This window comes from Oncorhynchus masou, unplaced genomic scaffold (genome assembly GCF_036934945.1).
Source record: "Oncorhynchus masou masou isolate Uvic2021 unplaced genomic scaffold, UVic_Omas_1.1 unplaced_scaffold_2495, whole genome shotgun sequence".
NCBI classification, from domain to species: Eukaryota; Metazoa; Chordata; class Actinopteri; order Salmoniformes; family Salmonidae; genus Oncorhynchus; species Oncorhynchus masou.
The window spans coordinates 1551-63224 of record NW_027008948.1 but is presented as its reverse complement, the minus strand read 5'-3'; the positions used below and the strand labels follow the sequence as shown (position 1 = coordinate 63224).

At 46.3% G+C, this 61674-nt stretch overlaps 1 protein-coding gene across 1 annotated transcript; it reads left to right on the top strand.

Annotated features, from left to right (window-relative positions):
• Positions 1-1057: 1057 nt before the first annotated feature.
• On the top strand, positions 1058-31441 carry LOC135533599 (protein phosphatase 1 regulatory subunit 12A-like; the record flags this gene model as incomplete). The annotated part of the gene is made up of 11 exons (XM_064960888.1): positions 1058-1165; positions 4976-5080; positions 7257-7347; positions 11231-11359; positions 11957-12139; positions 14267-14328; positions 15358-15421; positions 15765-15869; positions 20163-20213; positions 21162-21212; positions 25668-31441. Coding segments are annotated over 11 exons (1036 nt in total), but the record flags the coding sequence as incomplete, so codon positions are not given.
• Between the last annotated feature and the right edge of the window lie 30233 nt (positions 31442-61674).

Sequence of the window (61674 nt, the reverse complement as noted above, 5' to 3'; positions counted from 1 at the left end):
AGGGACATAGCCAGGATACACCAGGACATAGCCAGGGACATAGCCAGGATACACCAGGACATAGCCAGGGACATAGCCAGGATACACCAGGACATAGCCAGGGACATAGCCAGGATACACCAGGACATAGCCACCAGGGAAGTGTGTGCAGAACCTGGTGGACAAAATAGACAGTCATATTAACAGAGTGATTAACTATTTGGTGCAGCTGATGTTCAGAACTGGAGTTTCCTGTCTGAACTGGCTGCTTGATGTCTTCGTCTGCCGTCCAAACTGATTTAACCCTGAATCATAGAGTGGCTAAAAAACGTATTTCATAAGGGAGCACTCGCCATACGCTATTTATGTGGCTGTTGTAGGTAATATGCTGTAGACCAGGGGTTCCCAAACATTTTTGGCCCACGACCTCATTTGTGACCCTCACCCATGTGAACAAAAATGATGTAATTAACAGCCAATGTTGACAAGTGGCTGTCATTGAAAAACATTAACAGTATCTCTGATTGTCTTCTCTACAAATGGACATTAACTGCTGTGAGTATCCCTCACAGCTAACGTCCATTAGGAGAGCAAAGGTTGGGGAGTTTCTGAGTCAGAGTTTCCTCTTGATTGCTAGAAATTGAATAAATTCTTTGTTTAACAGTGTTATCTGACAAAGGTATTGCTGTTAGTTTCTGTTCCTCTGCCTCCCAACTCATTGTTTTCACCATATCAATTGCGAACGGTAATATCAAAGTCTCTGCTATAGTGTGTAGTTTGATAGTGTAGCTCGTCATTCACCATGGGAGTGATTCAAGTGCAACAGTATGGCCGTTAAATTTCATATTTTAAATTGGAATCATTTTCATTTAGATGTTTTAAGTAAACCAAATTTACATTATTTGGAGATACAAAGAATATGTTTTTTAGTGTTTATATGTATATCTTTTGGGGGCTGGGGGTTGCAAATTCTTCCACGACCCCATTTTCATAGCAGTCGCGACCCCTGGTTTGGGAACCACTGCTGTGGGGAAGATGCTCTATTTATTATTGTCAATAAGTCTGGTTGTATTCCCAGCTCATCCTGTGGACGCAGACTTGATGACCCCACAGTGACCTCAACAGCAGGAACTGGAAGTAGCTTCTCTGCTGGACTCAGTCGTCTCAACATCCTGGTGGCCCAGAGGTGGGTGATTGGCTCTTCTCACGTCTTTCATTGATCTGAAAGAACTGACCAGGTGAACGCTAAGCCTGATGACCATCATGTACAGGGCCTTCAGAAAGTATTCCCGCCCCTTTAGCTTTCCCCACATTTTGTTGTTACAGCCTGAACATGAACATACTAATATAAATGACAGAGTGAAAAGAAGGAAGACTGTACAGAATAAAAAAATATACCAAAACATTCATCCTGTTTGCAACAAGGCAGTAAAGGCATTCTGCAACAACAACAAAAAAGGCAACATGCATTTTTTTGTCCTCAATACAAAGCTGATGTTTGGGGAAAATCCAACACAACACATTACTGAGTACAACTCTTCACATTTTCAAGCTGCATCATGTTATGGCTATGCTTGTCATCAGCAAGGACTAAGGAGTTTTTTAGGATAAAAATAAACGGAATAGTGCTAAGCGCAGGCAAAATCTTAGAGGAAGACTTGGTTCAGTCTGCTTTCCAACAGACACTCGGAGACAAATTTACCTTTCATTTTTTTATTTTTTTTTATTATTATTATTATTATTTTTACCTTTATTTAACCAGGTAGGCCAGTTGAGAACACGTTCTCATTTACAACTGCGACTTGGCCAAGATAAAGCAAAGCAGTGTGACACAAACAACAACAGAGTTACACATGGGATAAACAAACATACAGTCAATAAAACAATAGAAAATGTGTGTGCAAATGGAGTAAGGAGGTAAGGCAATAAATAGGCCATCGTGGCGAAGTAATTACAATTTAGCAGATTAACACTGGAGTGATAGATGAGCAGATGAGGATGTTCAAGTAGAAATACTGGTGTGCAAAAAAGCAGAAAAACAAAAACAAATATGGGATGAGGTAGGTAGTTGGTTGGATGGGCTATTTACAGATGGGCTGTGTACAGCTGCAGTGATCGGTTAGCTTCTCTGACAGCCGATGTTTAAAGTTAGCAAGGGAGATATAAGTCTCCAACCTCAGTGATTTTTGTCATTCGTTAAAGTCATTGGCAGCAGAGAACTGGAAGGAAAGGCGTCCAAAGGAGGTGTTGGCTTTGGGGGTGACGAGTGAAATATACCTGCTGGAGAACATGCTACGGGTGGGTGTTGCTATGGTGACGAGTGAGCTGAGATAAGGCAGGGCTTTACCTAGCAAAGACTTGTAGATGACCTGGAGCCAGTGGGTTTGGCGACGGATGCGTAGTGAGGGCCAGCCAACGAGAGCATACAGGTCGCAGTGGTGGGTAGTATATGGGGCTTTGGTGACAAAACCGATGGCACTGTGATAGACTGCATCCAATTTGTTGAGTAGAGTGTTGGAGGCTATTTTGTAAATGACATCGCCGAAGTCGAGGATTGGTAGGATAGTCAGTTTTACGAGGGTATGTTTGGCAGCGTGAGTGAAGGAGGCTTTGATGCGAAATAGGAAGCCGATTCTAGATTTAATTTAGGATTGGAGATGTGAGTCTGGAAGGAGAGTTGACAGTCTAGCCAGACACCTACAGTCGAAGTCTGAAGTTTACATACACCTTAGCCAAACACATTTAAACTCCGTTTTTCACAATTCCTGATATTTAATCCAAGTAAAAATTCCCCGTCTTAGGTCAGTTAGGATCACCACTTTGTTTTGAGAATGTGAAATGTCAGAATAATAGTAGAGAGAATTATTTATTTCAGCTTTTATTTCTTTCATCACATTCCCAGTGGGTCAGAAGTCTACATACACTCAAATAGTATTTGGTAACATTGCCTATAAATTGTTTAACTTGGGTCGAACATTTCGGGTAGCCTTCCACAAGCTTCCCACAATAAGTTGGGTGAATTTTGGCCCATTCCTCCTGACAGCTGGTGTAACTGAGTCAGGTTTGCAGGCCTCTTTGCTCACACGCTTTTTCAGTTCTGCTCACAAATTTTCTACAGGATTGAGGTCAGGGCTTTTGATGGCAACTCCAATACCTTGACTTTGTTGTCCTTAAGCCATTTTGCCACAACTTTGGAAGTATGCTTGGGGTCATTGTCCATTTGGAAGATCCATTTGCGACCAAGCTTTAACTTCCTGACTGATGTCTTGAGATGTTGCTTTAATATATCCACATATTTTTCCTGTCTCATGATGCCAACTATTTTGTGAAGTGCACCAGTCCCTTCTGCAGCAAAGCACCCCTACAACATGATGCTGCCACACCTACGTGCTTCAAGGTTGGGATGGTGTTCTTCGGCTTGCAAGCATCCCCCTTTTTCCTCCAAACATATTGATGGTCATTATGGCCGAACAGTTCTGTGTTTCATCAGAGCAGAGGACATTTCTCCAAAAAGTACGATCTTTGTCCCCATGTGCAGTTGCAAACTGGCTTTTTTTATGGTGGTTTTGGAGCAGTTGCTTCTTTCTTGCTGAGCGGCCTTTCAGGTTATGTAGATTTAGGACTCGTTTTACTGTGGATATAGATACTTTTGTACCTGTTTCCTCCAGCATCTTCACAAGGTCCTTTGCTGTTGTTCTGGGATTGATTTGCACTTTTCTCACCAAAGTACGTTCATCTCTAAGAGACAGAACGCGTCTCCTTCCTGAGTGGTATGACGGCTGTGTGGTCCCATGGTGTTTATACTGACTCAAAGGATGTCAATTAGCCAATCAGAAGCTTCTAAAGCCATGACATCATTTTCTGGAATTTTCCAAGCTGTTTATAGGCACAGTCAACTTACTGTATGTAAACTTCTGACCCACTGGTATTGTGATACAGTGAATTATAAGTGAAATAATCCATGTGTGTAAAGAAGTGTTAGAAAAATGACTTGTCGTGCACAAAGTAGATTTCCTAACCGACCTGCCAAAACTATAGTTTGTTAACAAGAAATTTGTGGAGTGGTTGAAAAATGAGTTTTAATGACTTCAACCTAAGTGTATGTAAGTTTCTGACTTCAACTGTAGGTATTTGTAGTTGTCCACATATTCTAAGTCAGAACAGTCCAGAGTAGTGATGCTGGCGGGAAGGTGTGGGCAGGGATCAGTTGAAGAGCATGCATTTAGTTTTACTAGTGTTTAAGAGCAGTTGGAGGCCACGGAAGGAGAGTTGTAATGGCATTGAAGCTTGTCTGGAGGTTAGTTAACACATTTTACAATGTCTGTGGAACTTGTTCAGTTTGTCACAGTTGTTGAAATATTTACACACTTTAAGTTTGCTAAAAATGAACGCAGTTGACAGTGAGAGGACATTTCTTTTTTTTGCTGAGTTATATATTGATTTATTTAACATTTTTCTTCTACTTGTGTAGACCAAAAATGACAATTAACCATTTTAAATTCAAGCTGTAATACAAAAAAATGTGTTTAAAAGTCAAGGAGTGTGAACTCTCTGAAGACTGTAATTCACCTCAAGTCTTTTCCAATTGGTGCTGATGAAAGTAGATGAGGAGAGGACAGGCAAGGACAGGGGAGGAGATGGGGCAGAGGCGAGGACAGGGGAGGAGGAGAGGACAGGTAAGGACAGGGGAGGAGATGGGGCGGAGGCGAGGACAGGGGAGGAGGAGAGGACAGGTAAGGACAGGGGAGGAGAGGACAGGCAAGGACAGGGGAGGAGAAGGGGCAGAGGCGAGGACAGGGGAGGAGTGGGAGGGCACAGGGGAGGAGGTGGAGGAGGGGAAGAGGAGTGGGAGGGCACAGGAGAGGAGGAGTGGAGGACAGGCAAAGAGACACAGAGGGGTGGAGACGGGGAGAGGACAGACTTTTGTAGTGTCTGTTTAAAAAAGTATCAAAACCATTTATCTGCCATGCAAACCTAAGCCCTTTATCTCCCTCAGACTGGCTCAGGAGCAGGCAGAGAAGGAGGGGCAGTGTTCTGTCACCTCCAACTCTGTCGTCACCACGACGACCGGAGGTGACTTGGAGACAAAGCAGAGGCGCAAGTGAGTCTGTTTGCCATGACGACAGCGATACAGAGGCAGTCTGTTTAATGGATGTTTGACCTCTTAACCACTGGCGTGCTGGGAGTGTTTGCCTGCAGTTTTAGTTGAGTGTTGGTGAATGGTTTATAGTTGAGGTCATCTGCAGTGCCAATGTCTGGTGTAACAGTGGAGACTGCCAACTCTGGACCATGCATGGTCACCTGTGATGGGGGTTCAAATCGCTGCAAGTTTTCAATTTTGTTCATTTCTGTTTCCCACTTACCTTTCGATCTGTCTAAATAAAACCCACTTACCTTTCTATCTGTCTAAATAAAACCCACTTACCTTTCTGTCTAAATAAATAAAACCCACTAACCTTTCTATCTGTCTAAATAAAACCCACTTACCTTTCTATCTGTCTAAATAAAACCCACTTACCTTTCGATCTGTCTAAATAAAACCCACTTACCTTTCTGTCTGATTAAATAAAACCCACTTACCTTTGTGTCTAAATAAATAAAACCCACTTACCTTTCTATCTGTCTAAATAAAACCCACTTACCTTTCTGTCTAAATAAAACCCACTTACCTTTCTATCTGTCTAAATAAAATCCACTTACCTTTCTGTCTAAATAAATAAAACCCACTTACCTTTCTATCTGTCTAAATAAAACCCACTTACCTTTCTGTCTAAATAAATAAAACCCACTTACCTTTCTGTCTAAATAAAACCCACTTACCTTTCTGTCTAAATAAATAAAACCCACTTACCTTTCTGTCTAAATAAATAAAACCCACTTACCTTTCTGTCTAAATAAATAAAACCCACTTACCTTTGTCTGTCTAAATAAATAAAACCCACTTACCTTTCTGTCTAAATGGATAAAACCCACTTACCTTTCTGTCTGTCTAAATAAAACCCACTTACCTTTCTGTCTGTCTAAATAAAACCCACTTACCTTTCTGTCTGAATAAATAAAACCCACTTACCTTTCTGTCTGTCTAAATAAATAAAACCCACTTACCTTTCTGTCTGTCTAAATAAAACCCACTTACCTTTCTGTCTGTCTAAATAAAACCCACTTACCTTTCTGTCTAAATAGATAAAACCCACTTACCTTTCTCTCTGAATAAATAAAACCCACTTACCTTTCTATCTGAATAAATAAAACCCACTTACCTTTCTATATGTCTAAATAAAACCCACTTACCTTTCTATCTGAATAAATAAAACCCACTTACCTTTCTATCTGTCTAAATAAAACCCACTTACCTTTCTGTCTGTCTAAATAAAACCCACTTACCTTTCTATCTGTCTAAATAAAACCCACTTACCTTTCTGTCTGTCTAAATAAAACCCACTTACCTTTCTATCTGTCGAAATAAAACCCACTTACCTTTCTGTCTGATTAAATAAAACCCACTTACCTTTCTGTCTGTCTAAATAAAACCCACTTACCTTTCTATCTGTCTAAATAAAACCCACTTACCTTTCTGTCTGTCTAAATAAAACCCACTTACCTTTCTGTCTGTCTAAATAAAACCCACTTACCTTTCTGTCTGATTAAATAAAACCCACTTACCTTTCTGTCTAAATAAATAAAACCCACTTACCTTTCTGTCTGTCTAAATAAAACCCACTTACCTTTCTGTCTAAATAAATAAAACCCACTTACCTTTCTGTCTGATTAAATGTAGATTTATAAATGTAGATTAATGTAGTTATATATTTATAAATATTGTCATATATTTATGAATTTAGTTAAATGTAGATGAATGTAGTCCTTATTATAAATGTAGTCATAGATTTATAAATGTAGTTAAATGAAGATGAATGTAGTCATATATTTATAAATGTAGATGCATGTAGTCATATAGATTATAAATGTAGATGCATGTAGTCATAGATTATACATGTAGATGCATATAGTCATATAGATTATAAATGTAGATGCATGTAGTCATATAGATTATAAATGTAGATGCATGTAGTCATAGATTATACATGTAGATGCATATAGTCATATAGATTATAAATGTAGATGCATGTAGTCATATAGATTATAAATGTAGATGCATGTAGTCATATAGATTATAAATGTAGATGCATGTAGTTATGTTCTCCCATCTGATCCCGATGTGTGATGTCTAAATGGTGTGGTGTGTTATGGGTAATGTTCTGTGTTCCCCGGTCCAGATCCTACTTGACCCCGGTTCGTGATGAGGAGGCGGAGGCTCAGAGGAAGGCTCGATCCAGACATGCCAGACAGTCACGACGATCCACTCAGGTAGGCCCACCTTATTTATTTTTATTTCACCTTTATTTAACCAGGTAAGCTTGTTGAGAACAAGTTCTCATTTACAACTGGCCAAGATAACTGGCCAAGATAAAGAAAAGCAGTTCGACACAAACAACAACACAGAGTTAGACATTTTTTAACCACTCCACAAATTTCTTGTTAACAAACTGTAGTTTTGGCAAGTCGGTTAGGACCTCTACTTTATAATTCACTGTATCACAATTCCAGTGGGTCAGAAGTTTACATACACGAAGTTGACTGAGCCTTTAAACAGCTTGGAAAATTCCAGAAAATTATGTCATGGCTTTGGAAGCTTCTGATAGGCTAATTGACATCATTTGATTCAATTAGAGGTGTACCTGTGGATGTATTTCAAGGCTTACCTTCAAACTCAGTACCTCTTTGCTTAACACCATGGGAAAATCGAAAGAAATCAGCCAAGACCTCAGAAAAAAATAGTAGACCTCCAGAAGTCTGGTTCATCCTTGGGAGAAATTTCCAAATGCCTACAGATGTACCACGTTCATCTGTACTAACAATAGTGCGCAAGTATAAGCACCATGGGACCACGCAGCCGTCATACCGCTCAGGAAGGAGACGCGTTCTGTCTCCTAGAGATGAACGTATTTTGGTGTGAAAAGTGCAAATCAATCCCAGAACAACAGCAAAGGACCTTGTGAAGATGCTGGAGGAAACAGGTACAGAAGTATCTCTATCCACAGTCGCTCAGAAGCCACTGCTCCAAAACTGCCATAAAAAAGCCAGACTACGGTTTGCAACTGCACATGGGGACAAAGATCGTACTTTCTGGAGAAATGTCCTCTGGAAAATTATGTAGATTTACAGAAGCAACATCTCAAGACCTCAGTCAGGAAGTTAAAGCTTGGTCGCAAATGGGTCTTCCAAATGGACAATGACCCCAAGCATACTTCCAAAGTTGTGGCAAAATGGCTTAAGGACAACACAGTCAAGGTATTGGAGTGGCCATCACAAAGCCCTGACTTCAATCCTATAGAAAAATATGTGGGCAAGAACTGAAAAAGCGTGTGAGCAGGGAGGCATACAAACCTGACTCAGTTACACCAGCTCTGTCAGGAGGAATGGGCCAAAAGTCACCCAACCTATTGTGGGAAGCTTGTGGAAGGCTACCTGAAACGTTTGACCCAAGTTAAACAATTTAAAGGCAATGCTACCAAATACTAATTGAGTGTATGTAAACTTCTGGCCCACTGGGAATGTGATGAAAATTCTCTACTATTATTCTGACATTTCACATTCTTAAAATAAAGTGGTGATCCTAACTGACCTAAAACAGGGAATTTTTAATTGGATTAAATGTCAGGAATTGTGAAAAACTGAGTTTAAATGTATTTGGCTAAGGTGTATGTAGACTTCAGACTTCAACTGTAAGTCGGGATAATCCACTCAGGCAGACCCACATGCCTAGACATAGACCCACATGCCTAGACATAGACCCACATGCCTAGACATAGACCCACATGCCTAGACATAGACCCACATGCCTAGACATAGACCCACATGCCTAGACATAGACCCACATGCCTAGACATAGACCCACATGCCTAGACATGCCTAGACATATACAGTTAACCACATTTAAGGCTGGCTCGCCAGACAGTCAGGACCATCCACTCAGGTCAAAGCTCGTTCAGGAGAAGTATATTGTAGATCCACGTTGAGCCAACTGACATTCCAATTCCTACTGTAATCGTACAACTGACATTCCAATTCCTACTGTAATCCTACAACTGACATTCCAATTCCTACTGTAATCGTACAACTGACATTCCAATTCCTACTGTAATCGTACAACTGACATTCCAATTCCTACTGTAATCCTACAACTGACATTCCAATTCCTACTGTAATCCTACAACTGACATTCCAATTCCTACTGTAATCCTACAACTGACATTCCAATTTCTACTGTAATCCTACAACTGACATTCCAATTTCTACTGTAATCCTACAACTGACATTCCAATTCCTACTGTAATCCTACAACTGACATTCCAATTCCTACTGTAATCCTACAACTGAATTGAAATGTAATTGACCCCGGGTTGCTTTAGTTGGTGAAGTAGATCAGACCGCTGCTTAATAATCATTGTTTATACTATTATAGTAATAGTAGTATAATATAGTAATTATGACACGTTGATCTGACGTAACAAGAGGAATGGACTACATGGAATGGATTACAACACATTTACTGTAATCTGTTACTTTACCAGCTAAAATATTTTAATCGGATTACAGATGCTTTTGATAAACTAGATGATTACTTCTGAAAGAGGAAAAGTTTTTTTGTTGACACCTCTCTGTTTTCTCAAAGACATTCAAATCAGCATTGAAAACAGGTGCATATTTTTAAGTTTGTTCCATCTGACCACTGTGATGTCAGAGACCACTGTGATGTCAGAGACCACTGTGATGTCAGAGACCACTGTGATGTCAGAGACCACTGTGATGTCAGAGACCACTGTGATGTCAGAGACCACTGTGATGTCAGACCAAATGTGTTTGATGAATCGTGTGAAAAAAGCAGGAATAGGCGTTTGTTATCTACAGTCCAAGCTATGTCTTCCAATTTAAAACAAATGATTTACCTTTTATTTAACTAGACAAGTCAATTAAGAACAAATTCTTATTTTCAATGACAGCCTACCAGGGAACAGTGGGTTAACTGCCTTGTTCAGGGGAACAGTGGGTTAACTGCCTTGTTCAGGGGAACAGTGGGTTAACTGTCTTGTTCAGGGGGCAGAATGACAGATTTTACCTCGTCAGCTCAGGGGATTCGATCTTGCAACATTTCGGTTACTAGTCCAACGCTCTAACCACTAGGCCACCCTGCCGCCCCAATGGCGTGACTGCTGTCGGCATCCATAGATTAGTAGTGGCGTTGTCTACGAGCGATAAGGATATCACTTATTATTGATATCTACATATTGATGTGACTCACAATGCTGCTCTCTCATTTAGCTGTTTTATGTCTTACGCATTGAGGTTGCTGTGTATTTTAACCCAATATAGATTGAATTGAGGTTGCTGTATATTTTAACCCAATATAGATTGAATTGAGGTTGCTGTGTATTTTAACCCAATATAGATTGAATTGAGGTTGTATTTTAACCCAATATAGATTGAATTGAGGTTGTATTTTAACCCAATATAGATTGAATTGAGGTTGTATTTTAACCCAATATATATTGAATTGAAGAAGTGTAGGCTGCCTGTCAATCATTGTGCTCCATACTGTCAACAACGAAGACCAGGAAGTGGGGCTTTTATGGCTCAATCAAATTCATGCTGAATAGATAAAATATCGATAGGCCTAATGGACAAGTGATCAAACTCACACACTTTTTATAGACTTAAAGGGGCAATCTGTAGTTTCTACATCCATTTTTGGACTTATAAATGAATGATATATATGTACCCATTGATTCTGGAAGTATTTCACTTTAAGATGCCTAATGAGCTTAGTTCAACTGTTATGAGAGTTCAAAATAGAAAACCGTTTTTCAACCAATGTTTGTAAACATTGTATATGTAAACAGACATTGTACAGCCTCGTAACATGGTTAAAATGGCTGGCAATGCATCCGTAGTTATATCAGTTCATCTGAGAGCGGTTCCATTTCTCCCTCTGCTTTATTTGTTTCAACTGTGGATTCACCCTTTAAACAGCTTATAGAGATGCCAACAAAACACGTAAACAACAGGACTATTGAAAATAAGAATTTGTTTTTAACTGACTTGTTCAATAAAGGTTACATTTAAACATTTTAAATTATCAAAAAATTACTGATTTAACATGAGCAGCACCTTCTATCTGTTGTCCAATCAGGGCGTGACGCTCACAGACCTGCAGGAAGCTGACAAGACAATGAAGACAGCCCAGACGGACGAAGGGAGAGAGAAAACAAGGAAAGAGGAGGAGGAGGAGGCGGCCAATAAGAAGAGAGCAGAAGAGGGGGTGAGCGCAGTGTTTATACATGAGGGGGTGACAACATCATGCAAGTGACATCACCCACCACGGGACCTACTGTTGGCCAGGGTTTGACAACAGGCGGCCCTCGGGGCCTAAAGCGGCCCTCAGATGTTTTTTCTTGGCCTCCCCAAGGTTGTTGAAAAAATATATACAAAAATAACTTTAATTTAACTGAGGAAAATCTGTTCCTAAGTTTTCCCAGGAATAAAAGAGATGTGATCGTGTCTCAATGTAATCCAGGTATGAAATGATTGTTATTTTCAAATACAATCTCTATTTTGGGGCTTAGTTGTGGTCATCCACTCAGGTAAATATGGTTCCGTGGCTGAATCTACCCTGGGATTTTCTTGGTCAGTGGTATTGACGCTGCTGAGTTGTGTTGGTTGTGACTGTTGCACCTGTATGTTGGATGTGATCTGTGTTTATGTATTCTGTTATGATTGTAGTATTATTGTAGTATTATTGTGGTATTATTGTAGTATTATTGTAGTATTATTGTAGTATTATTGTAGTATTATTGTGGTATTATTGTAGTATTATTGTGGTATTATTGTAGTATTATTGTGGTATTATTGTCTTCAGGAGGTAAGCTGGAGGTCCCGTATCGCCAACCTGCAGAAGTCTGACCTGCTGGGACTGACTCAACCGGATGGTACCTCTCGCCCCCCAACCTCTAGCCAGGAGACTAGTGGAGGGGAACGTGAGAGCGACCGTATCGCCAGGGAGAGACGGAGGACCAGGAGGAGAGCTCAGAGGGCTGGAGAGGTGAGTGCATTGTAATCTGTCATAGCCATGCTTTATAACCAGGGGTTAGAACTGTTACAGGGAACAGAACCAAAAACAGGAGGGGAAAAAACTATAATGTTCAAGGAACAGAAACGGAACCAGGAACGAAAGTGATCTATACTGTTACAGAACTGTTGTTTTAAAAGCATGGGAACCGGTTAATTACGTTATTTCAAGTTCTGGGCATTTGTTTTGTCCTACCAAAAAACGCAACAAAGTGTCTATGCAAAACACCCCCTCTGTCACTCAGAAACTTGTTCCAGTGTCTGTGCTTGTTTAGGCTACCTGCCGTTCCCCCCTCTGAAACAGGCTACTGTAGCCTCTCCCCCATCTGAACCCCAGGTTACTGTAGCCCCTCCCCCCTCTGAAACCCAGGCTACTGTAGCCTCTCCCCCATCTGAACCCCAGGCTACTGTAGCCCCTCCCCCCTCTGAATCCCAGGCTACTGTAGCCCCTCCCCCTCTGAATCCCAGGCTACTGTAGCCCCTCCCCTCTGAAACCCAGGCTACTGTAGCCCCTCCCCCTCTGAAACCCAGGCTACTGTAGCCCCTCCCCCTCTGAATCACAGGCTACTGTAGCCCCTCCCCCCTCTGAAACACAGGCTACTGTAGCCCCTCCCCCTCTGAATCACAGGCTACTGTAGCCCCTCCCCCCTCTGAATCCCAGGCTACTGTACTGACGTGACAAGCATTATTCAGAAGATAGGGAGAGAGATTTTTGGATTAACTAGTACAAGCACTATAGGCTTAGTGATCACGTTTCCCTTGGATTTCTTAACTAGAAAAAGGTAAGAAGTGTTTTTAATTCTGGTGTCGCTCTGCACACAAAATATTGTTAGCTAGTTAGCTCAAAAGACATTCAAGGTTCCTCCATAGAAGCCTCTTAGTATAATTCTGTGGACCTAATTCAGATAATGATATCAACAAGATGCCCAGTGCTTCAAGCCTCTTCCTCAACCCTTTCTTGCTCTCTCCTCACCTGCAAAATTTCAGTTGCGTCTTGCTCCATAGACTACACGTGTGTGTCCATCATGCATCTGAACAACTAGCTTGCCGGCTTCATCTGCACTGATTGGTCTAAACAACTAGCTGACCCTCATCTGCACTGATTGGTCTAAACAACTAGCTGAATCCATCTGCACTGATTGGTCTAAACAACTAGCTGAATCCATCTGCACTGATTGGTCTAAACAACTAGCTGACCTCCTCCGTCTGCACTGATTGGTCTAAACAACTAGCTGACCCCCATCTGCACCGATTGGTCTAAACAACTAGCTGACCTCCATCTGCACTGATTGGTCTAAACAACTAGCTGACCTCCATCTGCACTGATTGGTCTAAACAACTAGCTGACCTCCATCTGCACTGATTGGTCTAAACAACTAGCTGACCTCCATCTGCACTAATTGGTCTAAACAACTAGCTGACCTCCATCTGCACTGATTGGTCTAAACAACTAGCTGACTTCCATCTGCACTGATTGGTCTAAACAACTAGCTGAATCCATCTGCACTGATTGGTCTAAACAACTAGCTGACCCCCATCTGCACTGATTGGTCTAAACAACTAGCTGACCTCCATCTGCACTGATTGGTGAAGTCATTTAATGAGCTAAACGTGTAAAAATAAAACTGTTAATTTCACAGGTTAAAAAAGGAACCGAAAGGAACGATATAAACCGGTACTTTTTGGGGGTTCAAACCGGTTCAGAACTTTATATTGCTGGTCAGAACAGTGAAGAGAATGGTTCTATTCAGAACGAAACGATTTGTAAATAATGTAACCCTATTAAAACCTTGCTCATAAGGATGACATCGCCGTCATATATGGACAGCAGGAAGCAGAGCAGTTAAGAGCTTTGGGCCAGTAACCAAAAGACGACTAGGTAAAATATCTCTCTGTTCCCTTGAGCAATGCTCATAGCCCTTATTTCTCCTGCAAGGTGAGTGCATGAGCTAGTCCTGGTTATAACCTTTCAACAGGGCATTATAACCTGTCATAGTCCTGTTTGTAACTGGTTACTAGGTTATATCCTGGTAATAACCTGTCGTAATGATGACATTGACATCCATAATGTATTGACCTGCTGATGTCTGTGGTCCTGTAGACTGATGACAATGAGCCCAGTGGAGAGGAGGGGTTTGGAGGCAGTGGGCGCGCCAGCACCAGGTATGGATCTGACCTTTACACTGAACGGTCCTGTTTCCTCATTATAATATCTCTGTCCTGTTTCCTGACTGTCGTTATAATATCTCTGACCTGTTTCCTGACTGTCATAGTAGTGAGTCATTATAATATCTCTGTCCTGTTTCCTGACTGTCATAGTAGTGAGTCGTTATAATATCTCTGTCCTGTTTCCTGACTGTCGTTATAATATCTCTGACCTGTTTCCTGACTGTCATAGTAGTGAGTCATTATAATATCTCTGTCCTGTTTCCTGACTGTCATAGTAGTGAGTCATTATAATATCTCTGTCCTGTTTCCTGACTGTCGTTATAATATCTCTGACCTGTTTCCTGACTGTCATAGTAGTGAGTCATTATAATATCTCTGTCCTGTTTCCTGACTGTCGTTATAATATATCTCTGTCTTGTTTCCTGACTGTCGTTATAATATCTCTGTCCTGTTTCCTGACTGTCGTTATAATATCTCTGACCTGTTTCCTGACTGTCATAGTAGTGAGTCATTATAATATCGCTGTCTTGTTTCCTGACTGTCGTTATAATATCTCTGTCCTGTTTCCTGACTGTCATAGTAGTGAGTCAATATAATATCTCTGTCCTGTTTCCTGACTGTCATAGTAGTGAGTCATTATAATAGCTCTGTCTGGTTTCCTGACTGTCGTTATAATATCTCTGACCTGTTTCCTGACTGTCATAGTAGTGAGTCATTATAATATCTCTGTCCTGTTTCCTGACTGTCGTTATAATATCTCTGACCTGTTTCCTGACTGTCGTTATAATGTCTCTGACCTGTTTCCTGACTGTCGTTATAATGTCTCTGACCTGTTTCCTGACTGTCGTTATAATATCTCTGACCTGTTTCCTGACTGTCGTTATAATGTCTCTGACCTGTTTCCTGACTGTCATAGTAGTGAGTCATTATAATAGCTCTGTCTGGTTTCCTGACTGTCGTTATAATGTCTCTGACCTGTTTCCTGACTGTCGTTATAATGTCTCTGACCTGTGCTTTACCCAGGTCTGACGTGTCATGTAACGACTGTATCGACAGAGGAGGCTCTGAGACCAACGATTACAAGAAGGTAGGGACATGGAATAAAGTTTGAATGGTTGGAAGGGTCTAGTCAATATTTGGGAGTCTCATCCTGTTTGTTTTCAGACTCTCTCTCTCTCCATGTCTCCCGCTCTCCTTCTCTCTCTGTTTCCATTTCCTGCTCTCTCTTCCACTCTCCTTCTCTCTCTCCTTCTCTCTCTCCTTCTCTCTCTGTTTCCATTTCATGCTCTCTCTCAAATGGATTGGCATTGTTTTTGCTATATATATAGTGGATGAAATTCTATTACAAACATTGCTTGTTATAGTATAGTGGATAAAACATTTAAAAAAAACATTTGTATGAATGAAAATGTAATGTCTTTCTGTCCCAGCTGTTTGAGGTGGTGACCAGGGAGAATGGTCAACTCCAGACTCAGCTGCAGGACACCCAGAGGACCGTCTCTCAGACTAGACTGGACCTGGACAAGGCTACCCAGGTCTCTCTCTCGCTCACTCACTGACTCTCCCCCCCCCCAGAGGGGACAAGGCTACCCAGGTCTCTCTCCCGCTCACTCACTGACTCACCCCCCCAGAGGGGACAAGGCTACCCAGGTCTCTCTCCCTCTCACTCACTGACACCCCCCCCCCCCCCCCCCCAGAGGGGACAAGGCTACCCAGGTCTCTCTCCCGCTCACTCACTGACTCACCCCCCCAGAGGGGACAAGGCTACCCAGGTCTCTCCCTCTCACTCACTGACACCCCCCCAGAGGGGACAAGGCTACCCAGGTCTGTCCCTCTCACTCACTGACTCACCCCCCAGAGGGGACAAGGCTACCCAGGTCTCTCTCCCGCTCACTCACTGACTCACCCCCCCCCGGAGGGGACAAGGCTACCCAGGTCTCTCTCCCGCTCACTCACTGACTCACCCCCCCCCCCCCAGAGGGGACAAGGCTACCCAGGTCTCTCTCTCGCTCACTCACTGACTCACCCCCCCAGAGGGGACAAGGCTACCCAGGTCTCTCTCCCGCTCACTCACTGACTCACCCCCCCCCAGAGGGGACAAGGCTACCCAGGTCTCTCTCCCGCTCACTCACTGACACCCCCCCAGAGGGGACAAGGCTACCCAGGTCTCTCCCTCTCACTCACTGACACCCCCCCCAGAGGGGACAAGGCTACCCAGGTCTCTCTCTCGCTCACTCACTGACTCACCCCCCCCCCCAGAGGGGACAAGGCTACCCAGGTCTCTCCCTCTCACTCACTGACACCCCCCCCCCCCCAGAGGGGACAAGGCTACCCAGGTCTCTCTCCCGCTCACTCACTGACACCCCCCCCAGAGGGGACAAGGCTACCCAGGTCTCTCTCCCGCTCACTCACTGACTCACCCCCCCAGAGGGGACAAGGCTACCCAGGTCTCTCCCTCTCACTCACTGACACCCCCCCCCAGAGGGGACAAGGCTACCCAGGTCTCTCTCCCGCTCACTCACTGACACCCCCCCCCCCAGAGGGGACAAGGCTACCCAGGTCTCTCTCCCGCTCACTCACTGACTCACCCCCCCCCCCCAGAGGGGACAAGGCTACCCAGGTCTCTCCCTCTCACTCACTGACACCCCCCCAGAGGGGACAAGGCTACCCAGGCCTCTCTCCCGCTCACTCACTGACACCCCCCCCCAGAGGGGACAAGGCTACCCAGGTCTCTCCCTCTCACTCACTGACACCCCCCCAGAGGGGACAAGGCTACCCAGGTCTGTCCCTCTCACTCACTGACTCACCCCCCCCAGAGGGGACAAGGCTACCCAGGTCTCTCTCCCGCTCACTCACTGACTCACCCCCCCCCAGAGGGGACAAGGCTACCCAGGTCTCTCTCCCGCTCACTCACTGACTCACCCCCCCCCCCAGAGGGGACAAGGCTACCCAGGTCTCTCTCTCGCTCACTCACTGACTCACCCCCCCCCAGAGGGGACAAGGCTACCCAGGTCTCTCTCCCGCTCACTCACTGACTCACCCCCCCCCAGAGGGGACAAGGCTACCCAGGTCTCTCTCCCGCTCACTCACTGACACCCCCCCCCAGAGGGGACAAGGCTACCCAGGTCTCTCTCCCGCTCACTCACTGACTCACCCCCCCCCAGAGGGGACAAGGCTACCCAGGTCTCTCCCTCTCACTCACTGACACCCCCCCCAGAGGGGACAAGGCTACCCAGGTCTCTCTCTCGCTCACTCACTGACTCACCCCCCCCCCCAGAGGGGACAAGGCTACCCAGGTCTCTCCCTCTCACTCACTGACACCCCCCCCAGAGGGGACAAGGCTACCCAGGTCTCTCTCCCGCTCACTCACTGACACCCCCCCCCCCCCAGAGGGGACAAGGCTACCCAGGTCTCTCTCCCGCTCACTCACTGACTCACCCCCCCCCCCCAGAGGGGACAAGGCTACCCAGGTCTCTCCCTCTCACTCACTGACACCCCCCCCCAGAGGGGACAAGGCTACCCAGGTCTCTCTCCCGCTCACTCACTGACACCCCCCCAGAGGGGACAAGGCTACCCAGGTCTCTCTCCCGCTCACTCACTGACTCACCCCCCCCCAGAGGGGACAAGGCTACCCAGGTCTCTCCCTCTCACTCACTGACACCCCCCCCCAGAGGGGACAAGGCTACCCAGGCCTCTCTCCCGCTCACTCACTGACACCCCCCCCCAGAGGGGACAAGGCTACCCAGGCCTCTCTCCCGCTCACTCACTGACACCCCCCCCCAGAGGGGACAAGGCTACCCAGGTCTCTCTCCCGCTCACTCACTGACACCCCCCCAGAGGGGACAAGGCTACCCAGGTCTCTCTCCCGCTCACTCACTGACTCACCCCCCCCCAGAGGGGACAAGGCTACCCAGGTCTCTCCCTCTCACTCACTGACACCCCCCCAGAGGGGACAAGGCTACCCAGGTCTCTCTCCCGCTCACTCACTGACACCCCCCCAGAGGGGACAAGGCTACCCAGGTCTCTCTCCCGCTCACTCACTGACTCACCCCCCCCCCCAGAGGGGACAAGGCTACCCAGGTCTCTCCCTCTCACTCACTGACACCCCCCCAGAGGGGACAAGGCTACCCAGGCCTCTCTCCCGCTCACTCACTGACACCCCCCCCCAGAGGGGACAAGGCTACCCAGGTCTCTCCCTCTCACTCACTGACACCCCCCCCCCAGAGGGGACAAGGCTACCCAGGTCTGTCCCTCTCACTCACTGACTCACCCCCCCAGAGGGGACAAGGCTACCCAGGTCTCTCTCCCGCTCACTCACTGACTCACCCCCCCAGAGGGGACAAGGCTACCCAGGTCTCTCTCCCGCTCACTCACTGACTCACCCCCCCCCAGAGGGGACAAGGCTACCCAGGTCTCTCTCTCGCTCACTCACTGACTCACCCCCCCCCAGAGGGGACAAGGCTACCCAGGTCTCTCTCCCGCTCACTCACTGACTCACCCCCCCCCCAGAGGGGACAAGGCTACCCAGGTCTCTCTCCCGCTCACTCACTGACACCCCCCCCCAGAGGGGACAAGGCTACCCAGGTCTCTCTCCCGCTCACTCACTGACTCACCCCCCCCCCAGAGGGGACAAGGCTACCCAGGTCTCTCCCTCTCACTCACTGACACCCCCCCCCCAGAGGGGACAAGGCTACCCAGGTCTCTCTCTCGCTCACTCACTGACTCACCCCCCCCCAGAGGGGACAAGGCTACCCAGGTCTCTCCCTCTCACTCACTGACACCCCCCCCCAGAGGGGACAAGGCTACCCAGGTCTCTCTCCCGCTCACTCACTGACACCCCCCCCCCCAGAGGGGACAAGGCTACCCAGGTCTCTCTCCCGCTCACTCACTGACTCACCCCCCCAGAGGGGACAAGGCTACCCAGGTCTCTCCCTCTCACTCACTGACACCCCCAGAGGGGACAAGGCTACCCAGGTCTCTCTCCCGCTCACTCACTGACACCCCCCCAGAGGGGACAAGGCTACCCAGGTCTCTCTCCCGCTCACTCACTGACTCACCCCCCCCCAGAGGGGACAAGGCTACCCAGGTCTCTCCCTCTCACTCACTGACACCCCCCCCCCCAGAGGGGACAAGGCTACCCAGGCCTCTCTCCCGCTCACTCACTGACACCCCCCCCCCAGAGGGGACAAGGCTACCCAGGCCTCTCTCCCGCTCACTCACTGACACCCCCCCCCCCCCCCCCCCCCCCAGAGGGGACAAGGCTACCCAGGTCTCTCCCTCTCACTCACTGACACCCCCCCCCAGAGGGGACAAGGCTACCCAGGCCTCTCTCCCGCTCACTCACTGACACCCCCCCCCAGAGGGGACAAGGCTACCCAGGCCTCTCTCCCGCTCACTCACTGACACCCCCCCCCCAGAGGGGACAAGGCTACCCAGGTCTGTCCCTCTCACTCACTGACTAACCCCTCCCCCCAGAGTGGACAAGGCTACCCAGGTCTCTCCCTCTCACTCACTGACTCCCCCCCCCCCAGAGACACAGGCTGTGATTTGGTTCACATTCTCTATGGGATTTTACATGTACTTGTTGGCATTGCTAACTTTTTGGCGAACTGAGGCTGTGATAGTGCCCCTTGTGTTCAGTGGCGGTATTACAGAACATCCCGGAGTGACAATGTGGAGACAGCTCAAACGTAACATACACTAACATATATACGTTTCATAATGACCGTGATAAACAGTCTCCTACAGCCTTTCAATTGAACTGCATACTGTATAACACGTATTGACATGAACAATGTTTCTGCTGGTCTGTGTGTTGTATCCTACAGAGACAGGAGCGCTTCAGTGATTGTTCGGCAATGCTAGAGATAGAGAAGAAGGTAAGTCTCTCCTTCCTGCCGTGTGTGGCTTGTGTTGTGTTATATGTGCAGTAACTAGTGTCAAACACCTGATGCTGAGCCTGGCCTCATGACTGGCTACTGCTGCCTGAAACACTTTCTTCATTTCTCTCTCTGTCAATGTCTCTGTTTCTCTGTCTCTCTCTGTCAATGTCTCTGTTTCTCTGTCTCTCTCTCTGTCAATGTCTCTGTCTCTCTTTCTCTCTCTGTCAATGTCTCTGTTTCTCTGTCTCTCTCTCTGTCAATGTCTCTGTTTCTCTGTCTCTCTCTCTGTCAATGTCTCTGTTTCTCTGTCTCTCTCTGTCAATGTCTCTGTCTCTCTTTCTCTCTCTGTCAATGTCTCTGTTTCTCTGTCTCTCTCTCTGTCTCTCTGTCTCTCTCTCTGTCAATGTCTAAGTTTCTCTGTCAATGTCTCTGTCTCTCTTTCTCTCTCTGTCAATGTCTCTGTTTCTGTCTCTCTCTCTGTCAATGTCTCTGTTTCTCTGTCTCTCTGTCTCTCTCTGTCAATGTCTCTGTTTCTCTGTCTCTCTCTCTGTCAATGTCTCTGTTTCTGTCTCTCTCTCTGTCAATGTCTCTGTTTCTCTGTCTCTCTTTCTCTCTCTGTCAATGTCTCTGTTTCTCTGTCTCTCTCTCTGTCAATGTCTCTGTTTCTCTGTCTCTCTTTCTCTCTCTGTCAATGTCTCTGTTTCTCTGTCTCTCTCTCTGTCAATGTCTCTGTTTCTCTGTCTCTCTCTCTGTCAATGTCTCTGTTTCTCTGTTTCTCTGTCTCTCTCTCTGTCAATGTCTCTGTTTCTCTGTCTCTCTTTCTCTCTCTCTCTCTCTCTCTGTCAATGTCTGTCTCTCTTTCTCTCTCTCTGTATCTGTCAATGTCTCTGTTTCTCTCTCTATCTCTGTCAATGTCTCTCTCACGCTCTCTCTGTCTCTCATCAGGAGCGTCGGATGTTGGAGCGGCGTGTGGCTGAGCTGGAGGCAGAGTTGAAGGTGAAAATATATCATCTCACATGGGTTCAAATAGTATCCAAAATCTTTCAAATCCATTATTTGGGCTTGATTGAGATTGCCTGTTGCAATGGAACCAATAGAGAAGCCGTTTGCTAAACGCTCAAAGTATTTGAAAGATGAGCAGAAAGATGAACAGTAAGATGAGCAGTATTTGAAAGATGAGCAGAAAGATGAGCAGTATTTGAAAGATGAGCAGAAAGATGAGCAGAAAGATGAGCAGAAAGATGAGCAGTAAGATGAGCAGTATTTGAAAGATGAGCAGAAAGATGAGCAGAAAGATGAGCAGAAAGATGAGCAGAAAGATGAGCAGAAAGATGAACAGTAAAATGAGCAGAAAGATGAGCAGTATTTGAAAGATGAGCAGAAAGATGAACAGTAAGATGAGCAGTATTTGAAAGATGAGCAGAAAGATGAACAGTAAGATGAGCAGTATTTGAAAGATGAGCAGAAAGATGAGCAGTATTTGAAAGATGAGCAGAAAGATGAGCAGAAAGATGAGCAGTAAGATGAGCAGTATTTGAAAGATGAGCAGAAAGATGAGCAGTATTTGAAAGATGAGCAGTAAGATGAGCAGAAAGATGAGCAGTATTTGAAAGATGAGCAGAAAGATGAACAGTAAGATGAGCAGTATTTGAAAGATGAGCAGAAAGATGAGCAGTATTTGAAAGATGAGCAGAAAGATGAGCAGAAAGATGAGCAGAAAGATGAGCAGTAAGATGAGCAGTATTTGAAAGATGAGCAGAAAGATGAGCAGTATTTGAAAGATGAGCAGAAAGATGAGCAGAAAGATGAGCAGAAAGATGAGCAGTAAGATGAGCAGTGAGATGAGCAGTATTTGAAAGATGAGCAGAAAGATGAGCAGTATTTGAAAGATGAGCAGAAAGATGAGCAGAAAGATGAGCAGAAAGATGAACAGTAAAATGAGCAGAAAGATGAGCAGTAAGATGAGCAGAAAGATGAGCAGTATTTGAAAGATGAGCAGAAAGATGAGCAGTATTTGAAAGATGAGCAGAAAGATGAGCAGAAAGATGAGCAGTATTTGAAAGATGAGCAGAAAGATGAGCAGTATTTGAAAGATGAGCAGAAAGATGAGCAGAAAGATGAGCAGTAAGATGAGCAGTAAGATGAACAGTAAGATGAGCAGTATTTGAAAGATGAGCAGTAAGATGAGCAGTGAGATGAGCAGTGAGATGAGCAGTATTTGAAAGATGAGCAGTAAGATGAGCAGTGAGATGAGCGCTGAGATGAGCAGTGATATGAGCAGTGAGATGAGCAGTGAGATGAGCAGTGAGATGAGCGCTGAGATGAGCAGTGATATGAGCAGTGAGATGAGCAGTGAGATGAGCAGTATTTGAAAGATGAGCAGTAAGATGAGCAGTGAGATGAGCGCTGAGATGAGCAGTGATATGAGCAGTGAGATGAGCAGTGAGATGAGCAGTGAGATGAGCGCTGAGATGAGCAGTGATATGAGCAGTGAGATGAGCAGTGAGATGAGCAGTATTTGAAAGATGAGCAGAAAGATGAGCAGTAAGATGAACAGTGAGATGAGCAGAAAGATGAGCAGAAAGATGAGCAGTAAGATGAACAGTAAGATGAGCAGTATTTGAAAGATGAGCAGTAAGATGAGCAGTGAGATGAGCGCTGAGATGAGCAGTGAGATGAGCAGTGAGATGAGCAGTGAGATGAGCAGTGAGATGAGCGCTAAGATGAGCGCTGAGATGAGCAGTGATATGAGCAGTGAGATGAGCAGTGAGATGAGCAGTGAGATGAGCGCTGAGATGAGCAGTGATATGAGCAGTGAGATGAGCAGTGAGATGAGCAGTATTTGTAAGATGAGCAGTAAAATGAGCAGTGAGATGAGCAGTGAGATGAGCAGACAGATGAGCAGTGAGATGAGCGCTAAGATGAGCAGTGAGATGAGCGCTAAGATGAGCAGTGATATGAGCAGTGAGATGAGCAGTGAGATGAGCGCTAAGATGAGCAGTGAGATGAGCAGTGAGATGAGCAGTGAGATGAGCGCTAAGATGAGCAGTGAGATGAGCAGTGAGATGAGCAGTGAGATGAGCGCTAAGATGAGCAGTGAGATGAGCGCTAAGATGAGCAGTGAGATGAGCAGTGAGATGAGCGCTAAGATGAGCGCTAAGATGAGCAGTGAGATGAGCAGTGAGATGAGCAGTGAGATGAGCAGTGAGATGAGCAGTGAGATGAGCAGTATTTGAACCCAGCATTTATTCCACACAGACACTGCATGCACATGCCTGATTACTGCTCACTGCTTCTTTCACAGCTTGTGCTGCGAACCACCAGTGTTGTAGGAGTACGTTGAGACGAAATTTCACCCTATTCCCTATATAGTGCACTACTTTTGTCAAGGGCCCTATAGAGTACCAAGGTATGACTCACAATACCCATAAAACCTAGCAGTCAAATAGGGAAATGGTTCCAATTGTTTTTCCACCATTCATTTTCCCATAAGGGTTCTTAGAAACACTGATAACTGGATCCTCTCTCGGACAATGTGGCTCATATTTAAGACCCAAACTGATCCTAGATCAGCACTCCTGATACTTAGACGCTTTGGGAACCCAGGCTCAGGGTGGTAATCACTGGTACTGCTGTCCAATGGTCCTCCTTTCTCTCACATGTATTTCAGTCCAACAAACAGCTGAAGTCAATGTTAATTAGTTTTCAGTCCAACAAACAGCTGAAGTCAATGTTAATTAGTTTTCAGTCCAACAAACAGCTGAAGTCGATGTTAATTAGTTTTCAGTCCAACAAACAGCGGAAGTCAATGTTAATTAGTTTTCAGTCCAACAAACAGCTGAAGTCAATGTTAATTAGTTTTCAGTCCAACAAACAGCTGAAGTCAATGTTAATTAGTTTTCAGTCCAAGAAACAGCTGAAGTCAATGTTAATTAGTTTTCAGTCCAACAAACAGCTGAAGTCAATGTTAATTCGTTTTCAGCCAAACAAACAGCTGAAGTCAATGTTAATTAGTTTTCAGTCCAACAAACAGCTGAAGTCAATGTTAATTAGTTTTCAGTCCAAGAAACAGCTGAAGTCAATGTTAATTAGTTTTCAGTCCAACAAACAGCGGAAGTCAATGTTAATTCGTTTTCAGTCCAACAAACAGCTGAAGTCAATGTTAATTAGTTTTCAGTCCAACAAACAGCTGAAGTCAATGTTAATTCGTTTTTAGCCAAACAAACAGCTGAAGTCAATGTTAATTCGTTTTCAGTCCAACAAACAGCTGAAGTCAATGTTAATTAGTTTTCAGTCCAAGAAACAGCTGAAGTCAATGTTAATTAGTTTTCAGTCCAACAAACAGCGGAAGTCAATGTTAATTAGTTTTCAGTCCAACAAACAGCGGAAGTCAATGTTAATTAGTTTTCAGTCCAACAAACAGCTGAAGTCAATGTTAATTAGTTTTCAGTCCAACAAACAGCAGAAGGTCAATGTTTGCATCCCAAATGGTACTTATTTGGTAAAACGTAGTGTACTTGGTATACCAAACATAAGGAACACACCTTCCTAATATTGAATTCAGAACGGCCTCATTTCGTTGTGTCACGGACTCTACAAGGTGTCGAAAGCGTTCCACAGGGATGCTGGCCCATGTTGACTGCAATGCTTCCCACAGTTGTTTCAAGTTGGCTGGATGTCCTTTGGGTGATGGACCATTCTTGGTACACACAGGGAACTGTTGAGTGTGAAAAACCCAGCAGCTTTGCAGTTCTTGACAAGCTCAAAAAGGTGCACCTGACACCTACTACCATGCCCTGTTCAAAGGTCCCTACTACCATACCCTGTTCAAAGGTCCCTACTACCATACCCTGTTCAAAGGTCCCTACTACCATACCCTGTTCAAAGGTACCTACTACCATACCCTGTTCAAAGGTCCCTACTACCATACCCTGTTCAAAGGTACCTACTACCATACCCTGTTCAAAGGTACCTACTACCATACCCTGTTCAAAGGTACCTACTACCATACCCTGTTCAAAGGTCCCTACTACCATACCCTGTTCAAAGGTCCCTACTACCATACCCTGTTCAAAGGCACCTACTACCGTACCCCGTTCAAAGGCACCTACTACCATACCCCTGTTCAAAGGCACCTACTACCAAAGCCCTGTTCAAAGGCACTTAAATCTTTAGTCTTGCCCATTCACCATCTGAATGGCACAAATACACAATCCATGTCTCAATTTTCTCAAGACTTAAAAATCCTTCTTTAACCTGTCTCCTCCCCTCCATCTACACTGATAGAAGTGGATTAAACAGGTGACATCAATAAGGGATCATAGCTTTCACCTGGTCAGTCTTTGTCATGGAAAGAGCAGGTGTTCTTAATGTTTTGTATACTCAGTGTGTAGGGTGCATTGGCTGCATCTATCATCAGTTTCTCAGCCAATAACAACGCTGTTCCTCTAGGTGCTCGGTGACCTGAGAGCTGACAACCAGAGGCTGAAAGACGAGAACGGAGCGCTGATCAGAGTCATCAGTAAACTCTCCAAATAGACGGAGAGAACGAGATACAACAGGGATGCCCCCTTGCTTCCTCCCATCATCCCTCCCTCCTGTCCATCCACTCCTCTCAGTGCCAAAGAACAAGAGGGAGAGAGAGGTGGCGGGGGGGGGAACAGATGAAGAGCAGCAGGATAAAAAAAATTTTTTACCTTTATTTAACCAGGCAAGTCAGTTAAGAACAAATTCTTATTTTCAACGACGGCCTGGGAACAGTGGGTTAACTGCCTGTTCAGGGGCAGAACGACAGATTTTGTACCTTGTCAGCTCGGGGGTTTGAACTCTCAACCTTCCGGTTACTAGTCCAACGCTCTAACCACTAGGCTACACTGCCGCCCCAGAATGTGGTAATCTAAACAGCTTCACCTGATTGATTGTGACGTCTCTTGTTCCTTCGTCCTCCTGACCGGTCGCCGTGGCTTGTTGTTTGTGTGTGCCTTATGCCCACTTTGAGGACAGCCATGACAACTGTGGTCATGACAACAACTCGCATAGCAGCAACGAGACGTGACAACAGCCAAATGCCCATAACGTTGTGCACCAGGGAGAAAAACACCAATATTCACACAGACATATATATACTACACACACACACACACACACACACACACACACACACACACACACACACACACACACACACACACACACACACAGAAACACACACACACACACACACAGAAACACACACACACAGAAACACACACACACACACGACACACCCTTCCATGCACATTGGACCGGTCCAAGGCATCTTGTTCCCTCTACATCGACTCCATCCATAACATGGATCTATACCATAGACCATACCCTGGATCTATACCATAGACCATACCCTGGATCCATACCCTGGATCTATACCATAGACCATACCCTGGATCCATACCCTGGATCTATACCATAGACCATACCCTGGATCCATACCATAGACCATACCCTGGATCTATTCCATAGACCATACCCTGGATCCATACCCTGGATCTATACCATAGACCATACCCTGGATCCATACCCTGGATCTATTCCATAGACCATACCCTGGATCCATACCCTGGATCTATACCATAGACCATACCCTGGATCCATACCCTGGATCTATACCATAGACCATACCCTGGATCTATACCCTGGATCTATTCCATAGACCATACCCTAGATCTATACCCTGGATCTATTCCATAGACCATACCCTGGATCCATACCCTGGATCTATTCCATAGACCATACCCTGGATCTATACCCTGGATATATTCCATAGACCATACCCTGGATCCATACCCTGGATCTATACCATGGATCCATACCCTGGATCTATTCCATAGACCATACCCTGGATCCATACCCTGGATCCATACCATAGACCATACCCTAGATCCATACCATAGACCATACCCTGGATCCATACCATAGACCATACCCTGGATCTATACCCTAGACCGTACCCTGGATCTATACCATAGACCATACCCTGGATCCATACCATAGACCATACCCTGGATCTATACCCTAGACCATACCCTGGATCCATACCATAGACCATACCCTGGATCTATACCCTAGACCGTACCCTGGATCTATACCATAGACCATACCCTGGATCCATTCCATAGACCATACCCTGGATCCATACCATAGACCATACCCTGGATCCATACCATAGACCATACCCTGGATCTAGACCATAGACCACACCCTGGATCTATTCCATAGACCATACCCTGGATCTATTCCATAGACCATACCCTGGATCTATACCCTGGATCTATTCCATAGACCATACCCTAGATCTATTCCATAGACCATACCCTGGATCTATTCCATAGGCCATACCCTGGATCCATACCCTGGATCTATTCCATAGACCGTACCCTGGATCCATACCCTGGATCTATACCCTAGACCATACCCTGGATCCATTCCATAGACCATACCCTGGATCTATACCATAGACCATACCCTGGATCTATACCATAGACCATACCCTGGATCTATACCCTGGATCTATTCCATAGACCATACCCTGGATCTATTCCATAGACCATACCCTGGATCTATTCCATAGGCCATACCCTGGATCCATACCCTGGATCTATTCCATAGACCATACCCTGGATCTATTCCATAGACCATACCCTGGATACATACCATAGACCATACCCTGGATCCATACCATACACCACACCCTGGATCTATACCCTAGACCACACCCTGGATCTATTCCATATACCATACCCTGGATCTATACCCTAGACCATACCCTGGATCCATTCCATAGACATTACCCTGGATCCATTCCATAGACCATACCCTGGATCTATACCCTGGATCCATTCCATAGACCATACCCTGGATCTATACCATAGACCATACCCTGGATCTATACCGTAGACCATACCCTGGATCCATACCCTGGATCTATACCATAGACCATACCCTGGATCCATTCCATAGACATTACCCTGGATCCATTCCATAGACCATACCCTGGATCCATTCCATAGACCATACCCTGGATCTATACCATAGACCATACCCTGGATCTATACCATAGACCATACCCTGGATCCATTCCATAGACATTACCCTGGATCCATTCCATAGACCATACCCTGGATCCATACCCTGGGTCCATTCCATAGACCATACCCTGGATCCATACCCTGGATCTATTCCATAGACCATACCCTGGATCAATACCCTGGATCCATTCCATAGACCATACCCTGGATATATACCCTGGATCTATACCCTAGACCATACCCTGGATCCATACCCTGGATCCATTCCGTAGACGTTACCCTGGATCCATTCCATAGACCATACCCTGGATCCATACCCTGGGTCCATTCCATAGACCATACCCTGGATCCATACCCTGGATCTATTCCATAGACCATACCCTGGATCCATACCCTGGATCCATTCCATAGACCATACCCTGGATCCATACCCTGTATCCATACCCTAGACCATACCCTGGATCCATACCCTAGACCATACCCTGGATCCATACCCTAGACCATACCCTGGATCTATACCATAGACCACACCCTGGATCCATACCCTGGATCTATTCCATAGACCATACCCTGGATCCATTCCATAGACCATACCCTGGATCCATACCCTGGATCTATACCATAGACCATACCCTAGACCATACCCTGGATCCATACCCTGGATCTATACCCTAGACCATACCCTGGATCCATTCCATAGACCATACCCTGGATCCATACCATAGACCATACCCTGGATCTATACCATAGACCACACCCTGGATCCATACCCTGGATCTATTCCATAGACCATACCCTGGATCTATACCCTGGATCTATTCCATAGACCATACCCTAGATCTATTGCATAGACCATACCCTGGATCTATTCCATAGGCCATACCCTGGATCCATACCCTGGATCTATTCCATAGACCATACCCTGGATCATTCCATAGACCATACCCTGGATCCATATCATAGACCATACCCTGTATCTATACCCTGGATCCATACCCTAGACCATACCCTGGATCCATACCCTGGATCTATACCATATACCATACCCTGGATCTATACCCTAGACCATACCCTGTATCCATACCCTAGACCATACCCTGGATCCAAACCATAGACCATACCCTGGATCCATACCCTAGACCATACCCTGGATCCAAACCATAGACCATACCCTGGATCCATTCCATAGACCATACCCTGGATCTATACCATAGACCATACCCTGGATCCATACCATAGTCCATACCCTGGATCCATACCATAGACCATACCCTGGATCCATACCATAGACCATACCCTGGATCCATACCATAGACCATACCCTGGATCTATACCATAGACCATACCCTGGATCTATTCCATAGACCATACCCACACCATAGACCATGCCCCGGATCCATACCTAGACCATACCCTGGATCTATACCATAGACCATACCCTGGATCGATTCCATAGACCATACCCTGGATCCATTCCATAGACCATACCCTGGATCTATACCATAGACCATACCCTGGATCCATTCCATAGACCATACCCTTGATCCATTCCATAGACCATACCCTGGATCTATTCCATAGACAATACCCTGGATCCATTCCATAGACCATACCCTGGATCCATTCCATAGACCATACCCTGGATCCATACCCTGGATCCATACCATAGACCATACCCTCGATCCATACCATAGACCATACCCTAGATCCATACCATAGACCATACCCTGGATCTATACCATAGACCATACCCTAGATCCATACCTAGACCATACCCTGGATCCATTCCATAGACCATACCCTGGATCTATTCCATAGACCATACCCTGGATCCATTCCATAGACCATACCCTGGATCCATACCATAGACCATACCCTGGATCTATACCATAGACCACACCCTGGATCCATACCCTGGATCTATTCCATAGACCATACCCTGGATCTATACCCTGTATCTATTCCATAGACCATACCCTGGATCTATACCCTGGATCTATTCCATAGACCATACCCTAGATCTATTCCATAGACCATACCCTGGATCTATTCCATAGGCCATACCCTGGATCCATACCCTGGATCTATTCCATAGACCATACCCTGGATCTATACCCTGTATCTATTCCATAGACCATACCCTGGATCTATACCCTGGATCTATTCCATAGACCATACCCTAGATCTATTCCATAGACCATACCCTGGATCTATTCCATAGGCCATACCCTGGATCCATACCCTGGATCTATTCCATAGACCATACCCTGGATCATTCCATAGACCATACCCTGGATCTATTCCATAGACCATACCCTGGATCTATACCTTATACCATACCCTGGATCTATACCCTAGACCATACCCTGGATCCTTACCATAGACCATACCCTGGATCCATACCATAGACCATACCCTGGATCCATACCATAGACCATACCCTGGATCTATACTCTGGATCTATTCCATAGACCATACCCTGGATCCTTACCATAGACCATACCCTGGATCCATACCATAGACCATACCCTGGATCCATACCATAGACCATACCCTGGATCCATTCCATAGACCATACCCTGGATCTATACCCTGGATCTATTCCATAGACCATACCCTGGATCTATACCATAGACCATACCCTGGATCCATACCCTGGATCTATTCCATAGACCATACCCTGGATCTATACCATAGACCATAACCTGGATCTATACCATAGACCATACCCTGGATCTATACCCTGGATCCATTCCATAGACCATACCCTGGATCCATACCCTGGATCTATACCATAGACCATACCCTGGATCTATTCCATAGACCATACCCTGGATTCATACCCTGGATCTACATCCTGGATACATACCTCTTAATCTGGTAGTGTCTTTCATCAATGTGTTTTGAACCCACCACTCCTCCTCCTCACACACTACTAAAGTCCACATCCCAAATAGCACCCTATCCAATATGTAGTGGATTACTTTAGGGCTCCAGTCAAAAGTAGTGCACTAAATAGGGAATAGGGTGCCTTTGAGGACGTTTCCAGACCACAGACACACTCCATGCTCCTTTAAATGACCACAGACACACTCCATGCTCCTTTAAATGACCACAGACACACTCCATGCTCCTTTAAATGACCACAGACAAACTCCATGCTCCTTTAAATGACCACAGACACACTCCATGCTCTTTTAAATGACCACAGACACACTCCATGCTCCTTTAAATGACCACAGACACACTCCATGCTCCTTTAAATGACCACAGACACACTCCATGCTCCTTTAAATGACCACAGACACACTCCATGCTCCTTTAAATGACCACAGACACACTCCATGCTCCTTTAAATGACCACAGACACACTCCATGCTCCTTTAAATGACCACAGACACACTCCATGCTCCTTTAAATGACCACAGACACACTCCATGCTCCTTTAAATGACCACAGACACACTCCATGCTATTTTAAATGACCACAGACACACTCCATGCTAATTTAAATGACCACAGACACACTCCATGCTCCTTTAAATGACCACAGACACACTCCATGCTCCTTTAAATGACCAAAGACACACTCCATGCTCCTTTAAATGACCACAGACACACTCCATGCTCCTTTAAATGACCACAGACAAACTCCATGCTCCTTTAAATGACCACAGACACACTCCATGCTCTTTTAAATGACCACAGACACACTCCATGCTCCTTTAAATGACCACAGACACACTCCATGCTCCTTTAAATGACCACAGACACACTCCATGCTCCTTTAAATGACCACAGACACACTCCATGCTCCTTTAAATGACCACAGACACACTCCATGCTCCTTTAAATGACCACAGACACACTCCATGCTCCTTTAAATGACCACAGACACACTCCATGCTCCTTTAAATGACCACAGACACACTCCATGCTCCTTTAAATGACCACAGACACACTCCATGCTATTTTAAATGACCACAGACACACTCCATGCTATTTTAAATGACCACAGACACACTCCATGCTCCTTTAAATGACCACAGACACACTCCATGCTCCTTTAAATGACCACAGACACACTCCATGCTCCTTTAAATGACCACAGACAGAGCAGTCTGTTGACCACTGCACTTTACTTACAATCAGGCAGGCAAAGCTAAGCGATCACAGATCAGTGCAGCACCAGGCAAAGCTAAGCGATCACAGATCAGTGCAGCACCAGGCAAAGCTAAGCGATCACAGATCAATGAAGCACCAGGCAAAGCTAAGCGATCACAGGTAAGTGAGGCTTCGCCACCATCCTGAGTCATACTATACAAAACAGCTCGTCTCCTACACGAATCTGCATCCCAATAATCTCTCCTATCTCCTGATGTGTGCGCTCCGTCACACATGTAAAAGTATTGGATAGGTGCAGGCCTGGGCTTCAAGGGGGTTTCACCGTGTTCTTTGTACCGGGATGCATAGGACACCCTCCTCAGGTTTCTATTGGCTAGGAAGGAGGGGGGGAGAGCTAGTTTACCACCTCAGACCTGATGATAGAGACTTGTTGTTCTGGAAAAGCCTATATGCTATGCATTGTTTTTCATTATTATTATTATCATGATAAAATATTATTTTCATATTTTTTACATTTATCTGATGTCAATCTCTCTCGCTTTGAAAGGGAGGCAAGTTGTTGGTTATCTATATTATATTACACATGTATAAATAAATTAGATTAGTCATGAATGAATAATAACAGCCTTCAGAAGTGAAGTCCATGTGTGCCCCCCCCCCCATGTTGGTCTAATATATTAAATGATGACGGAACCTAATAAACGATGTGTGTGTGTCTGCATCCAGTGTTTGATTTCATTCTCTGTCTGTCTCCAGGGGTTGACTGTCTCCAGGGGTTGACTGTTAATCTGTCTCCAGGGGTTGACTGTTAATCTGTCTCCAGGGGTTGACTGTCTCCAGGGGTTGACTGTTAATTTGTCTCCAGGGGTTGACTGTCTCCAGGGGTTGACTGTTAATCTGTCTCCAGGGGTTGACTGTTAATTTGTCTCCAGGGGTTGACTGTCTCCAGGGGTTGACTGTTAATCTGTCTCCAGGGGTTGACTGTTAATTTGTCTCCAGGGGTTGACTGTTAATTTGTCTCCAGGGGTTGACTGTTAATCTGTCTCCAGGGGTTGACTGTCTCCAGGGGTTGACTGTTAATCTGTCTCCAGGGGTTGACTGTTAATCTGTCTCCAGGGGTTGACTGTTAATCTGTCTCCAGGGGTTGACTGTTAATTTGTCTCCAGGGGTTGACTGTCTCCAGGGGTTGACTGTTAATCTGTCTCCATGTGTTGACTGTCTCCAGGGGTTGTCTGTCTCCAGGGGTTGACTGTTAATCTGTCTCCAGGGGTTGTCTGTCTCCAGGGGTTGACTGTTAATCTGTCTCCAGGGGTTGACTGTTAATCTGTCTCCAGGGGTTGACTGTTAATTTGTCTCCAGGGGTTGACTGTCTCCAGGGGTTGACTGTTAATCTGTCTCCAGGGGTTGACTGTTAATCTGTCTCCAGGGTTGACTGTTAATCTGTCTCCAGGGGTTGACTGTCTCCAGGGGTTGACTGTTAATCTGTCTCCATGTGTTGACTGTCTCCAGGGGTTGACTGTCTCCAGGGGTTGACTGTTAATCTGGCTCCAGGGGTTGACTGTGTGTCTGTATCCAGGGGTTGACTGTTAATCTGTCTCGAGGGGTTGACTGTTAATCTGTATCCAGGGGTTGACTGTATGTCTGTCTCCAGGGGTTGACTGTTAATCTGTATCCAAGGGGTTGACTGTTAATCTGTATCCAGGGGTTGACTGTATGTCTGTCTCCAGGGGTTGACTGTTAATCTGTCTCCAGGGGTTGACTGTTAATCTGTATCCAGGGGTTGACTGTTAATCTGTCTCGAGGGGTTGACTGTTAATCTGTATCCAGGGGTTGACTGTATGTCTGTATCTAGGGGTTGACTGTTAATCTGTATCCAGGGGTTGACAGTATCTAGGGGTTAACTGTACCCAGGGTTTGACTGTATCTAGGGGTTGACTGTATCTAGGGGTTGACTGTGTGTCTGTATCCAGTGGTTGACTGTATCCAGGGGTTGACTGTATCTAGGGGTTGACTGTATCCAGGGGTTGACTGTATCTAGGGGTTGACTATCTTCAGGGGTTGACTGTTAATCTGTCTCCAGGGGTTGACTGTTAATCTGTCTCCAGGGGTTGACTGTTAATCTGTCTCCAAGGGTTGACTGTATGTCTGTATCCAGGGGTTGACTGTGTGTCTGTATCCAGGGGTTGACTGTGTGTCTGTATCCAGGGGTTGACTGTATTTCTGTCACCAGGGGTTGACTGTTAATCTGTCTCCAGGGTATGGTAGTAGGTACCTTTGAATAGGGTATGGTAGTAGGGACCTTTGAACAGGGTATGGTAGTAGGTGTCTTTGAACAGGGTACGGTAGTAGGTGCCTTTGAACAGGGTGTGGTAGTAGGTGCCTTTGAACAGGGTATGGTAGTAGGTGCCTTTGAACAGGGTATGGTAGTAGGTGCCTTTGAACAGGGTACGGTAGTAGGTACCTTTGAACAGGGTACGGTAGTAGGTGCCTTTGAACAGGGTATGGTAGTAGGTGCCTTTGAACAGGGTATGGTAGTAGGTGCCTTTGAACAGGGTATGGTAGTAGGTACCTTTGAACAGGGTATGGTAGTAGGTACCTTTGAACAGGGTATGGTAGTAGGTGTCAGGTGCACCTTTTTGAGTGTGTCAAGAACTGCAACGCTGCTGGGTTTTTCACGCTCAGCATTGGAGTCAACATGGGCCAGCATCTCTGTGTCCAAATTGGCAACCTATTCCCTAAAGTGATTAACTTTGCAGGGCTCTGGTCTAAAGTAGTGTACTGTATAGGGAATAGGTTGCCATTTGGTACCCACACAGAGTGTACAAGAAGTTATATGACCTTTAAGCCCTGTCTGGCTGGTTCAGGTTGTTCATGCTAACATTGATGACTCCATTGCCAACGATGCACATCAATCTGCTTTACGTTGTTTGGAAGTTTAAAGTCATCTGTTGTCTCTCTCTCTCCACACACTCCAAGCCCCCACCCTGTCAGTGCGCCCTGCTGGCGTGCCTGTTAGCCAGATGTCCCACATCACCAGAAGAGATAGAATGTCCGCAGAGGAGGGGACAAAGTGTGTAGTCATTTCAGCCTAAATTGTTGATCAGAGGAATTTTGTCATCGTTTGATCACCCTGACAGTTGCAAGGTCAAGCTACTTCAAGGTCAAGCTACTTCAAGGTCAAGCTACTTCAAGGTCAAGCTACTTCAAGGTCAAGCTACTTCAAGGTCAAGCTACTTCAAGGTCAAGCTACTTCAAGGTCAAGCTACTTCAAGGTCAAGCTTCTTGCAAAATTGCATCTCCAAGACTTACTGTAAGTGTAAGGGTTTGTTTCCCTGACACATATTAAACCTGGTCCTGGACTAAATACCATGCTCATAAGAGGATCTCTATTGCTTTTTAGTCCAAAACTAAGTTTAATTTGTCTGGGAAACCAGCCCAATGTGTCACGTGCGCCCGAACACAACAGGTGTAGAGGGGTGGACAGTCAGTTGGGGGACACGGGGCCACTACTAGGAGCCGGGACTGGTATCCTTTTTTTTTGTTTTTAGTTTTTGGAGAAATTTGAATTGTTTTGAATATGTTGGGTTGAGGGTGGGACCATCATTTTAAGGAGGGGGGTGTCACGGCTCCTCCTCTGCATTGCAGGGGTGGTTCCTCCTGCAGGCAGAGGAGGGTCGTTAGTGATTGGAGTCACCTGGGATCAGAGTATGTGTGTGTGTGTGTGTGTGTGTGTAGGTAAGTAAAGAAATAAAACAACAGTAAAAAGACATTTGAAAAAAGAGTAGCAAGGCTACATACAGACACCTGTATGATGTAGTATGTACATGTAGGTTTCGTTAAAGTGACTATGCATATATGATGAACAGAGTACCAGATGAGTAGAAAGAGGGGTTGGCGGGCGGCTATGAGCCTGGGACAAGTGGGGGCTCGTCCGTAAGTTAAAGTTAATTGTACTTTAGTCTTTAGTATTTTAGTTTACTTTAACATTTTGTTATAGTTGGTTAGATTGTCTTTGTCTTGTTATTGATACGTTTGTTTATTTGTAATTTGGCTTATTGGATTATTGTTCTGTTAACTTGGGTTAGTTTAGTTCAGCCACATTTTTTGTATGACGGGATGTTTTGGTTGGGCCAATATTGGAGAGAGCATTGAGAGCCATGTGTTCCTTTGGTTTAGTTAGCTTGGTAGCTAAATTTGGTTAGCAATTCACTCCGGGTTTTTCTGGGTTTTGTTTAGGTGGGAGTCCTCTCCTGTTCAGGCTTATCTGCGAGTGTCAATAGGAGGCTCGTGGCGTTTTTGTTTTAGGTGGCAGTGAACGTGGGAAGAGCATCCTTTTCCCTTACATCAGCTCTGGAGCACCGCACTGGTTTTGTGCACAAAACCCCACCACATGTGACTGCACGAAGACCAGGGCCAGTTAGTTGGTTGTTTTTGGAGGATAGTGGGGTGTGGCTCCTGTCCTTGAACCCAGACTGACAGCAGGTGAGTTGTGTTTTTGTTTTTTTGAGCATTTGTAATAGTTGTATTGGTTGAGGAAAATGTCTTCCATTCTGGGTAGTTTTGTTCAAGCTCCTTCAGAGGTCGCCTTAGAGTTGTGTCCTAAGGAGCAGTTAATTGAAATTGCTGAACATTATCAGATTGAGATTGTTGATAAAACAATTAAAGAGTGTTAACTAGATTAAAGCAGGGTCTTAGGGAAATGGGTGTTTTTTTGGGGTCAGTCTGCTAGTAGTGAGGGTGCAGGTTTTCAGTCTAGCCCTTCATTAACTTTTGAGCAGCAAAGGGAGCTGTTGCAAATGCAGTTAGAGAGCGATTGAGAAATGCTAATAGACCAGAAGGACTAACACAGTTTGATGGTTCACAGAATCTTCGTTTGTTGCCTAAATTTGATGAGTCAGATCCAGACACATACTTTGCTTTATTTGAGCGTATTGCGGAAGCTAGAGCTTGGTCAGATTTGGACATGACTATGTTGTTGCAATGTGTACTTACAGGTAAAGCACGTGAGGCTTTTACAGCACTGAGTGTAGCTGACAGTGAAGTTTTTGCCAAAGTTAAATCAGCAGTTCTGAAGGTCTACGAGCTTGTGCCAGAGGCATATCGTCAACGTTTTCGTTACAGGAAAAAGTTGAGATTCACAAACCCATTCTGAGTTTGTTCGTGATTTGACTTCTGCATTTAATCGTTGGTGTACAGCTCCTGAAGGTAGTACTTTTGAGGGTCTGTCTAATTAGATTGTGTTAGAACAGTTCAAACATTCTGTGTCTGACCAGGTTGCTACATGAATGAACGTGAAGTTAATCAGTCTCCAAGTGAGGCAGCAGTCCTTGCAGCTGAGTACAGGCATACACACATACAGTAAAAGCCAGTTTGAGTCCAACAGTGACATGTACCATAAAGATCACTTTACTCCTAGGAATAGTAGGTCACCTTTTTCTGGGTCTTCTCTCCAAAGACCTCAGCAGGCATTTGGGTCTAAACTAAAGCTGGTCGCTGCTGTTTAGTTGAAGGACATTGGAAGACAGATTGTCCTCTGCTTAAATAAAAAAAAAAAGTCAGGTCAAGTTAAACCTGCTGTGATGGCAAGTCCTGTTGCAGCCTCTGACCACCAAGGTCAGCCACTCGTTGAGTTTGATTCTCAGGCTTCCCTCTGTGATTTCTCAGCCACTCGTTGAGTTTGATTCTCAGGCTTCCCTCTGTGATTTCTCAGCCACTCGTTGAGTTTGATTCTCAGGCTTCCCTCTGTGATTTCTCAGCCACTCGTTGAGTTTGATTCTCAGGCTTCCCTCTGTGATTTCTCAGCCACTCGTTGAGTTTGATTCTCAGGCTTCCCTCTGTGATTTCTCAGCCACTCATTGAGTTTGATTCTCAGGCTTCCCTCTGTGATTTCTCAGCCACTCGTTGAGTTTGATTCTCAGGCTTCCCTCTGTGATTTCTCAGCCACTCGTTGAGTTTGATTCTCAGGCTTCCCTCTGTGATTTCTCAGCCACTCGTTGAGTTTGATTCTCAGGCTTCCCTCTGTGATTTCTCAGCCACTCGTTGAGTTTGATTCTCAGGCTTCCCTCTGTGATTTCTCAGCCACTCGTTGAGTTTGATTCTCAGGCTTCCCTCTGTGATTTCTCAGCCACTCGTTGAGTTTGATTCTCAGGCTTCCCTCTGTGATTTCTCAGCCACTCGTTGAGTTTGATTCTCAGGCTTCCCTCTGTGATTTCTCAGCCACTCGTTGAGTTTGATTCTCAGGCTTCCCTCTGTGATTTCTCAGCCTTTATTTCAGATGGTGTCGTGTCCCTGGTAGATGGCAACCAACATGTTTCAATCAAGATCTTAAGAGACACTGGAGCTTTAGATTATTGTATTCTGGAATCTGTTTTGCCGTTCTCTAAAGAGTCTGATACTGGCAGTGGTATGTGGTTTGGGTTTAGTTCCATTCTCTTGTCCTTTACATGAAGTTACCCTAAAATGTGGTCTGGTAGAGGGTGATGTAGATGCTGGGGTTAGACCCCAGTTGCCAGTAGAGGGAGTCCACATGATTTTGGGGAATGACTTGGCAGGTAGTAAGGTGTGGGCAGATGGCAAACTAAACATCTTTAAGAAGCAACCTTCAGTGTCCCCTGCAAGGGAATCGCCGGATCAAAACTATTTGTATTTCCAGTTTGTGCGGTTCCCCGCGCGGCCTCTCGTAAGGAGATTGCGAGTAAGCCAGAAAGTAAGCCAGAAAGTCTTGAGTTGCCAGTCAAACTTCAGACAGAACAGTTGACTAGTTCTAGAGATTCATTGATGGCTGAGCAAAAGGCGGATACTACCTTGGCTGATCTGTTTGATAAAGTTGTTCCTGATTCAGTGGTGAGGAATAGTGCTCAGTGTTATTTTCTTCTTCATGGGCTGTTGGTCAGGAAATGGGTTCCACACTATGATCAGGGTCTAGGAGAACCAGTCTTTCAAATAGTTGTACTTGCTACTTTGCGAAATAAAGTGTTGCAAACTTCACCTGGTGATGTGGTGTGATGTCATATGGGTGTTCGTGAAACCTATGATCTCATACTTCGTACATTTTTTCTGGCCACGTTTAAAGCGGGATGTATCTCAGTTTATTAAAACTTGTGGTACGTGTCAGCGCAAAAGCAAGCCAAACCAGGTTGTAAAGCCAGCACCTTTGTATCCAATACCAGCCGTAGGGCAACCTTTTGAGCATCTTATTATCGATTGTGTTGGGCCTTTACCAAGGTCCAAGTCAGGTCATAGCTACTTATTAACTGTTATGTGTCAAGCAACCAGATATCCGGCAGCTTTTTCCTTGCGTACCATAACTTCAAAATCAGTAGTTAAAGCGTTAACTCAATTTATTTCAACATTTGGGAATCCAAAAATCCTCCAGTCAGATCAGGGGTCTAACTTTACCTCCCATTTATTTGCTCAGGTTCTCAAACAGCTTAAAGTTAAACACAAGCCAACTGCGTTCCATGCCCAGAGCCAGGGAGCTTTGGAACGTTTTCATCAAACTTTAAAATCCTTGCTTCGTGCATACTGTATAGAACTGTCTGCAGATTGGGAGGAGGGGTTACCTTGGCTGTTACTAGCTGCTCGTGAAGTAGTGCAGGAAAGCACAGGGTTTAGCCCAAATGACTTAGTGTTTGGTTATAATGTGCGTGGGCCTTTAGCAGTGTTGCAGGATGGTTGTTTGCCTGAGGAACCACCTCAGAACCTTATTGACTATGTAAATGGTTTTAGGTTGAAGTTGTATAGGGCTGGTGAACTGGCGAAAGAAAAACTCAAATCTTCTCAACGGAAACTGAAATATGACGGCCAGGCTGAGCTGCGTGAGTTTAGTCCCGGTGATCGTGGACTTCTGCCTCTTGTCAGTTCACCTTTTCAGGCAAATATATTGTGGTCCTTTCACTGTGTTGCGTAAAGTGTCCAATTTGAACTATCTTACTGAAACCCCTAGTCATAGGAAGTCCTCTATATTATGCCGTGTGAACCTGTTAAAATGTTATCACTCCCCGTGATCTAAGCAAAGTAGAAGGCCCTCCAGCGGTGAGGACATCGTTGACGGCTGCTCCAGTCACTGCATCTTCTGGTTTTAACTTGGTGGAGGGGATGAGAAGAGGAGAACATTAGGGTTTCGGATGAGGTCTTACAAGGTCGGTTGAAAAACTCCCAGACTTTGCAAAACCTTGGGGTTTTGGTAGATCATTTAGACTCTGAGAAACGTGATGAATTGGTATCTTATTAGAAACTACCCTGTTTTGTTTTCTGACACTCCATCGCAAACCCACTATAAATATATAGACAGACAGACAGACAGACAGACATCGGAGATGCTAAGCCTATCAAATAGAGATTTTATTGTGTATCTGAGGAGAAGAGATTGAAACTGGAAACAGAGGTGCAGTATATGTTGGACAATGGTATTGCGGAGCCATGTTGTTCAAATTGGGCATCACCCTGTCTTTTGGTCAAAAAGTCTGATTCCACTTTCAGACCTTGCACTGATTATAGAAAAGTTAACAATGTTACTAAAGCAGACCTTTACCCTCTTCCTAGGATGGAGGACTGTATTGATCAAGTTGGGTCAGCAAAGTATGTTAGCTAATTTGATATTTTAAAGGGATATTGGCAAGTACCCCTTACCAAAAGAGCTTGTGAGATCTTATACAGTGATGCCCTTCGGCTTGCGGAATGCTCCAGCCACCTTCCAGAATCGGGTGGTCTCAGGTCTGGAAGGGTGTGCCCTGTATTTGGACGACGTGGTTGTCTACTCAGACTCCTGGGAGGAGCCCAGTTCGAAAGACTGGTGTGGGCCAGGCTGACTATTCATTTGGCAAAAGGTGAGTTTGCCGAAGCTACAGTCACATACCTAGGCAAGGTTGTTGGTCAGGGTTTTGTCTGTCCTGGGGAAGCCAAGGTCCAGGCTGAGAAGCAGTTCCCACAGCCGTCCACAAAGACAGAACTGATGCACTTCCTGGGAATGGCGGGGTACTACCGTGCTTTCTGTAAAACCTTCTCAGTAGTAGTGTCCCCCCTGACCAATCTGTTGGAGGCCAAGGCTGAATTTATCTGGTCCACACAGTGTCAAGAGGAATTTGATGCAGTTAAGGCTCTGTTGTGTTTGGCACCTGTATTGGCAGCACCACATTTTGGGAAACCTTTCAAATGGCAGGTGGATGCCAGTCAAATCGGGCTGTGCTTCTCCAGGAGAACAATGTTGAGTGTCCAGTCAGTTTCTACTATGCTGAAAAGGAGGCTTTAGGTCTAATTTGGGCTTTACAGCACTTCGAGGTCTATGTTGGTTCTGGTTTGACCTTTAACTGTGTTCACTGACCACAACCCACTTGTTTTTCTGAGGTCCTGATAGGTTGGGCTTTGTTCTTGCAAACATTCAACCTTGATATTAGACATATTAGTGGTAAGGATAATATCATTGCTGATGCTCTGTCCCGTGCTCCTTTAACCTAGTTTGTATCTTCTCTCTGCTGACCCCTACGGGCTGTCTGCGTCTCTTTCCTCTTAAATTGCCCCCCCCGGTTACCAGGGCTGCCGAGTTTGAGGGGTGGACAGTCAGTTGGGGGGACACGGGGATACTACTAGGAGCCGGGACTGGTATCCTTCTTTTAAAGTTTTTTGGGAAATTTGAATTGTTTTGAATATGTTGGGTTGAGGATGGGACCCGAATTTTAAGGAGGGGGGGTGTCACGGCTCCTCCTCTGCATTGCAGGGGCGGTTCCGCCTGGTTCCTCTTGTTGAGAAGCCTTTCTGTCCTAGACTTGGCACTCCGGTACCGCTTGCCATGTGGTAGTAGAGAGAACAGTCTGTGGCTGGGGTCTTTGACAATTTTTAGGGCCTTCCTCTGACACCACCTGGTATAGAGGTCCTGGATGGCAGGGAGCTCAGCCCCGGTGATGTACTGGGCCGAGCAGTTGCCGTACCAGGCAGTGATGCAACCGGTCAGGATGCTCTCTGTTGCAGCTGTAGAACCTTTTGACGATCTGAGGACCCATGCCAAATAGTTTCCTGAGGGGGAATAGGCTTTGTCGTGCCCTATTCACAACGTTTATCTAGACTCAAAGAAGTCCAAGACCCTGAGAAGTCGATGGTTCTGTCCATCCTTCCGTAACACGATGGTTCCGTCCATCCTTCCGTAACACGATGGTTCCATCCATGACACGATGGTTCCATCCGTGACACGATGGTTCCATCCATCCGTCCGTGACACGATGGTTCCATCCATCCGTCCGTGACACGATGGTTCCATCCATCCGTCCGTAACACGATGGTTCCGTCCGTCCGTGGGCACCTGTCCTTCAGTATTAAGCCCAGTCCCAGACAGACATAGACAGAGATAATGAGAGAATATTAGTTCCAACTATGTGTGCTGTGCTGTGAGCAGCGAGAGTAGAGAGAGAGAAGCAGACAGTCACATCTGACCTCTGTCCTCCTTTAGGAATATTGCTGCTGACAACAAGCTCAGCTCCTCATAAAGTAGACCTGGCTGACTCAGCTCCTCATGAAGTAGACCTGGCTGACTCAGCTCCTCATGAAGTAGACCAGGCTGACTCAGCTCCTCATAAAGTAGGCCTGGCTGACTCAGCTCCTCATGAAGTAGACCAGGCTGACTCAGCTCCTCATAAAGTAGACCTGGCTGACTCAGCTCCTCATAAAGTAGACCTGGCTGACTCAGCTCCTCATGAAGTAGACCTGGCTGACTCAGCTCCTCATAAAGTAGACCTGGCTGGCACAGCTCCTCATGAAGTAGACCTGGCTGACTCAGCTCCTCATAAAGTAGACCTTGCTGACTCAGCTCCTCATAAAGTAGACCTGGCTGACTCAGCTCCTCATAAAGTAGACCTGGCTGACTCAGCTCCTCATGAAGTAGACCTGGCTGACTCAGCTCTTCATAAAGCAGACCTTGCTGACTCAGCTCCTCATAAAGTAGGCCTGGCTGACTCAGCTCCTCATAAAGTAGACCTGGCTGACTCAGCTCCTCATAGAGTAGGCCTGGCTGACTCAGCTCCTCATAAAGTAGGCCTGGCTGACTCAGCTCCTCATAAAGTAGACCTGGCTGACTCAGCTCCTCATAAAGTAGACCTGGATGACTCAGCTCCTCATAAAGTAGGCCTGGCTGACTCAGCTCCTCATAAAGTAGGCCTGGCTGACTCAGCTCCTCATAAAGTAGACCTGGCTGACTCAGCTCCTCATAAAGTAGACCTGGCTGACTCAGCTCCTCATGAAGTAGACCTGGCTGACTCAGCTCCTCATAAAGTAGACCTGGCTGACTCAGCTCCTCATAAAGTAGACCTGGCTGACTCAGCTCCTCATAAAGTAGACCTGGCTGACTCAGCTCCTCATGAAGTAGACCTGGCTGACTCAGCTCCTCATAAAGTAGACCTGGCTGACTCAGCTCCTCATAAAGTAGACCTGGCTGACTCAGCTCCTCATAAAGTAGACCTGGCTGACTCAGCTCCTCATGAAGTAGACCTGGCTGACTCAGCTCCTCATAAGGTAGGCCTGGCTGACTCAGCTCCTCATAAAGTAGACCTGGCTGACTCAGCTCCTCATAAGGTAGGCCTGACTGGCCTAGCCTCCACTCTCTCTAAATATCCCTCCAGTCTGAGAAAGACTGAGTGAGAGAGAGGAAAGGAGCAGGGGGAAGAGAGAGAAGCGGATGGATTGCAGCCTTTTATGGGCAAAGCGCTGCTTTCCCCAGGGTTTGTGGAGTTCACCCACGGCAAGCAGCCAGCCAGCCAACAGAGGACAAACAGCCCCCTGGCGACATCTAGTGGTAGACCTGCAACAGAGTTGGATTTCAGATGAACTGTATTTGGTTGGTTTCAAATCCATCTCTTCAAATTCACAACCATATTTTCCCACAAACCTAAATCCAATCCGGTCTAGGGATCTTGTCCCGGTACCTAGTGAGCAAAACCTGGTTGAAAAGCCGTCAGGATGATCTATTTTTTATGACATCTTATTCTGGTCACAAACTGGTTGAAAAAGGATGTTTTTTTAACATATTTTTACTGGCCAGAATATGACGTCTTTTTCTGATAGCCACACGACCAGTTGGTCATAATTGTGACCACTGTATTATGACCTACTGGTCATAGTTAAAACCTCGTCATGATCTGGTAACCTGACTGCAGCATATTACCTACACTAAATACACTATATTTGAGAATTTCAATAAGCATTTTTCTACAGCTGGCCATGCTTTCCACCTGGCTACTCCTACCCCGGTCAACAGCACTGCACCCCCCCACAGAAACTCGCCTAAGCCTCCCCGATTTCTCCTTCTCCCAAATCCGTTCAGCTGATGTTCTGAAAGAGCTGCAAAATCTGGACCCCTACAAATCAGCCGGGCTAGACAATCTGGGCCCTCTCTTTTTGAAATGATCCGCCAAAATTGTTGTAACCCCTATTACTAGTCTGTTCAACCTCTCTTTCGTATCGTCTGAGATTCCCAAAGATTGGAAAGCAGCTGCGGTCATCCCCCTCTTCAAAAGGGGTGACAATCTAGACCCAAACTGCTACAGACCTATATCTATCCTACCCTGCCTTTCTAAGGTCTTCGAATGCCAAGTTAACAAACAGATCACCGACCATTGTGAATCCCACCATACCTTCTCCACTATGCAATCTGGTTTCCGAGCTGGTCATGGGTGCACCTCAGCTACGCTCAAGGTCCTAAACGATATCATAACTGCCATCGATAAAAGACATTACTGTGCAGCCGTCTTCATCGACCTGGCCAAGGCTTTCGACTCTGTCAATCACTGCATTCTCATCGGCAGACTCAACAGCCTTGGTTTCTCAAATGACTGCCTCGCCTGGTTCACCAACATCTTCGTAGACAGAGTTCAGTGTGTCAAATCGGAGGGTCTGTTGTCCGGGCCTCTGGCAGTCTCTATGGGGGTACCACAGGGTTCAATTCTCGGGCCGACTCTTCTCTATGTATGTATGCATATATATAATCTCAAGGATGTCGCTCTTGCTGCTGGTGATTCTCTGATCCACCTCTACGCAGACGACACCATTCTGTATACTTCTGGCCCTTCTTTGGACACTGTGTTAACAACCCTCCAGACGAGCTTCAATGCCATACAACTCTCCTTCCGTGGCCTCCAACTGCTCTTAAACACTAGTAAAACTAAATGCATGCTCTTCAACCGATCGCTGCCCGCACCCGCATGCCCGACTAGCATCACTACTCTGGATGGTTCTGACTTAGAATATGTGGACAACTATAAATACCTAGGTGTCTGGCTAGACTGTAAACTCTCCTTCCAGACTCATATTAAACATCTCCAATCCAAAATTAAATCTAGAATTGGCTTCCTATTCCGCAACAAAGCCTCCTTCACTCATGCTGCCAAACATACCCTCGTAAATCTGACTATCCTGCCAATCCTTGACTTCGGCGATGTCATCTACAAAATAGCCTCCAACACTCTACTCAGCAAATTGGATGCAGTCTATCACAGTGCCATCTGTTTTGTCACCAAAGTCCCCTATACTACCCACCACTGCCACCTGTACGCTCTCATTGGTTGGCCCTCGCTTCATATCCGTCGCCAAACCCACTGGCTCCATGTCATCTACAAGACCCTGCTAGGTAAAGCCCCGCCTTATCTCAGCTCACTGGTCACCATAGCAGCGCCCACCCGTAGCACGCGCTCCAGCAGGTATATTTCACTGGTCACCCCAAAGCCAATTCCTCCTTCGGCCGCGTCTCCTTCCAGTTCTCTGCTGCCAATGACTGGAACAAACTGCAAAAATCACTGAAGCTGGAGACTCATATCTCCCTCACTAGCTTTTAAGTACCAGCTGTCAGAGCAGCTCACAGATCACTGCACCTGTATATAGCCCATCTGTAAATAGCCCATCGAACTACCTCATCCCCATACTGTATTTATTTATCTTACTCCTTTGCACCCCAGTATATCTCCTTGCACATCCATCATTCCAGTGTTTAAATGCTATATTGTAATTACTTTGCCACCATGGCCTTTTTATTGCCTTTACCTCCCTTATCTCACCTCATTTGCACACACTGTATATAGACTTTTTCTATTGTATTATTGACTGTATGTTTGTTTATTCCATGTGTAACTCTGTGTTGTTGTTTGTGTCGCACTGCTTTGCTTTATCTTGGCCAGGTCGCGGGTTGTAAATGAGAACTTGTTCTCAACTAGCCAACCTGGTTAAATAAAGTTGAAATAAAATAAATCAAAGTAGCAGACAATACCTGCTGTATGAGGTGCTACAACCACATGGCAGGATTAGAGAGATGGGTCTACAGATCAGATTTACTTGGGTCCCAGCCCAAGTGGGAGTGGAGGGAAATGAGGCAGTCGATGTACTGGCTAAACAAGCACTTAGTAGTGGGGATGTTGATGTTGTAGTTTCAATGAGCAAAGCAGAGGCAAAAAAGCCTGATATGGACAGTGATGGTGCAGAGATGGCAGTGGAAAAGAGATACTAAGGGCAGGCATTTATTTCAAGTACAGAGGAAAATCGAGGAGGGGAGGAAGGCAGGAAGGGACAGAAGAGAGGAGGCTATTTTTACAAGATTAAGGGACACAGATGGTTGAATAGACTTTAAATGTGATAGAAAAGCATCAGACAGGAAAGTGTGACTATTGCCAGGAAACAGAGGCTGTGGCGCCTGATACAGTGTGGGCAGTATCAGAGGGACAGAGAGAGGCTGAGATCTAGTATCAGAGGGACAGAGAGGCTGAGATCTAGTATCAGAGGGACAGAGAGGATGAGATCTAGTATCAGAGGGACAGAGAGAGGCTGAGATCTAGTATCAGAGGGACCGAGAGGCTGAGATCTAGTATCAGATGGACCGAGAGGCTGAGATCTAGCATCAGAGGGACCGAGAGAGGCTGAGATCTAGTATCAGAGGGAAAGAGAGGCTGAGATCTAGTATCAGAGGGACAGAGAGGCTGAGATCTAGTATCAGAGGGACCGAGAGGCTGAGATCTAGTATCAGAGGGACCGAGAGGCTGAGATCTAGTATCAGAGGGACCGAGAGAGGCTGAGATCTAGTATCAGAGGGACAGAGAGGCTGAGATCTAGTATCAGAGGGACCGAGAGGCTGAGATCTAGTATCAGAGGGACCGAGAGGCTGAGATCTAGTATCAGAGGGACCTAGAGGCTGAGAACTAGTATCAGAGGGACCGAGAGGCTGAGATCTAGTATCAGAGGGACCGAGAAGCTGAGATCTAGCATCAGAGGGACCGAGAGGCTGAGATCTAGTATCAGAGGGACCGAGAGGCTGAGATCTAGTATCAGAGGAACCGAGAGAGGCTGAGATCTAGTATCAGAGGGACTGAGAGGCTGAGATCTAGTATCAGAGGGAAAGAGAGGCTGAGATCTAGTATCAGAGGGACAGAGAGGCTGAGATCTAGTATCAGAGGGACCGAGAGGCTGAGATCTAGTATCAGAGGGACCGAGAGGCTGAGATCTAGTATCAGAGGGACCGAGAGGCTGAGATCTAGTATCAGAGGGACCGAGAGGCTGAGATCTAGTATCAGAGGGACCGAGAGAGGCTGAGATCTAGTATCAGAGGGACAGAGAGAGGCTGAGATCTAGTATCAGAGGGACCGAGAGGCTGAGATCTAGTATCAGAGGGACCGAGAGGCTGAGATCTAGTATCAGAGGGACCGAGAGGCTGAGATCTAGTATCAGAGGAACCGAGAGAGGCTGAGATCTAGTATCAGAGGGAAAGAGAGGCTGAGATCTAGTATCAGAGGGACCGAGAGGCTGAGATCTAGTATCAGAGGGACCGAGAGGCTGAGATCTAGTATCAGAGGGACCGAGAGAGGCTGAGATCTAGTATCAGAGGGACAGAGAGGCTGAGATCTAGTATCAGAGGGACAGAGAGAGGCTGAGATCTAGTATCAGATGGACAGAGAGAGGCTGAGATCTAGTATCAGAGGGACAGAGAGAGGCTGAGATCTAGTATCAGAGGGACCGAGAGGCTGAGATCTAGTATCAGAGGGACCGAGAGGCTGAGATCTAGTATCAGAGGGACCGAGAGGCTGAGATCTAGTATCAGAGGGACCGAGAGGCTGAGATCTAGTATCAGAGGGACAGAGAGAGGCTGAGATCTAGTATCAGAGGGACCGAGAGAGGCTGAGATCTACTATCAGAGGGACAGAGAGCTCATTGGGCTCATTGTAAAGACTGTGAGGGTGGTGGGATGTCTGTGCTGTGGAGGGGGAAGAGGGAGGAGCATGGGCTCATTGTAAAGACTGGAATGGAATGGTACCAAACACATGGAAACAGAGTGTTTCACTCCTGAGCTCTTGGAAGTCCCATTCAGAAAAAGCTAGACTAGAATAGATTGCTGGACATTATTTTTTTGTTGTATTTCTTATACCAATAGAATAGACTATTCAAAGAGGTACTGAAGCGTTTGTTGGCTGAATGTTAAATGCAGCAGCCAATAGAACTCACGGGTAGTTTGAAAGAAGAACGAACGCTGATGGCGGTAGACTACAACAGCTATATATTCAGACCCGTAACCATTCAGTCTTCCCGAAGACAAGTGAAAGGTTTATATGATGTCATTAGAATGATAAGGACTACGAAACGTATTTAATTTAACTGTTGAAAGCGAGGAAGGAATGAAGCAACAATAGACAGAGAAAGAGCCTACTACATACAGTATGCCTCCTATATGCTTCCTATATACAGTATGTATTGGATAAAGCTGTAATCAAATCCAGACATATTCATATGCTTTATAATGATTTTGAATGACCCTTCCTGTTTTGGCAGGAAATACCGGGTTACCTGTAAAGTACACGTTTATCCACACGCAAAGTACACGCTTAGGGAGACGATAGCTCGCTTCGCTAGTTTCTCCGTGCCATCAAATGAAGTTTCTCCGTGCCATCAAATGAGGTTTCTCCGTGCCATCAAATGAGGTTTCTCCGTGCCGTCAAATGAAGTTTCTCCGTGCCGTCAAATTAAGTTTCTCCGTGCCGTCAAATGAGGTTTCTCCGTGCCGTCAAATGAGGTTTCTCCGTGCCGTCAAATGAAGTTTCTCCGTGCCGTCAAATGAAGTTTCTCCGTGCCGTCAAATGAAGTTTCTCCGTGCCGTCAAATGAAGTTTCTCCGTGCCGTCAAATTAAGTTTCTCCGTGCCGTCAAATGAAGTTTCTCCGTGCCGTCAAATGAAGTTTCTCCGTGCCGTCAAATGAAGTTTCTCCGTGCCGTCAAATGAGGTTTCTCCGTGCCGTCAAATGAGGTTTCTCCGTGCCGTCAAATGAGGTTTCTCCGTGCCGTCAAATGAAGTTTCTCCGTGCCGTCAAATTAAGTTTCTCCGTGCCATCAAATGAGGTTTCTCCGTGCCGTCAAATGAAGTTTCTCCGTGCCGTCAAATGAAGTTCCTCCGTGCCGTCAAATGAAGTTTCTCCGTGCCGTCAAATGAAGTTTCTCCGTGCCGTCAAATGAAGTTACTCCGTGCCGTCACATGAAGTTTCTCCGTGCCGTCACATGAAGTTTCTCCGTGCCTTCAAATGAAGGTTCTCCGTGCCGTCAAAGGAAGTTTCTCCGTGCCGTCAAATGAAGTTTCTCCGTGCCGTCACATGAAGTTTCTCCGTGCCGTCACATGAAGTTTCTCCGTGCCGTCAAATGAAGTTTCTCCGTGCCGTCAAATGAAGGTTCTCCGTGCCGTCAAATGAAGTTTCTCCGTGCCGTCACATGAAGTTTCTCCGTGCCGTCACATGAAGTTTCTCCGTGCCGTCAAATGAAGTTTCTCCGTGCCGTCAAAGGAAGTTTCTCCGTGCCATCACTCACCCCTCATAGTCGCCATCATGAGGAAAGACGGTACATGGCGTCTGTGCGTCTGAAAATCCTGATCCAATTCATTCAAAAAGTGTTTTTCTAGAAGCTCAGATGAACGGTTTACAGCAGCAGTGTCAGGCCCAGTCCTGGCCGTTCTGCGGCCTGAGGCAAAAAACAACCAAATAAATACGTCCAAAAGTAGGAAGCGTCGGTCCCTGCTTACTGGGTGTAACCTACAGTGTCAGACCGCTATGGAATGTTATGAATGGCCATCCATCTGGTCGTTTTTAAAACACACCAAAAAAAGACATAAAGCATGTGGACACCTGCTCGTCAAACATCTCGTTCCAAAATCATGGGCATTAAAATGGAGTCGGTCTCCCCTTCGCTGCTATAGCAGCCTCCACTCTTCTGGGAAGGCTTTCCACTAGATGTTGGAACATTGCTGCTATAACAACCTCCACTCTCCTGGGAAGGCTTTCCACTAGATGTTGGAACATTGCTGCTATAACAGCCTCCACTCTCCTGGGAATGCTTTCCACTAGATGTTGGAACATTGCTGCTATAACAGCCTCCACTCTCCTGGGAAGGCTTTCCACTAGATGTTGGAACATTGTTACTATAACAGCCTCCACTCTTCTGGGAAGACTTTCCACTAGATGTTGGAACATTGCTGCAGGGACTTGCTTCCATTCAGCCACAAGAGCATTAGTGAGGTCGGGCACTGATGTTGAGCGATTAGGCCTGGCTCGCAGTCCGCGTTCCAATTAATCCCAAAGGTGTTCGATGGAGTTGAGGTCAGGGCTCTGTGCAAGCCAATCAAGTTCTTCCACACCGATCTCTACAAACCATTTCTACAAGGACCTTGCTTTGTGAACAGCGCATTGTCATGCTGAAACAGCAAAGGACCTTCCCCAAAGGGCTCGTCCTAATATATATTATATATTTATTCCATTATTTTTCTTTTAGATTTGTGTGTATTGTTGTGAATTGTTAGATACCACTGCACTGTTGGAGCTAGGAACACAAGTATTTCAGAACACCCGCAATAACATTTGCTAAATATGTGACCAATACAATTTGATTTGAAACTGTTGCCACAAAGTTGGAAGTACAGAATCGTCTAGAATGTAATTGTATTCTGTAGCATTCAAATTTCCCTTCACTGGAACGAAGGGGCCTGAAACATGAAAAACAGCCCCAGACCATTATTCTTCCTCCACCAAACTTTACAGTTGGGACTATGCATTGGGACAGGTAGCGTTCTCCTGGCATCCGCCAAATCCAGATTCTTCCGTCAGACTGCCAGATGGTGAATCGTGATTCATCACTCCAGAGAACACGTTTCCATGGCACCAGAGTCCAATGGCGGCGAGCTTTACACCACACCAGCCAACGCTTGGCATTTCATATGGTGATCTTATGCTTGTGTGCGGCTGCTCGGCCGTGGAAACAAAAAAAGGTCAGTGTGTTTCATGAAGCTCCAGACGAACAGTTGTTGTGCTGACGTTGCTTCCAGAGGCAGTTTGGAACTCAGTAGTGAGTTTTCAGCTGCATTGCTTGCACAGCACTTTGTGACATCAGCTGATGTGAAAAGGGCTTAATAAATAAATACATTTGATTGAATTAGCAACCGAGGATTTTTACACGCTTCAGCACTCGTCGTTTCTCATGTTTTTTTTTTTTTTAATTACCCCCCTTTTTCCTAGTATCCAATTGTTAGGAGCTACTATCTTGTATCATCGCTACAACTCCCATACGGGCTCAGGAGAGACGAAGGTCGAGAGCCACGCGTCCTCCGGAACACAACCCAACCTAGCTGCACTGCTTCTTAACACAGTGCGCATTCCAACCCGGAAGCCAGCCGCACCAATGTGTCGGAGGAAACTCCGTACACCTGGCGACCTGGTTAGCGCGCACTGCGCCCGGCCCGCTGGTGGCACAGCTAACACTGCGATGCAGTGCCTTAGACCTCTGCGCCACCCGGGAGGCCCCTGGATCTCGTGTTTTTAACAAGTACAACAAGCTAGAGGTAAGGCTGATCTTCGGTTAAATTTGGTTACATTTGGACCAACAACAAAAAATATGAACACAACTGACGGACCTGATCTCGCCTAGAATTCGATGTCTGAGGACCGAGTTGGATGCAAGTCAATGGTACCTAAATTAGCATTTTCCAAATCATGTCCAAATGATCTACAAGTAACTTTGTTAAGTTACACAGGACATTTGTTTTTAGGATGATTTGGACATGATATGGTGCAAAGAAAATGTAAATAGGGACCTTACATCAAAACCTGGTCATCCTGAGGATATTAGTAGTGATGCCAATTGTGCAATGCCTTTTTATTCCGTATTTGTATTTGATTTAATCAAATTAAGATACCTAGACATTAGCTTTTAAGAGTTAATTAATAACAAAAATGTCAAAATAAAAATGATACAATAGATTTGTATGCACTGATCTTTTGGGGGCCTGGGGGAAGGGGGGCCTGGGGAAGGGGGGCCTGGGGGAAGGGGGGCCTGGAGAAGGGGGGGGCCTGGGGGAAGGGGGGCCTAGGGAAGGGGGGGGGGGACAGTTACCCCAGTAATTGAGGGAAAATACACCTTTTCCAAAAACAATATTTAATTAAATAACCAACAAAAAAAGTGTAAATGGTAGCCACTTGTTACCCTTAATAATTTGTTTGCCTAAGCATGACCATCATCCACATATCTTGTTTATTTTTTTACCATACTTTGCTTGTTTGTGTCAGCTGTTGTCCCCGACAGACTACTTGCGTATTAGGATCCTATCAGAATGCATTTAAATTACGATCTGACATCGATGTACCAATGCCTAGCATGTGCACAGTACAATAACCTATGCATTGCAGTTTTTCCTGTGGAAACCTAGCATCCATGATGTCTTTATGAAGTTGTCCTAGATTAGGCCAAACTCGCTGCGAGGGCTCGGTGCGGCTGAGAGGTGGTTTACCATCTAAATCTTCACAAACAATCATGGTTCCATTTCAATCCCTTAGAAACCCAACAACTAATCTGAATCCAATCCGTATTCTAGGAATCCTGTCCAGGTTTGTCCGTTGACCAGCCTTGATATGGTCTTCACTAGTTACCACAGCCGCAAAGTCATACGCCCCGCCCATTTCTTCAATTTCAAAATTTGATTTAAAACCTAACCTTAACCACAACCTTAAACACACTGCTAACCTTATGCCTAACTTTAACTTTAAATTAAGACAACAACAAAAAACGTTTTCATGAATTTGTACTATATTGGCCATTGGACTTTGTGTCTGGGGTAACTAGTGGAACCCCTCGCTATGCCTCCTCCCCTTCATAGTTCCATACCGGAGAGGAACCTACATTTTGTTTTCCTCTATACAGTCTGGAAGAAGAACTGACAGTACCTGTAGGAGTATCTTTTCAACTAAATACACGTTTGGGGCTCGGGAACATCAACACTTCGTTTACTTCCAGATATTTGTTCTACTCATGTGAGACACGTTCCCTGTTTATTTGACCTTTGTTTCTATTCCTCATTTATTTTCTGCATTCCTTTCATCCCCGGTAACGGCGGATGCCCCCCTCTCACGTGAGTGTGCGACGGCTCCCCGGTCAGAAATATCAAGGAGTTGTTGAGAATTACTGCGGTCTGTAGACAGCAACAGTTTTCACAAGACCAGAGACTGACGCTGACAGAGTTGCGTTTAAGACTCGTTGCTCTTCGCCATTTAACGGGTCGCCATGAACTTTTTGCCGTTATCATCTTCTCATCATTCATTACGGTTTACTTTCTCGAGATCATGAGATTAATTCAGTATGTCATGCTGCTCTTTGTGTTTTGGTGAGACGATCCACTTTTTACTGTCATGTTTTTATCATCACATGTCATGAGGAGTGCTTGTGACAAAAACCAGATGTCGCATTGGTTTTCACTCGTTAGAACTGCAGTGGTTTCTGTAAGGCGCTTTCGGACATTTCAGTTCAATACTATTACACTATACAGTTACAGCATGAGACTAATGCATGTTTCCCTTTGTTTTCTTGCTGTAGTTTTTTCTCTTTGTTAAACTATAGGCTCTACTATTCTCATTTACTCATACCCAAATTGTCCCTTGTGTGGTAAGTACATATGAAATATAAATGAATATATGATATATCAAATATATCAAACGAATATATAAAATATATATTTGAACCTTTATCTTAATAGTACGAAACACATTTTACAGCTGAAAGTGGAATTGTAGCATACAGAATCTCACATACAAATAAATGAGAAACTAAACAACTGGGTTAAAATGCAAAATATAAGGTAGGCCTACTGCTGTTTGTGCTACCTGTCAGTCTGGGTAGGACAGCAGAGCATTGGGCTGTTGTAATACCTGTCAGTCTGGGTAGGACAGCAGAGCATTGGGCTGTTGTACTACCTGTCAGTCTGGGTAGGACAGCAGAGCATTGGGCTCTATAATACCTGTCAGTCTGGGTAGGACAGCAGAGCATTGGGCTGTTGTAATACCTGTCAGTCTGGGTAGGACAGCAGAGCATTGGGCTGTTGTGCTACCTGTCAGTCTGGGTAGGACAGCAGAGCATTGGGCTGTTGTAATACCTGTCAGTCTGGGTAGGACAGCAGAGCATTGGGCTGTTGTAATACCTGTCAGTCTGGGTAGGACAGCAGAGCATTGGGCTGTTGTACTACCTGTCAGTCTGGGTAGGACAGCAGAGCATTGGGCTCTATAATACCTGTCAGTCTGGGTAGGACAGCAGAGCATTGGGCTGTTGTAATACCTGTCAGTCTGGGTAGGACAGCAGAGCATTGGGCTCTATAATACCTGTCAGTCTGGGTAGGACAGCAGAGCATTGGACTGTTGTACTACCTGTCAGTCTGGGTAGGACAGCAGAGCATTGGGCTCTATAATACCTGTCAGTCTGGGTAGGACAGCAGAGCATTGGACTGTTGTACTACCTGTCAGTCTGGGTAGGACAGCAGAGCATTGGACTGTTGTAATACCTGTCAGTCTGGGTAGGACAGCAGAGCATTGGGCTCTATAATACCTGTCAGTCTGGGTAGGACAGCAGAGCATTGGACTGTTGTACTACCTGTCAGTCTGGGTAGGACAGCAGAGCATTGGGCTGTTGTAATACCTGTCAGTCTGGGTAGGACAGCAGAGCATTGGGCTGTTGTAATACCTGTCAGTCTGGGTAGGACAGCAGAGCATTGGGCTCTATAATACCTGTCAGTCTGGGTAGGACAGCAGAGCATTGGGCTCTATAATACCTGTCAGTCTGGGTAGGACAGCAGAGCATTGGGCTGTTGTAATACCTGTCAGTCTGGGTAGGACAGCAGAGCATTGGGCTGTTGTGCTACCTGTCAGTCTGGGTAGGACAGCAGAGCATTGGGCTGTTGTACTACCTGTCAGTCTGGGTAGGACAGCAGAGCATTGGGCTCTATAATACCTGTCAGTCTGGGTAGGACAGCAGAGCATTGGGCTGTTGTAATACCTGTCAGTCTGGGTAGGACAGCAGAGCATTGGGCTCTATAATACCTGTCAGTCTGGGTAGGACAGCAGAGCATTGGACTGTTGTACTACCTGTCAGTCTGGGTAGGACAGCAGAGCATTGGGCTCTATAATACCTGTCAGTCTGGGTAGGACAGCAGAGCATTGGACTGTTGTACTACCTGTCAGTCTGGGTAGGAGGCTGGGGTAGCAGCAGAGCATTGGACTGTTGTAATACCTGTCAGTCTGGGTAGGACAGCAGAGCATTGGGCTCTATAATACCTGTCAGTCTGGGTAGGACAGCAGAGCATTGGACTGTTGTACTACCTGTCAGTCTGGGTAGGACAGCAGAGCATTGGGCTGTTGTAATACCTGTCAGTCTGGGTAGGACAGCAGAGCATTGGGCTGTTGTAATACCTGTCAGTCTGGGTAGGACAGCAGAGCATTGGGCTCTATAATACCTGTCAGTCTGGGTAGGACAGCAGAGCATTGGGCTCTATAATACCTGTCAGTCTGGGTAGGACAGCAGAGCATTGGGCTGTTGTAATACCTGTCAGTCTGGGTAGGACAGCAGAGCATTGGGCTCTATAATACCTGTCAGTCTGGGTAGGACAGCAGAGCATTGGGCTGTTGTAATACCTGTCAGTCTGGGTAGGACAGCAGAGCATTGGGCTGTTGTAATACCTGTCAGTCTGGGTAGGACAGCAGAGCATTGGGCTGTTGTAATACCTGTCAGTCTGCGTAGGACAGCAGAGCATTGGGCTCTATAATACCTGTCAGTCTGGGTAGGACAGCAGAGCATTGGGCTGTTGTAATACCTGTCAGTCTGGGTAGGACAGCAGAGCATTGGACTGTTGTACTACCTGTCAGTCTGGGTAGGACAGCAGAGCATTGGGCTCTATAATACCTGTCAGTCTGGGTAGGACAGCAGAGCATTGGGCTGTTGTAATACCTGTCAGTCTGGGTAGGACAGCAGAGCATTGGGCTGTTGTAATACCTGTCAGTCTGGGTAGGACAGCAGAGCATTGGGCTCTATAATACCTGTCAGTCTGGGTAGGACAGCAGAGCATTGGGCTGTTGTAATACCTGTCAGTCTGGGTAGGACAGCAGAGCATTGGGCTGTTGTAATACCTGTCAGTCTGGGTAGGACAGCAGAGCATTGGACTGTTGTACTACCTGTCAGTCTGGGTAGGACAGCAGAGCATTGGGCTGTTGTAATACCTGTCAGTCTGGGTAGGACAGCAGAGCATTGGGCTGTTGTAATACCTGTCAGTCTGGGTAGGACAGCAGAGCATTGGGCTGTTGTAATACCTGTCAGTCTGGGTAGGACAGCAGAGCATTGGACTGTTGTACTACCTGTCAGTCTGGGTAGGACAGCAGAGCATTGGGCTCTATAATACCTGTCAGTCTGGGTAGGACAGCAGAGCATTGGGCTGTTGTAATACCTGTCAGTCTGGGTAGGACAGCAGAGCATTGGGCTGTTTGTGCTACCTGTCAGTCTGGGTAGGACAGCAGAGCATTGGGCTGTTGTACTACCTGTCAGTCTGGGTAGGACAGCAGAGCATTGGGCTGTTGTACTACCTGTCAGTCTGGGTAGGACAGCAGAGCATTGGGCTCTGTAATACCTGTCAGTCTGGGTAGGACAGCAGAGCATTGGGCTCTATAATACCTGTCAGTCTGGGTAGGACAGCAGAGCATTGGGCTGTTGTACTACCTGTCAGTCTGGGTAGGACAGCAGAGCATTGGGCTGTTGTACTACCTGTCAGTCTGGGTAGGACAGCAGAGCATTGGGCTCTATAATACCTGTCAGTCTGGGTAGGACAGCAGAGCATTGGGCTCTATAATACCTGTCAGTCTGGGTAGGACAGCAGAGCATTGGGCTGTTGTAATACCTGTCAGTCTGGGTAGGACAGCAGAGCATTGGGCTGTTGTACTACCTGTCAGTCTGGGTAGGACAGCAGAGCATTGGGCTGTTGTACTACCTGTCAGTCTGCGTAGGACAGCAGAGCATTGGGCTGTTGTACTTCCTGTCAGTCTGGGTAGGACAGCAGAGCATTGGGCTGTTGTACTACCTGTCAGTCTGGGTAGGACAGCAGAGCATTGGGCTGTTGTACTACCTGTCAGTCTGGGTAGGACAGCAGAGCATTGGGCTGTTGTACTACCTGTCAGTCTGGGTAGGACAGCAGAGCATTGGGCTCTATAATACCTGTCAGTCTGGGTAGGACAGCAGAGCATTGGGCTGTTGTACTACCTGTCAGTCTGGGTAGGACAGCAGAGCATTGGGCTCTATAATACCTGTCAGTCTGGGTAGGACAGCAGAGCATTGGGCTCTATAATACCTGTCAGTCTGGGTAGGACAGCAGAGCATTGGGCTCTATAATACCTGTCAGTCTGGGTAGGACAGCAGAGCATTGGGCTGTTGTACTACCTGTCAGTCTGGGTAGGACAGCAGAGCATTGGACTCTATAATACCTGTCAGTCTGGGTAGGACAGCAGAGCATTGGGCTGTTGTAATACCTGTCAGTCTGGGTAGGACAGCAGAGCATTGGGCTCTATAATACCTGTCAGTCTGGGTAGGACAGCAGAGCATTGGGCTCTATAATACCTGTCAGTCTGGGTAGGACAGCAGAGCATTGGGCTCTATAATACCTGTCAGTCTGGGTAGGACAGCAGAGCATTGGGCTCTATAATACCTGTCAGTCTGGGTAGGACAGCAGAGCATTGGGCTCTATAATACCTGTCAGTCTGGGTAGGACAGCAGAGCATTGGGCTGTTGTAATACCTGTCAGTCTGGGTAGGACAGCAGAGCATTGGGCTGTTGTAATACCTGTCAGTCTGGGTAGGACAGCAGAGCATTGGGCTCTATAATACCTGTCAGTCTGGGTAGGACAGCAGAGCATTGGGCTGTTGTAATACCTGTCAGTCTGGGTAGGACAGCAGAGCATTGGGCTGTTGTACTTCCTGTCAGTCTGGGTAGGACAGCAGAGCATTGGGCTGTTGTACTTCCTGTCAGTCTGGGTAGGACAGCAGAGCATTGGGCTGTTGTACTACCTGTCAGTCTGGGTAGGACAGCAGAGCATTGGGCTGTTGTACTACCTGTCAGTCTGGGTAGGACAGCAGAGCATTGGGCTCTATAATACCTGTCAGTCTGGGTAGGACAGCAGAGCATTGGGCTGTTGTAATACCTGTCAGTCTGGGTAGGACAGCAGAGCATTGGGCTCTATAATACCTGTCAGTCTGGGTAGGACAGCAGAGCATTGGGCTGTTGTAATACCTGTCAGTCTGGGTAGGACAGCAGAGCATTGGGTTGTAATACTGTCAGTCTGTAGGACTTGGGCTGTTCCTGTCAGTCTGGGTAGGACAGCAGAGCATTGGGCTGTTGTACTACCTGTCAGTCTGGGTAGGACAGCAGAGCATTGGGCTGTTGTAATACCTGTCAGTCTGGGTAGGACAGCAGAGCATTGGGCTCTATAATACCTGTCAGTCTGGGTAGGACAGCAGAGCATTGGGCTGTTGTAATACCTGTCAGTCTGGGTAGGACAGCAGAGCATTGGGCTCTGTAATACCTGTCAGTCTGGGTAGGACAGCAGAGCATTGGGCTGTTGTAATACCTGTCAGTCTGGGTAGGACAGCAGAGCATTGGGCTGTTGTAATACCTGTCAGTCTGGGTAGGACAGCAGAGCATTGGGCTCTATAATACCTGTCAGTCTGGGTAGGACAGCAGAGCATTGGGCTGTATAATACCTGGCTGTTGTAATACCTGTCAGTCTGGGTAGGACAGCAGAGCATTGGGCTGTTGTAATACCTGTCAGTCTGGGTAGGACAGCAGAGCATTGGGCTCTATAATACCTGTCAGTCTGGGTAGGACAGCAGAGCATTGGGCTCTATAATACCTGTCAGTCTGGGTAGGACAGCAGAGCATTGGGCTGTTGTACTACCTGTCAGTCTGGGTAGGACAGCAGAGCATTGGGCTGTTGTACTACCTGTCAGTCTGGGTAGGACAGCAGAGCATTGGGCTGTTGTAGGTCTGGGTACAGCAGAGCATTGGGCTCTATAATACCTGTCAGTCTGGGTAGGACAGCAGAGCATTGGGCTGTTGTACTACCTGTCAGTCTGGGTAGGACAGCAGAGCATTGGGCTCTATAATACCTGTCAGTCTGGGTAGGACAGCAGAGCATTGGGCTCTATAATACCTGTCAGTCTGGGTAGGACAGCAGAGCATTGGGCTGTTGTACTACCTGTCAGTCTGGGTAGGACAGCAGAGCATTGGACTGTTGTACTACCTGTCAGTCTGGGTAGGACAGCAGAGCATTGGGCTCTATAATACCTGTCAGTCTGGGTAGGACAGCAGAGCATTGGGCTGTTGTAATACCTGTCAGTCTGGGTAGGACAGCAGAGCATTGGGCTCTATAATACCTGTCAGTCTGGGTAGGACAGCAGAGCATTGGGCTCTTGTAATACCTGTCAGTCTGGGTAGGACAGCAGAGCATTGGGCTGTTGTAATACCTGTCAGTCTGGGTAGGACAGCAGAGCATTGGGCTGTTGTACTACCTGTCAGTCTGGTAGGACAGCAGAGCATTGGGCTGTTGTACTACCTGTCAGTCTGGGTAGGACAGCAGAGCATTGGGCTGTTGTTGGGCTGTTGTACTACCTGTCAGTCTGGGTAGGACAGCAGAGCATTGGGCTGTTGTACTACCTGTCAGTCTGGGTAGGACAGCAGAGCATTGGGCTGTTATAATACCTGTCAGTCTGGGTAGGACAGCAGAGCATTGGGCTCTATAATACCTGTCAGTCTGGGTAGGACAGCAGAGCATTGGGCTGTCAGTGTAATACCTGTCAGTCTGGGTAGGACAGCAGAGCATTGGGCTGTTGTACTTCCTGTCAGTCTGGGTAGGACAGCAGAGCATTGGGCTGTTGTACTACCTGTCAGTCTGGGTAGGACAGCAGAGCATTGGGCTGTTGTACTACCTGTCAGTCTGGTCAGTAGGACAGCAGAGCATTGGGCTGTTGTACTACCTGTCAGTCTGGGTAGGACAGCAGAGCATTGGGCTGTTGTAATACCTGTCAGTCTGGGTAGGACAGCAGAGCATTGGGCTGTTGGGTAGGACAGCAGAGCATTGGGCTGTTGTAATACCTGTCAGTCTGGGTAGGACAGCAGAGCATTGGGCTCTATAATACCTGTCAGTCTGGGTAGGACAGCAGAGCATTGGGCTGTTACCTGTCAGTCTGGGTAGGACCAGAGCATTGGGCTCTTCCTGTCAGTCTGGGTACAGCAGAGCATTGGGCTGTTGTACTACCTGTCAGTCTGGGTAGCAGCAGAGCATTGGGCTGTTGTACTACCTGTCAGTCTGGGTAGGACAGCAGAGCATTGGGCTGTTGTAATACCTGTCAGTCTGGGTAGGACAGCAGAGCATTGGGCTCTATAATACCTGTCAGTCTGGGTAGGACAGCAGAGCATTGGGCTGTTGTAATACCTGTCAGTCTGGGTAGGACAGCAGAGCATTGGGCTGTTGTAATACCTGTCAGTCTGGGTAGGACAGCAGAGCATTGGGCTGTTGTAATACCTGTCAGTCCTGTCAGTCTGGGTAGGACAGCAGAGCATTGGGCTCTATAATACCTGTCAGTCTGGGTAGGACAGCAGAGCATTGGGCTGTTGTAATACCTGTCAGTCTGGGTAGGACAGCAGAGCATTGGGCTCTATAATACCTGTCAGTCTGGGTAGGACAGCAGAGCATTGGGCTCTATAATACCTGTCAGTCTGGGGACAGCAGAGCATTGGGCTGTTGACCTGTCAGTCTGGGTAGGACAGCAGAGCATTGGGCTCTATAATACCTGTCAGTCTGGGTAGGACAGCAGAGCATTGGGCTCTATAATTGGGCTGTTGTACCTGTCAGTCTGGGTAGGACAGCAGAGCATTGGGCTGTTGTAATACCTGTCAGTCTGGGTAGGACAGCAGAGCATTGGGCTGTTGGGTA